Source organism: Phacochoerus africanus, chromosome 6 (genome assembly GCF_016906955.1).
Source record: "Phacochoerus africanus isolate WHEZ1 chromosome 6, ROS_Pafr_v1, whole genome shotgun sequence".
Taxonomy (NCBI): domain Eukaryota; kingdom Metazoa; phylum Chordata; class Mammalia; order Artiodactyla; family Suidae; genus Phacochoerus; species Phacochoerus africanus.
In genome coordinates this window covers 7,660,729-7,732,817 of record NC_062549.1, presented here as the reverse complement: position 1 = coordinate 7,732,817, position 72,089 = coordinate 7,660,729, and positions in this window count along the sequence as shown.

The following is a 72,089-nucleotide window of genomic DNA, read 5'->3' as shown; positions in this document are numbered from 1 at the left end:
TTAAGCTTTTTTCCCCCCTCTTTTTTGGCCACCCTGCAGCAATATGGAATTCCTAGGCCAGGGATCAGATCTGAGCCACAGATGCAGCAACTCTGGATCCTTAACCCACTGTACTATGCAGGGGATCAAACCTGTGTCCCAGCACTCCAGAGACAACCCCGATCCCGTTGCACCACAGCAAAAACTCCTGGTAAGCTTTAAAAAGGAGCTGTGTGCAACTTCAAATAAGAATCTCCTCAAAAAAAAAAAAAAAAAAGAAAGAAAGAAAGAAAGAAAAGAAAAGAAAAAACCACCATTAAAGAAGTTCCTGTCATGGCTCAGTGGAAATGAATCTGACTAGCATCCATGAAGATGCAGGTTCGATCCCTGGCCTCACTCATTGGGTTAAGGGTCTGGTGTTGCCGAGAGCTGAGCTGTAGGTCATTGGTGAGGCTCAAATCTGGCATTGCTGTGGGTGTGGCATAGGCCAGCAGCTACAGCTCCCATTTGACCCCTAACCTGGGAACTTCCCTATGCTGTGGGTGCAGCCCTAAAAAAGAAAAAAAATGAAAGAATCTCCTAATGGTTGCCCTTGGGTTCACACGTGAGCATCTCTTGGAAGGACTTGTGCAGTGGGTGTGCCTGCCCCGTGGAAGCTGCCTGGAACAGGGCCTGCAGCATTGGACTTGGAGTGAGACTTCTAGTGGATGAAGGCCCCATTAAAATTATACCAGGTCTGTTTCCTCATGTGCGAAATGGGCAAAAAGAATCCCCAAAAGATCCCTCCTACCTTCCAGGGTCGTGAGGGACTAGGATGGGATAGTGAACGTGAACTCCTATGTGAACTTGAGAGGCTGCAGACATGTGAGGGTTGTTTCTGTTTCTCAGGGCTCTGGGCTTAGAAGTCACATAACAAGTGAACAACATTCCCGTTTTCGAAACAGCCATCCACTGTCCTGCTTATTCCCTGTGGGCAGGTCCCACTGGTTTGCGTTCATGGGTCAACACCCACTGCCTCCAAGAGGTGACCCGCCTCCCTTGGTCACCTCGGTGATTCTGCTCCCTGCTGGATATTAATTTAAGCAGAGCCGGAGTTCCCGTCATGGCTCAGTGGTTAATGAATCCGACTAGGAACCATGAGGTTGAGGGTTCGGTCCCTGGCCTCGCTCAGTGGGTTAAGGATCCGGCCTTGCCGTGAGCTGTGGTATAGGTCGCAGGCGTGGCTCGGATCCCGAGTTGTTGTGGTTGTGGCAGCTACAGCTCCGATTGGACTCCTAGCCTGGGAACCTCCATATGCCACAGGTGCAGCCCTGAAAAAAAAAGACAAAAAAAAAATTTAAGCAGAGCCATGTGATGGCCACAGAGAAAGAGATGCTAAGGGATATCTGAGTGGATGCTTCTGGGAAGGTGCTGCTGGCTTTGGAAAAAATAACCTGAGATGGGAACTCCTCTCCCCTTGCCTTTGGACATGTCGTGCAAAGACAGTTCCGATAGACCTCTTAATACACTGAGGGTGGCATTGCCACTGTGTGAGATGCAGTGGTATAAAGATGAAAAAAGTCAGGGCTCGCAAGCGGACTGTTGAACTGGTGCCTTAACGCTGGAAACATCCACCTCTGATGTGTATGTTCTATGAAGTTAAGGACTTTATTGTTTACACCATATTGGTTGCATAGTTCTATTTTAGTTGAATATTATTTTACTCACGGCTGAAAGCATTCTTTCCTGAAGTCTATTAGAAGCATGAGCACACTGGGTCAGCACACTTGAATAGTCTAGAAGGGAAGATTTAAGTACCTGGCTGTTGTGATGGCTGTCTTTCTCAGGATGTTTCCCCCTTACAGTGTGATCCGGTTGAGCCTGGTAGAAGGTGACCCTCAGCCCAGTGGCATGGCACTAACTAAACAGAACTGAGTGGAACAGTAATGGCTAAAGATTTCACCTTGACCTTTGGAGTTTTGATCAATACAGACATGACAGCAGCTTGGGGGCTGTGAAGGGCAGACCACATGTGTTTCCATTAAGCCTTAATTTTCCCATAATTTTGCTCAGCCTCCAAGCTGAAATCATTATTAATTAATACACTTATACCTATTAACATGTGGTGACATGAATTAACATCAGTCTACTAAATGCTTCCTGTGTGCCAGGTCTGATGCTAGCTGTCATGCTGTGTCATCTCACTGTCACTCCTGCAGTCTTGCAAAGTGAGTATTATCATGCATATTTTGCAGGAAATGAACCCAAGGTTCAGAGAATTAATTCATGTGCCCAAACGTCCGCATTATGATTGGAAATCAGCAAAGGCAGGACATAACCTCTGCTCTAAATTGCTCTAAATGAAGTTTTACAGATGGAAGCATCTGTTTTGGATTTTCCCTGCTTCTTGGATTATTCTGATGGCAAAGAAGAGACACTAACCTTGGTGTCAAGGACCAGGGATTGAATCCTAGTCTTTCCATTGAGGCAATGGTGGGAGCAGGGGGCATTGTCGTGGTTTTGGATGATTTTCTTCTCTGTCTCTAAAAGGAATAATAGTACTAAATCTTGAAGCAATTAATCATTAAAAATAGCAAACATAAAATTGTCTAGGACATAAGAGGTGTCAAATATTTTAGGTCATTTATTAATTCATTCACTCATCAATTATATTGACTTCCGGGTCTGCAGGGCGCAATGAATAAAAACCTGGGTATCAGGGTTGGACAGAATGCGTACTCCACCACTTAGCAGCTGTGAAATAGGCAGCAATGTAATTAACCTTTGTAAGCCTCCCCTCCCCATCTGTTACCAAAGCACTTCCTTTGTGCCAAACACACTTGAATCCTTTGACACATATTAACTCATTAAACCTTTCCAATAACCTTCACGGTTGGCATGTTTTTAATCCCCTTACTACAGATGAGGAAACTGAAGCACAAGGAGGTTAAAAACTTGGCCAGGTTTACATGGCTAGTGAGTATGAGAATTGGAAATTGATCCCACAAAATCAGACTGCAAAACTCATGATGCTGTACTTCAATTTCCCCTCCTAGAGGCACTGTGAGGATGAAACTGGTGTCAAGTGCATGTAAAAGTGTGGTTAGCATTTGATAAACGTTAGCTTACCAGGTAGTAGGATAGGGCTGGGCTCAGGTGAACAGCTCTTGCGGCTGGGTTTTCTAGGTTCTACCCCAGCTCCATCACTAAGACGTACAAAACCTTGGGCAAAAGTCTTAACCCACTGTGCCACAATGGGAACTCCCTGACAAGTAAGGTTTTGGATAATTTTACCACTGAGCTGCAATGCTCAGGATTAATTTCCATCCCATTCCAAGGAAGGACACTGCAGGCATCAGGATTGAACCTACCAGCCAGCCCTGCCCAGAGTCCCCTTGAACCAAAATGAGGGCAGAGCAGAACCAAGGGCTACTGAGCCAGGGGTGTCCTAGTGAAGATATAATGTCCACCTTGGTCTCGTTTTAACAGACCTTGGGGAGGGGCTAAAGTTGGTGGCTGAATCCACCTGCCTTCACTGGGTTCTGTATCTGGAATCGCTGGGTGTGGCACTGAGATTTCTGAAGCTCCCTTAGGTCAGGGAGGAGACTCCTGAGGATCCTGGGCAACTCTGCCCTGCTTAAACACACATTGCCCCCGAGGCACTGATCAGTGAGATCAAAACAGCCCCCTCTGTGTCGTGTGTCTACTGCATCCCAGACATTGGACAGATACCTCAACACTGTACCATTTAATTTTCACAGTAGTTCCCCAAGGCAGTAGGTATTCACTGGGGATGAACCAGCCCCCAAACCTCAGGGGATACTTGTCAACATACGGAGACATCTTGGTTTGCAAAAACCACATAATCATCTTAATAGATGTAGAAAAATTTGTCAAAATCCGAATCCCCTTCATTATAAAAATGCTCAATGAACTAGAAATAGAACTTTCTCAACCTGATAAAGCACATCTACAAAGAACCCAGAGCTAACTTCATATTTAATGGTGAAAAACCAAGAGCTTCCCCTTAAAGTCAAAAACAAGACAGAGATATCTACTCCCACCATTTCTGTGCAACACCTTCTGAGGTTTTAGCCAGGGCAAGTAGAAGGAAAGAAAAGATTGTAAATGCTTCGGATTGTAAACAAAGACATAAAACCATCCCTGTTGGCAGATGACATGTTTTGTACATAAAAGTCCTAAGAAATCTACTAAAAAACTATGAGAACTAATACATTCATTCATCAAGTTTGCATAATACGAGGTCAGTATGAAAAAGTGATCACCTTGCTATACATTAGCAATGACCATTTCAGAAATGAAATTAAGCAAACAATTCCATTTACAATAGCATCAAAATGAATAAACTACCTAGGGATAAATTTAACACAAATAGTACAAAACAGATACTGTGAAAACTACAAAATGTTAATGAAACAAATGAAGGAAAATTGGAATAAATGGAATGATATTCCATGTTCTGGATCAGAAGTTAATATTGTTAATACGGTAATATGCCTCAAATTGAGCTATGTGTTCAACACAATCCCAGGCAGCTTTTTTCTTTGCAGACATTGCTGATAATCACATTGACATGAAAAATTCAAAACACCTAATAGAGCAAAAACAACCCAGGAAAATAAAGAGGAACAACATTAGATCACTCACTCATCCCGATTTCAAAAGTTGCTGCTGTTAAGATATAAACTGAGCCTCATTACAACTTTCAAGAGTTTGTTTGAGCACGCATCCATTCACATTGGACAACGCCAAGCTGAGTGGATATGAGCAGAGCACTCCAGAGACAGAGCAGAGAAGTGGATTTTTAAAGAGGAGACACGGAAGCAAAGCAAGGAAATTATTTGATTGGCTAGAGCTTGAGCTATTGCCTTATATGGGAAAGCCTGATTGGCTGTTTGGGATAGATTGGTCTTAGGTTTATTTTCTTGCATTGGAAAGCATTGACTCTGGATGGGTTTCAGTTTGTATGCAAAGCCCACCAGGGCGTTAGAGCCACCCCAGTCTACATGGCCTCCTTGTTCGATTACAGTAACAGGGCAAACCTACCCTAATTTGGACAGTGTGGTACTGGCACAAAGACTTATGTGCCTCAATGAAATAGAATTAAGAATCCGGATTTAAATCTTCCTATTGTTGATCAACTGATTTTCAGCAAGGGTGCCAAAACCACTCAAGGAGGGAAGACTATTCTTTTCAACCAAAGATGCTGGGCAAACAGATATCCCCATGCGAAAGTATGAAGTTGTGCCTCTTCTTCCCACCATACACAAGCATGATCTCGAAATGGACCATAGAGCTAAATGTAAACTAAACTCTAAAAATCTTAGACTAAAATACAGGACAATATCTTCATAGCTTCGGGTTAGGCAAAGCCTTCTTAGATGTGAGACCAAAAACACAAATGGCAAAATAGACAAATTAGATTTCTTCAAAATTAAAACTTTTTGTGCCTGTTGGATGCCCGTAAGAGGGTGTACCCGTGACCTATGGATAGGAGAACAGATTTGCAAATTTTATATCTTATAGGGAAATTGTATCTAGAATATATAAAGAACCCTTGCAAGTTAATAATAAAAAAACCCCAATTTTTAAAATGGGTAAACAGTCTAAATGGCTATGTTTCCAAAGAAAATATACAAATGGAAAAGTACACAAAAATGCTCAATATCCTTCCTCATTAGGAAATGTGACCCAGAACCTCAAAGAAATACTGCTTCACATGCACTGAAATTACTACAATAAAAAATACAGATGGGGGTTCCTATTGTGGTGCAGTGGAAATGAATCCGACTAGTATCCATGAGCACGGCAGTTTGATGCCTGGCCTCACTCAGTGGATTAAGGATCCAGAGTCGCCACAAGCTGTGTCATAGGTCGCAGATGGCAGATAAGGCTAGGATCCCACATTGCTGTGGCTGTGGCTGTGGCTGTGGCTGTGGCTGGCAGCTGCAGCTCCATTTAGACCCCTAGCCTTGGAGCTTTCATATGATGAAGGTGCTCCCCCTCCCCCGCCAAAAAAAAAAAAAAGACGAAAAAATATAGACGATAACAGATCGTGGCAAGGTGGAAGAGAAATTGGAAGGTTATACACTGCTGGTGTAGGTAGCCACTATAGAAAATGGTCTGGCAGTTTCCAAAGATGAAACAGAGTTACCATGTGATTCAGTAATTCCACTCCTAGAAACATACCCAAGAGAAATGAAATCTATGTCTGCCCAAAAATGTGTTTATGAATGTTCTTTTGTTGTTGTTGTTGTTGTTGCTATTTCTTGGGCCGCTCCCGCGGCACATGGAGGTTCCCAGGCTAGGGGTCAAATCGGAGCTGTAGCCACCGGCCTACGCCAGAGCCACAGCAACACGGGATCCGAGCCGCGTCTGCAACCTACACCACAGCTCACGGCAACGCCGGATCGTTAACCCACTGAGCAAGGGCAGGGACCGAACCCACAACCTCATGGTTCCTAGTCGGATTCGTTAACCACTGCGCCACGACGGGAACTCCTATGAATGTTCTTAACAGCATCATTCATAGTAGCCAAGACATAAAAACAACTCATGTGTCCATCAGCTGATGGATGGATAGATAAAAAGTGGCATATCTGTACAGTGGAATATTATTTGGGCATGAAAAGGAATAAAGTCTGATACATGCTACAACTGTGTACATCATAGTGTGAGGGTAGAGAAACTTGGAAGACATGATACTAAATGAAAGAAGCCAGTCACAAAGGACTGCATATTATATGAGTCCAATTTTTATAAAATGTCCAGAATCCTTAGATATATAGAGACAAGAAGTTGATTAGTATCTGCCTAGGGCTTGGAGGAAAGGGGTGGGTTGCAGATCATAGGATAGCTAAAGCATCCTGAGTGACTTTTAGGAATGCTGAAAATATTCTAAGATTGATTGGGGTGCTAGCTGCACAGTTCTGAATATATTTAAAAAAACAATTGCATCTTTAAAATGTGTGAAGTGTATGATATGAAAATTACATCTCGATAAGGCTGATAACAAATAAAAATCAGTCCTCTGGATTCTAAACTGCTTGCTCCATCCTGGCAGTGGGCGGCTCCCGGAAGCTGGTTGCCCTTGAGACTAGGGCAGGGTCTGGGGACAGGAGAGAGAAGGGGCTCTAGGTTAAGTGCCCTGTGGCAATGGCAACTCTGGGGAGGCCTCCTTCAAGTCCTGTGTCCCTACAGATCTGCCCCTGACCTCATTCATGGTCAAGGTCAGGCTTTTTCCTGAGGGACTGGGGCTTCCCGTACTTACTCTTAGCATGCATCACAGTGTCTTGAAAACAGCGGTAAGCATTGGAGTCGCATACAATTGGCTGGGCATCCTGGCTCAGATCTGTGGCAACTCTGAGACTCCTGCAAGTCACCCAGCCTCTGGGGGATTCAATCCCTTCATCTGTAAGTTCAAGAGGAAAAGATGTAACTCGTATCAGCTTGAGAGGGATAGATGATGCTTTCAAGCATCGAGTTTGGTGTCGGGTCCACGGTGAGCGCTCAGCAATTACCTCTTCATTGTTCTTTCTAATGGTGGAGATGCTGGCCCTTCTTTAAGCATCTGAAGAGATGCTTCTGAACACGGAGGCAAGCTCATCTAGTCTCTTATGGTGACAATAATGATGATAAAGAACAGCTGTCTCTTACCAAGGGCTTTTCTGCTTTCAAGAAGGTCTGCACGTCTGAATTGTTTGGGGCTCCTCCGCCCCTTGCAAGGATGCAAAGAGCCTGGGACGAGGGGGTGGGAGGTGGCAGGGGCCTCTGAGGACTTCCATGACAAATGAGTTGGCTTGAGCAGCCCAAAGCCTTTTGCGCAGCCCAGGCATCTCTCCAGGGCCTGTTTGATCTCCATCCTCCTGCTGGGTCCAGGCTGCTTTGCTATCTTTGCAGGCGCATTCCTCTGGCTTGGAACGCACAGTTCCAATAAGTCCAACTGATGCTCAGGGTCCTTGGGAGGTCAAGGAACCTGCGGCCCAAAAGGCATCCGGCTCCAGTGACGGGGAGCCAAATGCTTCAGAGGAGCTGAAGCCAAGGGGAAAATAAGAAGTTCAATTAAAGAGCCGGGAGCCTGATTCCTCTGCCATGACTGGACCAAAGACATGAAGCAAGTGCCCCCAGCTCTGCTTGGACCAGTCATATCACCGTCACTTCCTCTGGATGCTCATGCAGAGGAGCCAGTGCTGAGCACCTACTGCATGCCTCACAGCTGAGCATGGGAAGGGCAGGCAGAGGCCCTGCTCTCAGGGAGAGGGGGATCTGGTTTACATCTGATGCCAGCCTTGTCTTGTGGCAGATGGAGAATAGGGTGTGTGGATTGGACCCCACTGCTTTCAACCAACAATAGAAACAGCAACATGACATAGCACAAGCTTATAGCAGCTGTCATATATTAAACTTCTGTTAGGTGCCAGATAGGGCCTGATGTTTTTCCATACATGATCTCATTCAACCCTTAAAGCAAGGTAATGTTCCCCCCTCCTTTTTTAAATTTTTATTTTTGCAAAAGACATTGAGATTCTGAGTGTTGAGTGACTGGCTAGCCAGTCACATAGCAGGTCTTTGGGGTGGGGTGGGGGGAGCTGGAGTTTGCAACCCTCTCTCGTTTTGCTCCTTATTCTGTGTATGGCCCATGGTAGCTTCTCATTATCTTATGGCAATGGGACTGGTCTTCTTTGAAGAGGAGTCAGGAGGTCAGCTGTCATGTGGACATCAGGTCTGGCTGAAGACTATTTCTCTCTTCCATTTCTTCTTCTCCTCCCCCTTCTCCTTCTCCTCCTCCTCTTCTTCTTCTTCTTCTTTGGAAGTACCCCTGGCATGTGGAAAGTCCTGGGCCAGGGATCGAACCCGCATCATCGTTGTGTCCTGTACTGCAGCTCTAGCAAGAGCAGATCCTTAACCTACTGCACCACAAGAGAATCCCCTATTTCTCTCTTCTTGAAGCATCTTTTCTAGGGTTAATTTCCTGCCTGTGGTCTTGCTTCCAGCTGAGCTAGTCTTCTGAAACACTTTTTTCATCATCTAATTTGCTGCTCAAAATTGTTCTCTGAATTCGGTTGAACAAATGTTTCTGCTTTACGGGTGAAGAAACTGAGTCTCAGAGAGGTGAGGGGATGGGTTGCTTAAAAAGCAAAGTGCTGATGGATGGGGAGTTTCAGGTTGGTAGATGCAAACTATTCCATTTAGAATGGATAAGCAATGAGGTCCTACTGTACAGCACAGGGAACTATATCCGATCTCTTGGGATAGAACCAGATGGAAGATAATATGAGAAAAAAAAATGTATATGTATATGGATTACTGGGTCACTTTGCTATACAGCAGAAATGGGCACAACATGGTCAATCAATTCTACTTTAATTAAAAAAATACTGCAAAAAAAAAAAATCAAGTTCTTGAACTCAGATCTCCTGGTGACCAGCCAAGCTGTTCTCCTTTCTCCAAATCCCGCTGACACCACTGCTCTTTGGTTCTTTTGTTGGCCACACCCACATCAGGTGAAAGTACTCTGGCCATGGACTGAACTGTGCCATAGCAGCAACCTGAGCTACTACCGTGACAACGCCAGATCCTTAATCCACGGTACCACAAGGGAACTCCATTCTGACCTCATTTACTGAGATATTTTAAGGGTGAAACTAGTGTTTTTTTTGAGGGACAGGAGAGGTGAGGAGCAACTAGGTGAGGGGGGGATGGGTGGAAGGTAGAACTGCTGCTTTCCAGCCACAGTTATTCAGCTGATTTATCTACGAGTGTTCAGGCATATGCTACACACATAAAAAGCAATATGCTTGGAGGAAGAGCGCCATACACCACCGTCTGGATTTATAAGACTCAAATGAGTGATTTTTATTCCATTGTTAAAGGCATTTCCCCCCTCCTCTCACTCTATCAAAGTATTCCTCCTAGGGCTTCTTAAAAGAGCAATCTCAGTCTCCCATGATGCTTTTAAAACGCAATTTATCGTGCACATTTTATTAGCATTCCGCTGCTTACCAGCGCAGTCCATGTTCAAAATGGCATGCTTCCACGCGAAGAAGGCTGCCAGCTCTCGATGTCATTTGTTCGGTATTTGCAGTTGTCCTCACGGTTGTTTTGGACAAGCTCACATTAAGTCCAGTCAGCGGGGTGGTTTAAAATAGCTTGATTTCTCCAAATCGAACTCAGAGGAAAACACCCGATGGACGCTCCCTGGCAGAGAGGGGCTGTGGGCCTCATAGTGGTGGCAGCTGGAAGACCTGGCTTCTGGTGCTTTCGTGGACACAGAGACCCGGGCCAGCATCTCCCTTCTCTGAGTCTCACTTTCAAGGAGAGGAAACGTCGAGAAGGGGAGAGGCCAGGGCTTGACACTCATGCATGTATTTCTAGACATTTATTTGTCAGCTTCTGAACCCTTCCCATCCTCAAATGAAATACTATGCGGAAGCTTCAAATATAAAGCAAACATAAGCAAAAGCAGCTCTCGGGCGGCTATGCTCTGGGCCATCCTTCTTCCCATGGAAGATCTTGGGACAGCAGGCTGTGGGGAATTTCTAGGGTTAGATGATCACACAAGTGCCTTCTGGTTCGGGGTATGCCTCGGCTGGTTTCCGACCTTTTTCAGCCACTTAAGTAGCTCTGAGCGAGGCAGGTTGGGGGCGGGGTCACACGGCTGCTTCAGGTCTCTGTTTTCTCATCTGTGAAATGGGCATCCAGGAGTTCCCACTGCGGTTTAATGGGATCAGTGATGTCTCTGCAGCCCTGTGATGGGGTTTGATCCCCAGTCAGGCACAGTGGGTTAGGATCCAGCAGTGCTGCAGCTATAGCACAGGTTGCCACAGCAGCTCGGATCTGATCCCGGGCCAGGGAATTCCACATGCCTCGGGGCGGCCAAAAAAAGGAAAAACAAAACAAAACAAAAATGGGGCATCCATGTCACACTTGAAGGGTTCTGATAAAGAAAACTGCTAGGACATGGTTCAGACGCATGTGTGCTCATTGTGTGTGCGGGTGGGCTGGCTGAATGTGGACAGCCACTGCGTGCTGCATACACGATGGGGCTAGGAGAGCACTTTACGGGTGTTAACTTATTTGATTCTTACAACACTAGGAAAGAGGCACTTTTTCTTCTTTTGGTCTTTTTAGGGCCACCCCCGCGGCACATGGAGGTTCCCAGGTTAGGGGTCGAATCGGAGCTCTAGCCTCCAGCCTACACCACAGCCACAGCAATGCCAGAACCGAGCCATGTCTGCAACCTCCTACAGCACAGCTCACACTTCCACTGAGCCATGACGGGAACTCCTAAAAAAGGCACTTTATTCCCCCTCACTTTATAGACGAAGAGACTAAATCTCAGAGAGACTAATTTGTCAAGGTCAAAGAGCTAGGAAGGGACAGATAAGAACATTGACAGTTTTATCCATATTAGGTATAGACCTTGTCTGAAAAACCTAATCCAATTTTTCAGTAACTGGAAGCCTGGGTTGTTAAACCAGACCTCAGACCCCAGGACTCCCCTACAAAGCCTGGGCTTCCTGCATTCCCAGAGCACGCCCCCTCGCCAAATGTTTACTCGTTTTAATAACTTTTTATTTGTTTTGGCTGTTTCTGCAGCATGTGCAAGTTCCCAGGCCAGGGGTGGAACCCTTGCCACAGCAGTGACCTGAGCCACTGCAGTGACAACGCCAGATTCCTAACTCACTGCACCACGAGAGAACTCCCTTTTTAATAATTAAAAAAAACAATTTGGATAATTCTTTTCTAAAGACTCTTACAGAAATGTTACCAGGTCAGCTATAAAACACCTTTGGAGGTTTCAGAGTCAGTGACCAACCAGCTCAGAAGCTCAAGTTTCAACTCTCTCTTGGGTATGGATTATTTCTTCCACATTGTGTTTTAATCAATCTGAGACGCCAGGGATTTTAGGATTCGTTCTGTTTTTAAGAGTTTGAAAAATATTTCTTAATTTATCTTTTTAAATTAAAATATAGTGGATGTACAATGATGTGTTAAAATATTTTTTAAGGGAGTTCCCACTGTGGCTCAGGGGAAATGAACCTGACTAGTATCCATGAGGACGCCGCGGTCCCTGGGCTCACTCAGTGGGTTAAGGATCCGACACCGCCATGAGTGGTGGTGAAGGTAGCCGAATCAGCTCAGATTCCTCCTTACTGTGGCTGTGGTGTAGACCAGCAGCCTGGGAACTTTCATATGCTGAAAGTGCAGTCCTAAAAAGACACACACACACACACACACACACACACACGAAGAAGGCGGAAAAAACCTCTTTTTTCTTTTTGTTTTAAACTCTTGTCTTAGACTGAATGAAATAGAGTGAGATTAATGTGCTTCATGCCTCAACTGAGCCCTTTTTAGACAGGGGACACTGAGTCCTGGTGGGTCTGAGCGCCTCCATTCGAGGTCACGCTGCTGGCTGGGGCGGTGCTGGGCTGGAAGCCAGCCTTCCGTCTCCTGTCCTGAGCCTCTTTCCTTGGTCATGAGGCAGCGGGTCCGAGTCCCAGAATCGTGGCTTTTCACCACGCTGCTTTTCTGAGGTCTGTCTCCAAAAGAGCAAACAAAGGGGAGGATTACGTGTGTCTTTAGGAGACACACTTTCAAAAGTCAGCAAAGATCAAGTCAGTTGTACAAATATTTGGTGAACAACCCATCCTGGTCTTTAGGAGGAAAAGTCAAAGACCGTAGATGCTCGGCGATGTTGATTCTAAACTTTGCAGATGCTCAGGGTTGGCGCGCATCCCCGGGGCATCCTTCCATCAGTGCGCTGGCCTTCTGTTCTCCAAGGGACACGTCTGGAAAGACCTTCTGGACCCATGGCACAGGGTCCAACCAGACCAAGACCCCACTGTCTCCGCCGGCCTCCCCCACAGTACAGCCTGGTGGAAGCCCTTCCTCTACCCTGTCCCTCCGTCTCGGTTCTCTTCCTCCTGCTTCCCGAGGCCGCCTCCAAAACAACCTCATGGCACCCAAGTCCTGCTCTCACGCACTGTGTCTGCAGAACCTGGACTTCCCCAGGACCGAGAAGGGTGTGGCATGAGGGGTGGAGGCGAGTGGGTACAGGGCTTCAGATGGAGAAAGGAGGGAAGAGACGTCCTGAGTTCCTACGGTGTGTCAGGAACAACGACACATGCCAACTCATGGAGTTCCCGAACGGCTCGTAGGCCGAATTTAACATCCGCCTTTTACAGAGGAGGAAGTGCAGGTTCAGGGACTGGAGACATCCCCGTGTCTGAGGGATGCCCAGTGTCCCAGCATCCAGGTCAACTGGGCCAGGACACGCGTGGAAGGGTGGGTCTGGAACTCAGAAAGACTGGGCAGAAAGCTTTGGGATTGTGAGTCGTGAGCGTATTGTGGTAAGAGGCGCTGTGTATTGAGCACCTTTGTGTGGCAGCAACGGGCAAGGCCCCTTCCCCGCTCCTTCTCCTGTAACCGGCACGACCTCCCTGTGAGCAAGATGGGCTCATTGCCCCATTTCACAGATGAGAAGACTGTGATGTGGAGAAGCTGTTTTTTGACCTTGGTCACCCAGGTAATAACGGGGAAGGGAGAATTCGCCAAGGGAGCTGAGTCCAGAGCAAGCAAGCATTCACTCTGCCCACTGATGCTGTGTGTCGTGGAGAAGGCCATGGACCTTCTGGAGCACTCCACATGCCACTTAATTGTTCACTGAGAATTTTCAGGTCCTCTTTCTTGCTGTCCTTCCATGGATGCTAGCTAGCAGCACTGTCTCCCCTTTTGCATAGGAGGAAACTGAGGCTCGGGGAGCTGATGAAAGTCTTGGAGTTTCCTAGCTAGCAGGTGGTAGAGGAAGCAGGAGACACTCCCTGTTCTCTCCACCACATCATGCCTCGGACTCCCGACTCAGCTCACTCTCTGAATGTAGCAGCGTTAGTTGCCTCTTCAATCCCTTTCAGGTAGGAGATGTGGTCAGGGATGTGGTAGCTGGACTGACAGCAGCCACATTGCAACCATGAGGCGACAAGCATGAGGTATTGTGGCAACTGGTAAGGACGGCAGAGGAACAACCCGAAGGAGCTTGGGTCTCTGATGCCATGGGCCAAAGCAGCCCGGTCAACCCTAGGAGTGCTCTATCTCCAGACCTTTCCTCAGATACAAAAACAACGACAAAACAACCAAAGACAAACTCTATTTGCTTAAGCCACTGTTAGTCCAGCCTTGCTGATTTGCCTGTGAACATAATCCTCATGGAAGCATCTTTCTAAAAACAAGGATAGTGGTTGTACTGATTTAACGGCACTTTGTGAGAACAGCTCAGGGCACACACTCAGCACCCAGCTCGGCTCTGACTCCAGTCTGAGAAGCTTTCCTTTTTCCCAGGCTTGTCTCTAGCGCAGGGCGATGGCATTCTACGGGGGTCTTTTGCTGTCAGTTTATCCCAAGCCAATCAGCCCTCGGCTTCTGAACTCTCTCCCTCTCTGTCTGACATTCATCATCTTGTCAGCCTGTCCCAAAGGCGCTTCAGAGAGTCTGGCAATGTCCTGAGGAGGTTCCCAGAGCCTGTGTAATGGATGTCTCTTTCCTCATGGCCTTTCCTGGTGCCTCCGAGTGGGCCGCCAGGCCTGGGGTGTCTCAGATCTGGAATCCATTTCCGGAGTGAGATCAGCCCAGGCTTTCTCCTTTGGGAGGCTGGCATGCTGAGGGGTGCGCTCTCACAGGGGCAGAGCTGGACCACGTTGGAGCTGGACAATCAGGCCTCTGTGTCACGTGATTCCAGAGCATGTTTCATGCTCCATCACTGTGGCGGTACACATGTGATATAGTGCAGGCCCAGCATTGCTCTGTGGGCTGAATGCCAGAGTCCTCCTCCTGGCTGCACAGCTGCAAGGCCTCTGGTACTGCCCAGCCCACCAGCTCTTTATAAAGAAGACACGGGGAGGGAGGGGCTTCCCTGGTGACCTAGCGGTTAAGGATTCAGCATTGTCACTGTCATGGCTAGGATTTGATCCCTGGACCAGGAACGTCTGCCTGCCATGGGCACCAGTTACATTAAAAAAAAAAAAAAAAAAAAAAGGAGTTCCCATTGTGGCTCAGTGGTTAACAAACTGTACTAATATACATGAGGATGTGGGTTCAATCCCTGGCTTTGCTCAATCACTGGGTTAAAGATGCAGCATTGCCATGACTGGTGGTGTAGGTTGCAGCTTTGGCTTGGATCCCACGTTGCTGTGGCTATGGTGTAGACCGGCAGAGGTAGCACTGATCTGACCCCTATCCTGGGAACCTCCATATGCTGAAAATGCGGCCCTAAAAGAGAAAAAAAAAAAAAAGGTGAAAAAACTTTTTTTTTTTTTTTAAACTCCTGTCTTAGACTGAATGAAATAGAGTGAGATTAATGTGCTTCATGCCTCAACTTCATGCCTCAGCCCTTTTTAGACAGGGGACACTGAGTCCTGGTGGGTCTGAGCGCCTCCATTCGAGGTCACGCTGCTGGCTGGGGCGGTGCTGGGCTGGAAGCCAGCCTTCCGTCTCCTGTCCTGAGCCTCTTTCCTTGGTCATGAGGCAATGGGTCCGAGTCCCAGAATCGTGGCTTTCCACCACGCTGCTTTTCTGAGGTCTGTCTCCAAAAGAGCAAGCAAAGGGGAGGATTACGTGTGTCTTTAGGAGACACACTTTCAAAAGTCAGCAAAGATCAAGTCAGTTGTACAAATATTTGGTGAACAACCCATCCTGGTCTTTAGGAGGAAAAGTCAAAGACCGTAGATGCTCGGCGATGTTGATTCTAAACTTTGCAGATGCTCAGGGTTGGCGCGCATCCCCGGGGCATCCTTCCATCAGTGCGCTGGCCTTCTGTTCTCCAAGGGACACGTCTGGAAAGACCTTCTGGACCCATGGCACAGGGTCCAACCAGACCAAGACCCCACTGTCTCCGCTGGCCTCCCCCACAGTACAGCCTGGTGGAAGCCCTTCCTCTACCCTGTCCCTCCGTCTCGGTTCTCTTCCTCCTGCTTCCCGAGGCCGCCTCCAAAACAACCTCATGGCACCCAAGTCCTGCTCTCACGCACTGTGTCTGCAGAACCTGGACTTCCCCAGGACCGAGAAGGGTGTGGCATGAGGGGTGGAGGCGAGTGGGTACAGGGCTTCAGATGGAGAAAGGAGGGAAGAGACGTCCTGAGTTCCTACGGTGTGTCAGGAACAACGACACATGCCAACTCATGGAGTTCCCGAACGGCTCGTAGGCCGAATTTAACATCCGCCTTTTACAGAGGAGGAAGTGCAGGTTCAGGGACTGGAGACATCCCCGTGTCTGAGGGATGCCCAGTGTCCCAGCATCCAGGTCAAGTGGGCCAGGTCATGCATGAAAGGGTGGGTCTGGAACTCGGAAAGACTGGGCAGAAAGCTTTGGGATTGTGAGTCGTGAGCGTATTGTGGTAAGAGGCGCCGTGTATTGAACACCTTTGTGTGGCAGTCACAGGCAAGGCCCCTTCCCCACTCCTTCTCCTGTAACCGGCACGACCTCCCTGTGAGCAAGATGGGCTCATTGCCCCATTTCACAGATGAGAAGACTGTGATGTGGAGAAGCTGTTTTTTGACCTTGGTCACCCAGGTAATAACGGGGAAGGGAGAATTCGCCAAGGGAGCTGAGTCCAGAGCAAGCAAGCATTCACTCTGCCCACTGATGCTGTGTGTCGTGGAGAAGGCCATGGACCTTCTGGAGCACTCCACATGCCACTTAATTGTTCACTGAGAATTTTCAGGTCCTCTTTCTTGCTGTCCTTCCATGGATGCTAGCTAGCAGCGCTGTCTCCCCTTTTGCATAGGAGGAAACTGAGGCTCGGGGAGCTGATGAAAGTCTTGGAGTTTCCTAGCTAGCAGGTGGTAGAGGAAGCAGGAGACACTCCCTGTTCTCTCCACCACATCATGCCTCGGACTCCCGACTCAGCTCACTCTCTGAATGTAGCAGCGTTAGTTGCCTCTTCAATCCCTTTCAGGTAGGAGATGTGGTCAGGGATGTGGTGGCTGGAGCTAGGACACAGGCTCTACTCCTTAGGAGCTGTGTGACCTCAAGCACGTTACTCAACTTCTCTGTTCCTCAGGTCTCTCTCCCTCTCTCTCTCTCTCTTTTTGTGTGTGTGTGTGTGTGTGTGTGTGTGTGTGTGTGTGTCTTTTGTCTTTATAGGGCCATACCTGTGGCATATGGAAGTTCCCAGGCTAGGGTTCAAATCAGAGCTGCAGCTGCTAGTCTACACCACAGCCACAGCAACATCAGATCTGAGCCGTGTCTGTGACCCACACCACAGCTCACAGCAAGGCCAGATCCTTAAGCCACTGAGCAAGGCCAGGGATCGAACCTGTGTCCTCATGGATCCTAGTCAGACTCATTTCCTCTGCACCACAACGGGAACGTCATGATCCTGGATTTCTAAGTGCAGAGCTAGACTGCCCCTGTGACCTTGGGCCGGCGGCTGTATCTCTCTGCGCTTGGTTTCCCAGTGTGCCTCGGGGTCCTCGTCTGTGAGCTGGGAACAGCCATGGGGATGCTGAGAGGTGACACTTGGAAAATCCTTGGAGAAGTTCTTGGCAAATACTAAGTGCTTAATCAATGCTGGTATAGCCAGACCTCCACACGTGAGACTCAACCAGCCACAGATGGAAAATACTAAAAATCATTCCAGAAAGTCCCCTAAAGCAAAACTTGAATCTGCCCAGTACAAGCAACTAGTTACTTAGCATTTATAATAATTTACATCACATTTACTTTAGTACTAGATATCGTAAGATAATCTAGAGATGATTTAAATGAGATGATATGGAGCATGTGCATAGATTATTTACAAATGCTCCCATTTTATATAAGGGACTTGAGCATCTTTGGATTTTGATATCTTTGGGGGATTGGTTCCAAGGCCCCCCCCTTGGATACTGAGTGATGACTGTAATAGTGATAATAATAGTAATAATAATAATTGTGCATAATAGTAATAATTAGTAATAATTATTACTAGCCTCAGTTCTTTCTTCTTCTTCTTATAAATATCACATGTGCTAGTTTGATAGTGATTACCCCAAAATGCAGTTCTCATCAGGGTTTTCCACGGCATAGAAAATTCTATCCCTGTCTTCATGTCCATTTGCTGCTGTGATAAGCAACACAAAAGTATTATCTTACACTTCAGGGAATCAGAAGTTAAAATAGTTTCTGGCACTAGAGTCAAGATGGAAGGTCCAGTGCTTTCCTTTCTGGAGGCAGGGTTGGGGGGCGGGTATCTCTGGCTTCTCCAGGCTGCCTGCATGCTTTGGTTCTGCAGCATCATTCTCTATTTTGGCCGCATATTTTCTCTGACCTTCCGCGCTCTCTTTCGCAAGGGCCCTTATGATGCACTGGGCTCCCCCAGATAAGCCCAGATACCCTCCCCATCTCAAGATCATTAATGAAGCACACCAATCTCGTTTGCCATGTCAGCTAACACACTGATGAGTTCTGCCAGTTGGGAGGCAGTCAGTCTAGGGAGAGGTTATTTCTCTGCCCATGATAATCCTCTTTAGGATAAAACCCCAAATTTTCACACTGGTATCAGACCTTCTAGAAGCTGGAGTCCCTCCAAAGCTTCGAACTTTTGTCAGATGGGAGCAGCAGTTTTCACACTCCCTCGGCCGTAGCCCCGGCTTCACCCACATGACACATCTTAGCATCCTTAGCAACGGGATGATGGAGCCACTTACCTACGGGCCTATCCTCGGCGGGGGGGGGGGGGGGCACTCAATCCTCGGTTTGAAAGGATTCTGTAGCCCATCCCTCCGATGCCAGCTCACAGGCCTCTGGAGCAGGAGCACCTCTCAGAACTTCATTCCGAGAGCTGGCGATCCTCCCCACGTGAGTGACCCAAGCAGCTTAAGCTCTCTGGGCTCCAGCTTCCCACGTGATAAACAACCTCCCTTTGTCGGGAGGAGGTTGAGGACACTGGGGTGTGACGTTTGCAAGGTGCATGGCACATCGCAGGTGGGGGGGGCCCTGTGGGGGTCACCGGGACCTCGCTGTGCTCCACGGTGGGGCTGGCTCAGAGGAGGATGCGAGGCACGAGGCTGCTGGGATGTTTCCACGTTTCCCCCTTGCAGGCTGGCAGGCTTCTTCACTCCCAGCTGGTGTCGTGTAAGCCCGCAGCCCGGGGCATATGGGTTAATGCCCTGGACGTGTGATCTCATACCCCCATCCTGGCAGAGTGATGTCTGCCCTTCCCAGAGGGAGGCCAGGCCCGGAGACCAGAGGTGGGATGGGCCTGGTGTGTGTCTTGGCCCAGCCAGGACCCAAACACGCCCAAGGTATTTTCTGGTGAAGTGCAAGGTAATAACTAAAAATTAAGATTATAATTAAAAAGTATATTTTAATATAATTTAAATTTTTTTATTATAATCGATGTATAAGGTTCTGCCAATTTCTGCTGTAAAGCGAAGTGACCCAGACACACACACACACACACACCCCCTCACACCCACATACCTCTATATACATTCTTTTTCACACATTATCCTCCACCATGCAAATAGCATTCAAAGAGCTACTTGAAACTGAGCAGGAAAAATGGATCCATTTGTGCGGAGGAAGGAAGTTCAAGGAGATGAGACGGGACACGACATGGTCGTGAACAGGCACATAATTCTCTCTCCCCCTCTGTCTCCCTTTCTCTCCGTGTCTCCGTCTCTGTCTCTGTCCTTCTTTCTGTAACAGACTCTTCCTGAAGGTGAGGGAGGTGAGGGTTGAAGGAAATGCCATGACAGCAAAGAACCGGATGTGACCTCACACGGATCATCAGACAGAAATTCACGGATGTTCATTTTCAATCACAGAGGCTTTCTCACCACCCCGTGTCCCCCGGGGGGGGGGGCTGGAGGCTTCTCTCCTCTCCTCTTGTTCAGGTTGCAGGGCACCTACCTTCTCCCTTTGCTCTTTGCCCCCTGCCCCACCCGCTGTGATAAGATGGTAAGAAGAATAAACACCTGGAGAGCCTGACAGAGCCCTGGGCGTGATTCCGGCCACGTCACGCTTATTAGCTCATTTAATCCTCATACTCATCCTACGAAGACGTCCTGATATTATTCCAATTTATAGTTGAGGAAACTCAGGGATGCTTGATGTTTTAAAAAGTAGGCATGGAGCTCCCAGCGTGGCTCGGTGATGAATGAACCTGGCTAGCAACCATGAGGACTTGGGTTTGATCCCTGGCCTCGCTCAGTGGGTTAAGGATCTGGCGTTGCTGTGAGTTGTGGTGTAGGCTGCAGACACGGCTTGAATCCGGTGTGGCCGTGGCTCTGGCATAGGCCAGTGGCCCAGCTCTGATTTGACCCCTAGCCTGGGAACCTGCACATGCCACAAGGGTGGCCCTGAAGAAACATACAAACAGAAAATGTAGGCATGAGGATGTTGATGATTCTGGGATGGTGAGGCCAACAGATCAGGAGTCAACTGCCATTGAAAAGACAGTTCATTTCTCAAAGTTCCCAAGGAGAGGGGACACAGCACCCCTGCAGGGCCACTCAGGAGGCAGAGAGCGTCGGGGCAAGGAGACAAGAGTTTTTTTTTTTGTTTTTTTTTGCTACACCTGCAGCATATGGACGATCCTGGCCAGGGATCCAAACTGCACCATCGCAGCGACCAAGCCACTTTGCTGCCAATGCTGGATCCTTAGCCCCCTGTGCCACCAGAGAACTCCAGGACAAAAGCCTCGACTGTGGTTTCTGAGGAAAGGGATGGGCGAGGCAGGGTGAAGATGCTCAAGAGTGGCTTGTTTGAATAAATTCAGGGCGCCGGGGTTCTCTTTCCCTGCCCCCCTCTTTCCAGTTTTTCATTCATTCATCAGCCATCGAACATTCGTGAACAACATGAGCCTCTGCCTTGGTCCCCCAGGGTCATCAGCTGCCTGATGAGAATCCTCCAGCCCCTCAGGTGACTTCAGCAGATATTTCCTGAGCAGCTTCTAGGTGCTGGCATCAGACAAACCCTCAGCTCCCACAATGGATGAAATCTGATTCCTGCCCCCTAAATCTCTGTCTGTTGCAAGACACAGGTGTCCGAGGCAGAAATTGCAGTGCCCTGAGAGTGTTGAAACGAGCTTACACTTGCCCCTCAGGGCCTCATTTCCCTGCATCGTGAAACACATGATTTATTTTCAGGCTGATTTTCCGTTCTGACCCTTTGCACACTCTGCTTTCAGAATGAAAAGTTAGAACACGCAGTGCTGGGTCCTGCTAACCTGCTAATGTCCAGATCAAGCACGCATGTTCATCACTGCCTGCCTTTCAGCATTCCTTATTAAGGGGAAAAAAACTGTGAAAGGTTTATATTTTAAGTCTTAATGCCCTATGAAATAATAATAGGGTCTTTCACAGAAAATCTCATTTGAAATTATGGAGTTCTCTCTGTCAACACATCAAAGGCTGCTTCCTGGATGTGCTTAGTGTCTTACACGATTGAATAATAAAATGTGTCGAGCAAAGCGGTGAATATTTATGAGAGTAGTAAAAGTTTGATTCATTCATAAAGGACTTTGAGGAAGAGAAAATTAAAAAGTATTGATATATGCAGAGGAAAAAAATAAACATTAGGGAGATAAATGAAAGGTTACAGTGCTTGTCTCTGGGAGCTGGAAGTTTACGCGGTATTTATGTCCTTTTCCATATTTTTATGTTATCTTCTGAAAATTTTGCAACGACCGTCAATTGAGTATGTTTTTAGAAAATAAACATTACTTAAAAAAAGAACTCTTGGTGACTTAGAGATTGGGCTGTTACTGGCTGCCATCTTTCCTGATCTTTCCTGGAGGTGATTCTGAGTTGCCTGGCATGAAACTCTTCTGTTCTTCAAATGAAAATGATAGGTTTGTAATAACTTTATGAGCTGGCTTCCTTAGTAGACAGAGATGCCTTCACCTTTGTAAGGGGGCCTGAAGGTGCTGCAATGCCAGCCTCCTGCAGAAGAAGCCTGCTGTAGGACCTCAAAGTCCATTAGCAATGATGGGGCTTTACAGCGACGCCATGATGCATGGTTTAACAAAGTGGATCAGAAGTGAGTTGACACTCGTTATCACAGATAAGAGTAACAAAGCCAACACCAGCAATGACCCATGCTTATTCTGAACGAATGCTTGTCCCAAGCCAAGCTTCATCTCTGTTCCTGGTAAGTTCATGTATTGCAGGGATGTTGATTAGCTGAGCAAACTGAGAGAAAGGATTCAGAAAACTTGGGGTCTAGTCGTTTCATTTCTTTGGGCTCAGTTCTTTAATTGGTAAAAGGTCTGTGACGCTGTTCTGAGTGCTGAGTTCATCTGAGCATGATGCGGAGGATGAAGTGAGATTGGTGGGTGAACTGAACTCATTCGTTCAACAAACATTACCATATACTTCGCTTAACCCTAATTTTCAAAAGAGAAAGAAGGCATTCCCTCTGTCCAGTGCTCATCTAGGGGACACCTGCAGTTCCCCCGTTTCAGGGCCATCCTGGAAAACTCCCCCTGGAGGATGGCCTGCCATGGCAGCCAATCCGAGACCTCGGCGAATGCCCTTGAGCAAGAGGTCTCTTTGGGGATCCTGGGAGTACCTGCAGGAGGCATCTTGTAAGGCTCATGTGTGAGGAGGCAAAGCAGTGCCAGCAGTGCTGAGGGAGGGATGAGGCCCAGGGTCCCGACAGCGGGAATCCCACGTCCTCCAGCCCTGGAGCCCTCGGGTACCAGGGCCAATGCCTTTTGTTTTCCGCTTCTTCTTCTTCTCCCTCTCTTTCTTTCTTTCTTTCTTCCTTCCTTCCTTCCTTCCTTCCTTCCTTCCTTCCTTCCTTCCTTCCTTCCTTCCTTTCTTTCTTACTTTCTTTCTTTTTTTTTTTTTTTGCTTTTTAGGGCAGCACCTAAGGCATATGGAAGTTCCCACGCTCAGGGTCCAGTCGGAGCTACAGCTGCCAGCCTACACCACAGCCACAGCCACGTGGGATCCGAGCAACGTCGGCAAACATGACAGCTCACAGCAATGCAGGATTCCCTACCCACTGAGCGAGGCCAGGGATCGAACCCACATCCTCATGGATACTAGTTGGCTTCATTGCTGCTGCGCCACAATGGGAGTGCCCTGCTTTTGGCTTCTGACTCTTATAAGACACCAAAACAGTATTGAAGACACAGTGATTTTTATTTTTTAAATTTTTTTCCTGTATTTTAAAGTGTTTTATGAAGACAGTTTTTTACTTTTATGATAAAAAGGAATAAAATGTAAAAACTTTAAGGGCTGTGTTGTGATATTCGCTTTGGACACACCACCCTCTGCCCCGTGGGAGCAGGAAAGATAAGAATTTAAGGCTTTGCTGCCTGGATCGAGCACTGCCCTGGGCTGTGGGTGAGGTGATAACTCCCACTCAATCCCCCAGTTAGAGATCAGAGCTCTGCCAGGTCTATCTTCAAGCCCGTTTCACATTCCTTAATGTCCATGTTTGCACTGCCGCCCCACCCCCACCCCGCCACTGCTAACCTTGACTCGGCGCCTTGAATGTGGGTTGTTTGTCTATGTCTTTCTCTCCCTGGGAGTTCCCAGGGTTTCCAGCCTTGGGTTCTGGGTCATGCGAGCCCATCGGCCCGTTTGTTGAATGTGGGCCTGGCAGGTCCCACAAACTGGCTCCCACACCATCGTTCCACCCGCTTTCTCCCTTGCTTTCCCTTGTAGAGGCTGCAAAGTGAAAGGTTCTATCCCCAGCATCCCTGGAAGCCAGGACCACCTAAGTAGCAGAACCCTAACCTATCAGGTGTTGGCAGAAACACTGAGAGGTGGGTCCTCCCCAGAGAAAAAAGAGCAAAAGCTTAAGAAAAGAAGGGGCTTTTCTGTTTTCCTCTGACCCCTTCTTCCTGCCTGTAACACTGCCATTCTGCCCATGGTGCACATGCAGCAGCTGCCTTGTGTCCCTGGGGTACCAGGTACAAGGAGAAAAACCCAACACACTAGGAGGGCAGAGCCTTAGGAGAGAGGGGCCTGGATGCCTGCTGGCGTCACTGAGAACTCTCATGAGCCCTGGACCTGAACTGCCTACCACTGGGGTTCTTGTGTTGGGACATACGTGCATCTCATGTGTTTTCACCCCTGGGGCTGGATTTCTGTTACAGGCAGCAGGTCCACTCTCAGACACGGAGGGAAGGAACGAGGGACTCCCAGTGAACACATAGGAGTACAGGCAGGTATAGGAGGGCGTCAGCATTGCCCCAGGTCAACGTGGGTCTCATGGTGCCCCTGGACCCACTCCCTTCCAAAGTAGACTAGGGCTCCCTGTGAGTCCAGGCTCTGACCTGTTCTCTACAAGAAGTTTTGTTTCTGAGTCAGCAAGGGCTAGGTTAAAAGAATGCTTCGAGGTCAATCTTGAACTTGTGTACACTGAGTGAGCTATCAGGACTCAGAATTGCAGGAGTGAGACGCCTCCACGTAGATCATCCCGAATATGCCAGAGAGCTTCTGTAGCACAGAGGAGGCAATGTTTACTTGAGGTCACACAGTAGCGCACAGTAGAGGGAGCAAGGATTCTGATGTCCTGGTGTCAAAGGCCCTCTGTCTCCATCCCAGGAGGCAAAATCTACTGAGAACCGACCAGGGGCAGAAGATGAATCAGGGAGGGGACAAACTTACATAAAAGTCCATCTTCACCTCCCGCAAAGGAGAGAATCTGTACATATCTCAATAGACCGAGTGATGAAAGGAGAGAAATGCAGCCAGGTGTGTTGTGAATAATCGGAATTCCTCATGTGCGGCTCTAGATCTTGGTTTTCTAAGGTTTCATCCTTGGCTTGGTCCTCACACAACTCTGTGCAGTAAAGAGAATGAACCTGCTTCTTCACAGACAGAGAAGCTCTTGCTCAGAAGGTCAAGGCTTTGACCCAGCCTCTCCTGGTACTGGGCTGTCATAACGAGAAGAGCCCTGGGAAACAAGTTTCAGAGGTGAGCCCCAGAACACGTCTGAAGACCCAAGATAGGAATGACCCAGCTGACTTTGGCATGATGGCGTAGCCCAGAGAGTGGGCCATTCGATTTTCACATCAAAATCTTATTCTACTAAGTAATGGTGTAGATTCAGAAGGGCGCTGTCTTCAGTGTTAATCGATCTTGAAAGACTTGAGCTCTGCATGTTTCCCCCTTGTTTTGTTCACGTCTCATCCTGCCTTTTCCTGCCTCTCCCAGGACGTTATACAAAAACCCGGATCCTCTTTGGAGAACACACGGAAGGGTCTTCCAACTCTTTGACTGACAGTTCCAGGTGTGTCTTTCCCTAAATCTGAAGAGGCAGAGTCTCAGAGAGGAGACGGCCGGCCAAAAAGCAGGCCAAAGAGCACTGGCAAAACCAGTATGTTTTCTCTGCCTTGCTTCACGGTGTCTTTTCCGACTAGATTATCATGCGCTAGGGATACAGAATGTACTCACATCACTGCCTAGTTAAGGAAAAATAGCAGAAATAAAACAAAGCCCGCTTTGTTGGAAAGTCACCTTTCTTCTTCTCCAGGTGGCCCCCATGTAGTGTTAACACCTGCTAAGACACTTTGTATGAATGCGACATCAGTTCCCTTTGTCCTCCGCCTAATCCTCGGATTTCCTGGATGTCCCTGGTGTTATTGATTCTTGGCCCAGTGCAAACCCTGACGGGATGTGTCACACTCTAACGGAATGTCATTTGGGGAAACAGATCAATGAGGCTGATTATTCACATTACAGAGGAATCAGAGAGAGTGCGTTGGAGTAATTGGTTGTAGAGAATGAGTGTGTGTGGGGGGGGTGGTCTGGTGGGGAGAGTCTCAGGCTTCTGATACAGCCCTGTCTCTCTCTACTGGGGTATCTCTCCACCGTCTTTATATAATAATGATAGAAATGGCAGTGGTAGGTACGGGAGTAGGGATAGGAACAATGATGAGGACAAAAATGATGTCACTTGAAGCTTATAGGATTGTTTTTTTGTTTGTTTGTTTTGAGGTTTTTTTTTTTTTTTGGTCTTTTTAGGGCTGTACCCATGGCATATAGAAGTTCCCAGCCTAGGGGTCGAATCAGAGTTGTAGCCCCTGTCTATGCCAGAGCCATGCCAGATCCAAGCTGCATCTGAGACCCACACTAAAGCTCAAGGCAACACTGGAGGGTTAACCTGCTGAGGAGGCCAGGAATCGAACCTGTGTCTTCATGGTTACCAGTTGGGTTCGTTATTGTTGCAACACAATGGGAACTCCTTATAGGATTGTTTTGTAAATGGATTGAAATTAGTATAAATAAATAAATAAATAAATACCCTGGAGTTCCCATCATGGCTTACTGGAAGCGAATCTGACTGGCATCCATGAGGATGCAGGTTCGATCCCTGGCGCCGCACAGTGGGTTAAGGCTCTGGTGTTGCCCTGAGCTGTGGTGTAGGTCACAGATGTGGCTTGGATCCCACGTTGCTGTGGCTGTGGTGTAGGCCAGCAACTACAGCTCTGATTAGACCCCTAGCCTGGTAACCTCCATATGCCACAGGTACAGCCCTAAAAAAAAAGACATAAAAAAAAAAAAAAGCCCACATCTAGAACACAGCTAGACCACTCTTGTCATGGAAATAAATAGTAGCTCTTATGATTATACTTCTGGGAAACTCTCAACCAAGAAGGAAGCGGAAGCCCCTGGAGGAACAGTCCAATGGCCTGTGTACAGGGCAGTCCTTGGAAAGCCAGTATTTGGCTCGGAAAGATTTCCTTTCTATAAAGCCAGACCCTGCTCTGTCCGCCATTGGACGCTGTGCCTTTGCTCTTTGGGGACACTGGCTTTGGGTTGTCCTGCGGGCGTCAGCACAGGGCCTTCTTTCCTCCAGGTATGTGTAGAGAATCATGGTTCTCAAAAGGTCCGGGCAGCCCACAGGGATTTCGTATCAGTTTCAGAGGGACTGAGGGGAGAATCTTTGTCAAATATGCTGCCCTCATCCCACCCTTGGTGCAGGAGGCCATGACAGCCAGGGACTTTTGAGGGTCATTGTCACGGGAGCAGGAAGCAGCCTGCACGCCCAGCATAGGATCTCTAGCATAGTAAATATCTACGGGAGAAATAAAGGGGGGGGGGGACTTGAGGTTTGGGGGATGGGAAAGTGACTGAGCCCTCCAGGTTGCAGGCAGCCTTAGGGGCTCGATGACCACATGTGGGCTGAAACGGGGGTGCTGGCATCCTTCAGGGCTGCCGCTGCATCTCAGAGGGCCCCGTTGTGTCAGCAACCCCCCTTCTGGCTGAGAATCCTTCCATCCCTGGAGGCTGAATATCCCAGCTGGGGGTGGATCTTCTGGGCTGTTCCACCAGCCAGCCCAGCCCAGCAGACAGCAGCTTTTCTCTGAACCCCCTTCTCTGGGTTTGTGTGATCTGCTTAAGAAGGGGAAGCATGGGGTGCAATTGACCAGGTGGCTGGGTAACTGTAACAGCGTTTACTGTATTTTAGGACTTGGCACGTGTTTTCACACTGTTTTTGGAGTTTGAAAGGACCAACCAAATCCAATGAAATGGTAACGCAGATGCACTGAGGGGAGAAAAGGAGACCAAAGGGGAAGAGTAAAACACGAGGGAAAAAAAAAATTCATGTTACCCCCACACCCATAGGCAAGCGTCTTTGGCTTATTCTCAGTCCAACAGTTTTCTATGCTGTATGAGATCGGGTTGAGATCCTAGCCTAGCCCTAGGTTAAATCATGCTTGTTTTTTCCTTGTTAAAATTAGGCCACGAGCATTTTCCACATCATTAAGGACTAATAATAGTTACCATTTGTGCAATGCTGCGATGGGGCGGGCACCAGGATCCATCTGCTCTTTTAATGTTCACAACTACTGCAGGCGTGTGGCACAAAGCAGGGACGGAAGGGGTGGGCTTTGGACCCCAGGGACCTAGGTGTCGATCCTGGGTTTATAGCCCCTGAGCTGCCACCTGGGTTTATAGCCCCTGAGCTGCCACCTGGGTTTATAGCCCCTGAGCTGCGAGTGTGTCAGTTTCCTGCTGTTGTGGTGGCAAATTACCCCCAACTGGGTGGCTGGAAACCGCAGAAATGTGTCCTCTGGCAGCTCTGGCTCCATGTGAGAGATAAAGGCAGGCCCATGGTTTGCTTACATTTTATAGGTTAGGAGGGTTATTGTTTGTCTTTTCTTTTTTTAGGGTCACGCCTATGGCATTTGGAAGTTCCCAGGCCAGGGGTCCAATGGGAGCTGCAGCTGCTGGCCGACACCACAGCCACAGCCATGCAGGATCCAAGCTGCACCTGTGACCTACGCTGCAGCTTGTGACAACGCCGGATCCTTAACCCACTGGGCAAGGCCAGGATCAAACCAGTGTTCTCATGGATCCTAGTCTGGTTCTTAACCAGCTGAGCCGCAATGGGAACTCGTAGGCAAGTTTTAAATTATAATAATGTGGAGTTCCTGTCGTGGCTCAGTGGTTAGCGAATACGAGTAGGAACCATGAGGTTGCGGGTTCGATCCCTGGCCTCGCTCAGTGGGTTAAGGATCTGGCCTTGTTGTGAGCTGTGGTGTGTAGGTTGCAGACGCGGCTTGGATCCTGAGTAGCTATGGCTGTGGTGTAGGCCAGCAGCTACAGCTCCAATTCAACCCCTAGCCTGGGAACCTTCATATGCCACGGGTGCGGCCCTAGGGGAAAAAAAAATTATAATAACGTGGTTTCACAAGAATGATATTTTCCCTTCGTATTTACTTTCTTCCTCTATTTTACACATTGCTATTGGCCCCCTAAATAACATTGTGAATTCTTATTTTTTGATATTAATTTAATGGCACTTAATCAGTACTCCTTTACATTAGTCGGTTCTCAGCAAGTTTCAATGGTTTTGGACAGTGTTCGTTTCTGTTCTTTGCTTATTGCTACTCGTGGCTTCAATAAACTACATTTCTTTCCGGTTTTCCTGGGTACCATGCAGAGGAAAGAATTTAGTCACTGAGGAGTTCCTGTTGTGGCTCAGTGGTAACAAACCCGACTAGGACCCATGAGGCTGTGGGTTCAATCCCTGCACACCCCCCCACCGCCCCCCACCTCTCAGGCTCAGTGGGTTAAGGATCAGGCATTGCCATGAGCTGTGGTGGCTCGGATCCCGAGTTGCTATGGCTGTGACTGTGGCTGGCAGCTGCAGCTGTGATTCCTACCCTAGCCTGGGAACTTCCACATGCCATGAGCATGGCCCTAAAAGCAAAAGCAAAAGAAAAAAGAAAAAAAAATTAGTCACTGAAAATCATAGCTATTACTCCGCCCAACTCTGTTTTTTTTTAATAGTAGCTAAATGATTATTTTTGTAAGTTTAGCATTTGTGCCTAGTGTTTTAGAGTTACACTTTCTGCTTTTAAAAAAAAAAATCTGTGGCATCTTCAAGAACTTTGAAATTTAGGAAGTCCTCTTGTGAAAGAGAGTTGATGAGAGTAATCTAATTTTGGACAGGTTTTTTTATGTTTTAAATTCTCATAGTTTACTTTTTTATTTATCCAGAGGCTATTTGGAAATGAGAGGTTCCAAGCTCATGTGTCTTCCCAAATATTAAAACCCATCTTTTAATTTCCACTCCCTAGTTTATCTTTGCCATTCTCACACACACAGACATACCCACATTCCTTTACGTAAAAATCTCTCAGATAAGAATGTTGAGACATCGAGAGGGAAATGAATTTTCACGGAGTCACCCAGTCAGAGGAAGAGCTAAGAGGCCGTCCTATTTCTGTGGGTTCCCAGTGCTGCTCCATTGATCTCATAATATTCTATCCCTTATCTCATCAGACACTACAATTGTGATATCATGTTTTTTTTCCTTTGTAAAAAAGCATCATTGGTCAATAATTGATTTATAGTGTTGTATTAGCTGTAGGTTTACCGCAAAGTGAATTAGCTGTACATATAGGTTCCCATATAGGTTCTTGGTCTGTAATGACATCGCTTATTTCCACCACCCTTCCAATTCAACCTACACCATCCACTATGGTAACCACCCATCACATGTGGCTCTTAAATCCGTGAAATGTGCCTTGTCCTGATGGAGTCACGCTGCCACTATCAAACACACCCTGGGCTTGAAAGACTTGGTGTGAAAACAAGAATATAAAATATCTCATCAGTAATTCTTATACGGGTTACCTGCTGAGCGGATAAATATATCAGATATATTGGATTGAATAAAATATACCATTGATATTAACGACTCCTTATTTCACTATTTTTAATGTGGCTATTAGAAAACTAAAAACGACAGGTGTGGCTTGTATTATGTTTCTGTGAGACAGTATTGAAAACGAGAGGGTCGGCTCTAGGTAAGGACTTCGTGGTGCTTGTTTCATTTTTTTCTCACCATCTTATCATGAACCCAGCAGGATGCTGTGGGGCCGCCTTGAGGATGGACCCTGATCTTCCCATCCTGCCTCTTGTTTGTAGAAAAGCTTTAGCTTTCTAGGCCTCTCCTGAGTTCCAAAGAGCAAATTTTTTTGTGTGTATTTTTAGGGCCACATCCGCGCCACATGGAGGTTCCCAGGCTAGGGTTCAAACTGGAGCTACCGCTGCCGGCCTACACCACAGCCACAGCAACTAGGATTCGAGCCGCATCTGCCACCTACACCACAGCTCACAGCAATGCTGGATCCTTAACAAACTGAGCAAAGCCAGGGATCGAACCTGCAACCTCATAGTTCCTAGTCAGATTTGTTTCCACTGCACCATGACGGGAACTCCCCAAAGAGCCACTTTAATCAGAGAAGTGGGAAAATGCAGAAACAAAGGCGAAGAATTAAGCAGGACCAAGTAATAACAGTGTGGCCATAAAACAAAGTCAAGGCCCTGGAGCTCCTCCCACAGGGCTATAGATAACATCCTGAGACTTAGCTTCCAGTTGTTTTGTGGATAATAAAAGCCCCACCACGTGGAAGAGCTTAACTGCTGACCACAGGTAGAACAGGTTGGAAAGAGAAAGCTGATGACACCGTCTCCAGGAATAGCACCATGTGACCTAACAACCCCCCAGTCAGAAGACTGTCCAAGAGCCATCAGGCCCCCTGCGACCTTCACTCTCACCTTGCCTTTAACACCTGAAAGCCACTGGGGAGTCTGGGTCTTTGGGGCCTGAGCTGCCAGTTCTCCTTGTTTGGCCTTGCCACAAACTGTACTTTCCTCCATCCCAACCGGGGGTCAGCAGGTGGGCTTTGCAGGGAGCAGACTCAAGTTTGGTTCCGTCAAAATCACAGCAATTAGCTCTGTTTGCGGCACATAACAGAGGCTCCCTGAATATTGGTTAAAGGAATGAATGTGTGAAGAAGTGAATACACAACTACAACCACACTCCCTTCTGAAAGGATGTGATTCTCAAACATCATGCAGGTAGAGCTGTTTTGTTCTTTCCTCTAAGACTGAAGGGATTGGCTAGGCCACGTGGTCATGATCAAAATGGGCCCCTTGGTCACTAGGGATTAACAGGGAACAACCCAAGAGGAGTCATAAGCCCAGGCCACGGAGCAGCCTGCTGGAGAACCTTGGATTTTCAACAACGGGGCGGGGAGGGGCAGGGGTGGTGTCTTACCCCCTGGTTCTATTAGCCTCTTGGCTTAGGTTGCCTTTGATATACATGCCATTCTAGGAGTTCCCGTTGTGGCACAAAGGAAATGAACCCGACTAGTATCCATGTGGGTTCGATTCCTGGCCTCGCTCGGTGAGTCGGTGATCCAGTGTTCTGTGAGCTGTGGTGTAGGTGACACACGCAGCTTGGATCCTGCATTGCTGTGGCTGTGGCAAAGGCCAGCAGCTGTAGCTCCAATTCGACTCCTAGCCTGGGAACTTCCATATGCTGTAAGTATGGCCCTAAAAAGCATTAAAAAAAAAAAAAAAGCTATTCTCTCTCTCTCTCCCAAACAGATGTCACCTTGTGACGCAGCCCCTCTTATCTGCTCATCACGCCCCTCCTCCACTTCCCTTCAAGCAAAGCCTAGGAAACCCTGTCTCCTTCCTGAGCCCCTGCCATACCTGTAGATATGACAGGGATGGACCCGGGAGAGTTACACAGGTACTTGCAGAAGTCCCAATAGGGGACCACAGATAGAGAGGGAAGCCTAGGGAATTTTGGGGAGATCACTGTAAGTTAATAATCGCTCAAGAAAGCCATCAGAACATCTTGGAGCAAAGCATGCTTGCTTAACTATAAAACCATAAATGCAAGCTTGAGCTATGCCTCAAATCTTTAAGTGACAGATAAAATGACACCTGCATTCAAGTTCAACAAGAGGCTGGTCCTTAGGACCAGAGGCAGGAGTTTAAGGACCACCCTTCTGCTGATTGGAATAAGCTCCTAGACAGTCCTAGTTTGATCTTATAGGGTCAAATACTCTCTTACCTACCAAGAAGGAGCTACTACTCAAAGAGAAAGAAGTCCTCTTTTCCCACCCCACCCCCCTTGGATGATAAAACTGTAGCCCACCTAATCCTCGGGGCAGAGCCTCCTTGCCTGCCTGCTTGCATCTCTCACAAGCATCTTCTCTTAATAAATCTATTTCTTCCCTATCACTTTGTCTCTCGTTGAATTCTTTCTGTGCTGAGGCACAAAGAACCTGAACCTCAGGAAGTCCAGATGCTGGGTGAGTGATTCTAATTTAAAAACGGTGGGTTCAAGTCATAAGTGCTGTCAGTTTCGGGTAGATGGCACCTCAGTTTGGGTTGTGGACTCAGGAGCCATAGGGCCTGGGTTTGAATCTTATCCTTCCCCCGTGGGCTCTTTGATCATGGAGAAGTGGCTTTGCCCCTCTGCCTCCTCTTCCTCATTTACAGAATTAGCACTGCGGGCAATGAAGCTGATGTTGAGGACGCGTCAGGTGCAGTCATCACTTAGTAAGATGCTAATTCTCGCCGTTGGAGGATGGCGGGGCTGCCTGGATCATGCTGATTCACAGAACTCACCTTTTTGTGCATCTTTGCCCCTCCCTGGGTCCCCTAAGATACAGTGTGCGAGCTCCAAGCAGTCCCTTCTCCCTTGGTCCCCGAATTCCTGATTGGTAAGCCGGGGAGTGTCTAGTGACTACAAGAAGCACAGGTTCATGTCTTGCCAGACGGAAGGCAGGGGATGGCTGTGTAGGGTGACAGAAGGGCCCTCGATGGGGAAGAGCAGGCTTCAGACATGGCCAAGGCAGCCCTGCTAACTCACCCCTTGGAATTTCCTCCCTCTGGCAATCAGTTTCCTTATCTCGAAGGTGTGGATGCTGAGAGGTGTTTCGCAAAGGGTTTTCGGCAAAATTCATGTCCTGTCACATCATTATTGAAAACTGACTTGTTTAGCAAGGCGTTCTCTGAGAAAAGGGCTTGGGGACACGTGATTCATCAGGAGCCGATGCCACAAAGCATGATGAGTATTGAGGAAGGGAGACAAGAGTGAGAGGAAAGCCACCGGATGGTGCCTTGAGAGCTCTCCGTATGGGGAAGTGGGGCTCCACCCTCCTAGCACCCTTGGGGAGACGGAGTAGAAACTCATGGGATTATCCAGCTAAGATAAGGAAACTGAGCCACTTAACACCAGTGTTTGAGGGTTATTCCTAGAAGTGTTGACTATATACTTGGGCCAAGAGAGCACTCAAGTGAAGAAAGAGAAGCTGCTTGGGATCAGAAGCCAATGGAACATCCAAAAACTGTCCACTGAAAGCCCAGGTAACTCCAGGGGGACCAGGCGGACATGGCTGGGCCCCATGTCATCGGTTGCATAGACCAAATGCCCATAACAATTTAAAAATTAAAATCAAAAAAGGAGAAGACAGAGCATGGAACGTCTACCACGTGTCTGCAGGAGGAAGGGAGTCAATGCAGAACCCAAGGCGCACAGGAGCCCTGCCAAGGCTCTGCCCAGCTCCTCATGAGAGGACAGGCACGTGGAGGGAGCTTTACAATCCAGGAAAAGAGGTGTTCAAATTGCAGATTCCCAGGGGAATTTGGGAGGAGGACTGATTTGGGGTTGGGGTGGCGGTGAGGTTGTCTGGAAACGCCTCCTGATCATCAGCCAGGTCAGTGAGGGTGGATTTGGCTCCAGCAGAGGGAAAAGCCAGTCTGGATGCTGGAGGCAGAAGAGAGCCCAGGACACATGTGGGAGCCAGAGGCAGGTCCCGTGTGGCAGCGGAGGAGAGCGTGAGAGGCGAGGCATGAGGGCTGGGGGATGGGGTTGGGACCGGAGACGGCTGCTAGGTCAGCAGGGCCCTGAGCGTCACGTCCTCCAAGGACACTGGTTTGGAAGGAGGAATGACACAGAGCCTTTCTGACAGCAAAGCATGGCAGAGGCACGGAGGACGGGTGGGGTGACAGGGGGCAAGATGCGCCACAGGGAGCACACTCAGGAGGGTGCAGTGTCCAGGTGGCTCCCTCTGCAGCAGTGGCAAGGTCCACAGAGCCAAGCTAGCAGCTGGCAGAGTGTCTAGGGGTCAAGGACAGGGGAGGAGTCATAGATGGGCACGGATTTCAGGCTCGAGCCACTGGGCAGATGGGGAGCTGAACAAACCCTGCTGCTTGGCTGTTCAGGTGGATGGCTGTTCAGGTGGTGGGTGGATGGGTGGATGGGTGGACGCTGTGATTCCCTTGAAACTCTATGCCTTTGAACACGTTGTTCACCTCGAGATGTTCTAATTCCTTTTAAGTCCTTGAAAATACATCTCAAGTCTCCTCTGACCCTTTCCTTCCAAGCTGCCCCCTTTGGGTTCCCATGGCATCCTGCAATGTCCTTTTCTCAGTGCTCTGTGAAACTTGGCAGCTTACATCTCTGTCTCTCTGCACTGGAAGGAGGAACTGCCTCATTCTTCTCCGGGCCCCCAGTGTCTGCTGAACAGAGGATTTTAATCAGTGCACGCTGAATGGAGGGACATGTTCCACCAGCCTCTCAATCCACCAGATTGTGAGCCCCTTGAGACCAATGCCACACAGGCCTCGTGCTCCATCCTGTCCTCTGACTCTGCCTGCCAAGCACAAGGATCTGATCAGGAGTATTTGGTCCAGTTGGACCAGCGGGGCTGGCCTCAGGCAGAGGTAGAATATGGATTTTTCCTTTTTTTTTCCTGATGGCAGTACTTTTAATTCATTGAGATTTAATTTTTTTATTGAAATATAGTTGATTTACAATGTTTCAGGTGCATCTTAAAGGGATTCAGTCATATATATACGAATACATATATATAATATATATCATATATATAATAATATAATATATTCAGTGATATACATGAATCTTTTTCAGATTCTTTTCATTGTAGGTTATTAGAAGAAATTGAATACAGTTTGCTGTGCTCCTGTAGGTCCTTGTGGATCATCTATTTTATATGTGGTAGAATATGGATTTTCTTAAAGGGTCAGATATGAAAAATGTATCTGAATACATCTTTGCTCCTAGGAAACTGCCTCAGGCTTAGCACAAGCTTGTGGGCCTGACACACAGGGAGTCAAACTGAAAGGTCAGAGTTTGGTGCAGAGAAGGGCTTATCGCAGGGCCGTGCTGGAGGACAGGGGACTCATGCTGCCCCAAACCCTGAACTCCTCCTAGGGTTTTTCAGCCAAGCATTTTTAAAAGCCCGGTGAGGAGTTCCCGTCATGGCTCAGTGGTTAACAAATCCGACTAGGAACCATGAGGTTGTGGGTTCAATCCCTGGCCTCCGTCAGTGGGTTAAGGATCCCGCGTTGCTGTGGCTGTGGTGTAGGCCGGCAGCTACAGCTCCGATTCGACCTCCATATGCCATGGGGACCTCCATATGCCATGGAAGCGGCCTAAGAAATGGCAAAAAGACAAATAAATAAATAAAAAATAAGTAGATAATAAAAATAAAAATAAAAGCCGGGTGAGGGAGGTAGGTGGCAGGGTAAGGGATCAGCTGGTGCACGGTTCTCTGATTGGCTGATGGTGCGGTGCAGGGTGGTGGCTCAGAGGTGGACACTATCAGGCCTGAGGCTCCAGGAGGCCTGGCAGCGATGTGCGCAGGGTCATCAAGTGGTTACCGTCTTCTGTTGGGGGGCGAGGGGTTCACTTTTGTAAAACGAGTCAGGAAACGTGCATCAGCTACTTTAGGGAGGAGCTGCAACAGGACATAGAGGGAGAGCCTGTCCCAGGAAGAGTGTCCAGCTTGGTTACACGAATACCACAGGACTGCGGACCGTGGAATTTTTTTTTTTTCTTCATTTTTTAGGGTCGCACCTGCGGCATATGGAGGGTCCCAGCCTAGGGGTTGAATTGGAGCTGCAGCTGTGGACCTACACCACAGCCACAGCAATGCCGCATCCCAGCCACCTCTGCAGCCTACCCTGCAACTTGCGCCAATGCCCCATCCTTAACTTCTGAGCGAGGCCAGGGATCGAACCCGCATCCTCATGGATACTAGCTGGGTTCATTTCCACTGAGCCACAACGGGAACTCCCAGATTATGCATTCTTTCTCCATCTCTCATATGTATCCGTGAGAAGGGTTTTTTCCCCTTGGGGCTTTGGGAATTGGCTGGCACACACACTTAGGCATTTTTTTCAGTCTCTCATTCATTCATTCGTTTATTTAGTCTTTCAACAAGGTTTTTCAATTTGCTCTGGTCAAAAAGCCCAGGGGTTGGCTTGCAGGTGCTGGACACTCTCCTTCAACAATGATGCAGGGGCGAAGGTACGGATGGAGGTTGTTCTGAAGATGTGGTCCTCGCTGGGGCAGTCATTCAACACAGCACAGGAGCTCCGAGATCTCTTTCTTCCTACGCAAGGAGCTATAGTCTCGGGAGTTATGGGAAGCAGACGGCAGCTTCCAATGCGGCCCAGGGAGGCCTCATTGTGAACCAGGGCCCACTGCTCCCTGTGCAGGAAGAGCATCCTAGTGGCTGGGAGTGAACTTGGCTGAGATGGTGCGGGGTCCTCTTACAGGCAGGGTCACAGGTTGGGACACGTGAACTCTGAATTCCATTTTAAGTTCCTGGAACCCTAAGGCTGCATCTCTTACAGTCATACTTTCCTTCCTTCATCCCTCATGTTTCTTCAACCTCTTGGTTCCCTTCTTGAATGGAAGAACCCTGTCTCATCAAGCCAGGGCCCCAGGATGTCGGCTTTGGGTGGTGGCTGGGCTGCCCATGTGATGTGTGATCATGGGATACCTACATAATCTCTGCGTCTCAATGTCCTTCTGAAGGAGGGAGCCTGACACCTGCCTCATGGGTTGTTAGAAAGTTACGTGATTGCCAGTGTGGAAGCTCCCAGGATGACCCCGGTACAGAATGGTGGGGTTGGGGAAGGGGACACATCACCATTCGTTGCCCTTTATTGGCAACAAGCTCTGTCATGTTTGGCATGTGATCTTGGAGAAAATAATAGAACCCACGTTCATGGGTCTGCGGCCAAAACTTGGCCTCTGTCCACCAGGGTTGAATAGAAATGTGGGCAATGGAGAAAAAAGTGGCAAAGAAGGTTCACAGAAGCCTAATGCCCTAAAGACTGTGCCCTCCTTTGGGAGAGACTGGGAGGTGGTTTTATGGCATTGGGAGTGGAAAAGAGGGCCACAAATTAGGATCAGGGTCCATGCAAACCTGCATTATTTTTCAAAGCTGGTGATCCTTCTTTCCAGAAGGAAGACTGCTTCATTAACAACTTCCATTTGTTGAGGGTTTCAGAACTCAAGGACATTGTTATGTATATTTCTTGAGGAGGAAAAAGGACCCTGCCCAAGGCTGCACTATTGACTCTTTCTTTTTTTTTGTTGTTTTTGTTTTTAGGTTCCCAGGCCAGGGGTTGAATTGGATGTGTAGCTGCCAGCCTATGCCACAGCCACAGCCGCGCAGGATCCAAACCAAGTCTGCAGGATCCACAACTCACAGCAACGCTGGATCCTTAACCCACTGAGCAAGGTCAGGGATTGAACCTGCGTCCACATGGAGACTAGTCAGATTCATTAACCACTGAGCCATGATAGAAACTCCTGCACTGTTGTCTCTTGATTGCTCCTCTCTGGTCTCTGCCTCCCTTCTCTTCCCTGATTAACAACTGTTTGAAGCTGCCCTTTGGAACTCGGGGAGGGTCGAGCGAGATTCTTCTTCCCTAAGAACAAGAAATGGGGAACATGGAAAGGCTTGTGTGCCCAGGAGCCCCACAGGGCCCTGCTCCGTTTCAATTCCATATGGTTGATAAACACAGAGCTCTTAGAACAATGGCTGCCGAATGTAAAGCATTCACATGATATACATGCTGACAACAGCGGTTACTTGGAATGTGCCCTTCTAGCATCCTGTGCGTCCTCCAGCCCAGGTCTCATTAGAGGGGCTCGTAACGGCCATCTTGCGCCTGGCTTGTCCACCGCCCTCACTAGTGCCTTCCTGCTCCTGCCCCACCCCCTACCTATCTCAGAGCAAAAGTCTAGTCATCTGTGGAAATTTAGGAATGCAGAGCCCGGGGTTTGAGCAGATTTCCCAGGGGCACCATCTACAAGTCCTACCTTCAGTCCAGGACCCCACATTGGCCCTTTGGACTCTCTGCAGGTGGCCCCCACTGGGCACCCTTTCTGAGTTGTGCAAGCGCTCCTTGGGAGCTTTGCAGCCTTGGGGCCCTACCTGCAGTGTGCTGAGGGGCCTGGTTTGGATAATTAGTGCTTATCTGTGAAGTGGGAGGAAGTCCTGCAAAGCCATGCCTATTTCATGAGTCTGTGGTGATAACTGAGATGCACTGGCAGCCACGTCTCCTTTCTGACTCTGCCGCTGGGAGAGAGAGTGGAGTTAGGGCAGATAAGAAGGGGGAGCCTTGGGGAGTGTCTGGAATTCTAGTCAGTTCTGGGCTTCTCCTGGGCTGGAAATATTTGGCCACAGGGGTGCTGACAGGAGGCTCTTGCCACAGTTTTCCTGTAGGAACCATGACCTTAAGATGGGTCTCAAAGGGCTATTTCCTTTCCTTCATGTGGAGTCTCATGGTGGAAAGTAGGGGGGCTGCTTCTGCAAAGAGGCTGTGAGATACGCCTAGGTGGGATTTGCGGGGGGGGCATGTATTTGGTAGTTATCTGGATTGTATGCAATATAAAGAGACCTCAATTTGTTTAATTAAGACAAAAAGTTTCACGTCCAGGAAGGCTCAGGGGTGGGAGGAAGTTTTAAATAACAGAGATGCCCAAAGGAAGAGTCTTAGAGCAGTTTGGGAAACCTAAGCCTGCAGTGCTTGAGGTTCTCGCACCGCAGGGAGTGGGCAACTTCTCTCCATCAATATCTTCTGCCCTGGGGCCACACTGAACTCTGACCTTGGAAAGCCAAAGCCATTGACTACATATAGACAAAGGAGCAGGACTGCCTTCCCATACCTTTTATTTACATAAGCAGGGATGGGACTCCACTGACATCCCTGCCAGGCTGATCCTGATTGGTAAAGCTAGGCACGGATTGGTCTAGTACCCTGCGCCTAAGCCAATCAATTCTCTGATGCACCACTGACCTCAATGATTGGCTCCGGTTGGACCAATCAGATTGAAGCAGGGAGAAACAGTTTGTCATCATCCCCTCCAGCCCTGCTTCTCTCCATTTCTGTTCCTGCTCCTTTTGCCCCACTCCTCTCTCATGTCTTTACTTTCTCTCCCTCCATCTTTTCCCTTTCCATCTCTGTCTCGTTTTCTTTCTTTTCCTCTCTCCCGTCCGCTCTCTCTCTCTCCTCTCTCTCTCCTGTCCAGCAACAACTGATAACTATGAAGGAGCTTGTGAAATTTGAGGTTTTCATCAATCGAGGATCTAAGAGTTTGGGCCATGTCCCTCTTTACTTCAAGATACATTTGTGTCCTGAGCCATTACTATGTGCCAGGTGGCAGTGTGTCCTAGGTCCTGAGGGTAAAGCGATGAGTAAGCCCTTCCCTATATCCCCGCAAGCTCCTGGCTGGTAGGAACGATGGAGGTGCAGTCAAGAAAATCTCATTACAATGTGATGCAGCCAATATTAGCCCGAGCACCAGGCATTGTCATTATAGAGGGCACTGTGGCTCAGAATTGGGATCAAGAAGAGGGTCCAGGCCAGCAGGGGCCATGTCTGAGCAGAGACTGGAGGAACCTGGAGTGTGACAGGGACAGACACATACACAGAGGATCAAGCAGATGGCATCAAAGAAGGTGGAAAATCGTGGTGTGTTCAGATCTTTCCTGCTCCTCTTACCAGGGAAACCTGGACTTCTTTAGAGAGACAGACCCACAGAGGGGATTCAATTTCATTACCTAGTAGCTAGTGGAAGCCCCAGCTGGCAGGGCAGAACCCAGAGGTGGCAGAGTAACGAGCTGACCCTCCATGACTATCTCCAGGCCATGTGGGCAATCCTCAGGCCTCTCCCTGAGCTTATCTACAGCCCCCGGACTCGTTCATGGGCAGTCAGGCCATCTTGATGTCCCGTAGGTTTGCCTCCCGTTAGGTTTGCTGAGGGAGGAACACACAGGCCAAGTTGGTAAAGCCAGAGAGATTTCTTCAGGCACCAGAGGGGTTCGGGCTGAGCTCCAGATGGCGCCAGCCCTGACTCTGAGGAGGTGCTGGGCTTATAAAGGATCTGGGGCCGGAAGCGGTGGCTGGTGGGAACTTGTGGCAGGAATGACGAAGAAGGACTCAAGGGTGGGGTAGGGGGTCGAGTCCCAGGACAGAGGGCAGTGAATCCTTGCAGGAGGTTAATCTATGCGGGCAGTTGTTTTCCTCAGGCCACTGTTTCTTGCTGTCCAATTTGAGCCTCCACATTCTGGGAGAGGGTGTCCCCAGCAGGCCTCCGAGGTGAACAGCCACACCTGGGGAGACCCCCCTCAGGGGACTTTTCTCAATTATCAGGTAAGGCTCTTGATCCTAAAGCCCTCGGTGCCCAAAGAGGCCCAAGCTGTGCCTTCTGCCAGGAAGCATTCCTTGAAGATCTGGATGCGGTGAGAGAAAAGCAAATTAAAGTTTTGTGAAAACTGCCAGCCAAGCCAGGCATGGCCAAGTCTTCTGGAGCACAGGCCATCCTGAAGCATCTAGGTTTTTTTAAAAAATAGTATCGGGCTTAATTTTTTAAAGATATGTTAATTAATATATGGATAATAAGTAATGGCAATTTTTTAAAACAGATCTGTTTTTTAAGTTTTATGTTTATTAGCATATAGTTGTAGTGTGGATTCTCAAGGGGCCCCAAGAGGCTCTGGGAAGTCAACTTGGGGCCGCAAGAGGCTCTGGGACACGTGGGCAGGGACCCAGTGATGGTGTGGCTGGCAGGAGGAGGGTGAGGTGAGCCCCTGGATGGGGAGGTGCAGAGCTGGAGAGGAAGCCTCCAGATTCACCCAGAACAATGCAGCATTGCCTCCAGAACCAAGGAGTCGGAGTTCCCTTCGTGGCTCAGTGGAAACGAATCTGACTAGCATCCATGAGGATGCAGGTTCGATCCCTGGCCTGGCTCAGTGGGTTAAGGATCCAGCGTTGCCATGAGCTGTGGTGTAGGTCTCAGACTCGGCTCGGATCCTGAGTTGCCGTGGCTGTGGCGTAGGCTGGTGGCTAAAGCTCTTATTTGACCCCTAGCCTGGGAACCTCCATATGCCGTGGGTGCAGCCCTAAAAAAAAGAAGAACCAAGGAGTCAGCGACATGGGCCACTCCATTTGATTTAATGAATGCTTTAAACACAACCTTTCTGGCCAGGACCTCTGCTCAGCAAAGAGGACCTGGAGAAGAAGATTTGAGGACCAAAGCAGAGGCAGAGGGATGCAGCTGTTGGGGCCCCCAAATATACCTCAATGGCATAGTGATTATCTTCTTTTTAATATTTAAAAAATATATTTTTAAAAAGTTTGTTGGGCCACAGCCATGGTATATGGAAATTCCCAGGCTAGGGGTTGAATAAGAGCCACAGCTGCTGGCCTATACCACAGCTCATGGCAATGCTAGATCCTTAACCCACTGAGCAAGGCCAGGGATCAAACCCGAGTCCTCATGGATACTAGTCCGGTTCTTAACCCGCTGAGCCACTATGGGAATGCCTTGATTATCTTTATTATTATTATTATTGGTAGCCCTGTGGCTTTTGGAGTTCCTGGGCCAGGGATCAGATCTGAGCCACACTTGCGACCTATGCTAAAGCTGCAGCAATGCCAGATCCTTAACCCACCGTGCCGGGCCGGGGATCAAACCTGTGTGTGTCTCAGTGCTGCAGAGACACTGCAGATCCCACTGCGCCACAGCGGGAACTCCCACATTGATGATTTTAAATTAAACTTAAGAAATAGCTGATGCAAGAGGGATGCCTCGAGCCTCCCCTTTGCCTCCCTCAGAGCAGGAAATGAATCTCCCACGGGGAAGGAGCCCTCCCTGTGCTGAGAGGCAGACAGATATGCTTATCACCAGAGATGAGGAAATCAGGGCCGTGATGTCCGTACAAAGTAATCCTGTTACTTTTTTATAACCTTATTACCCCAGGCCAGACTTTGCTTCACTGCCGTGCTCATCAAGCACCCACACCTCTGTCTTCGTCCTGTTGCTCCCTCACAAATTGATGGTGGAAAAGGTATAAAACCTGCCTTCTCTTGGTCACTCTCTAAGGATCCTTTTTTGGGGGGGAGGGTCTTTTTGTCTTTTTAGGCCCGCACCTCTGTCTACCATATGGAGGTTCCCAGGCTAGGGGTCAAATCGGAGCTGTAGCTGCCGGTCTATATGACAGCCACAGCAATGCCAGATCTGAGCCGTGTCTGCAACCTACACCACAGCTCATGGCAACGTCGGATCCTTAACCCACTGAGTGAGGTCAGGGATCGAACCTGCAACCTCACAGTTCCTAGTTGGATTCGTTTCCACTGTGCCACGACGGGAACTCCTCTAAGGATCCTTTTATAATCTCTCATTCACAGAGCTCCCGTCGCGGCTCAGTGGTTAATGAACCCGACTAGGATCCATGAGGCTGCAGGTTCGATCCCTGACCTCACTCAGTGGGTTAAGGATCCGATGTTGCCATGAGCTGTGGTGTATGTCAAAGATGTGGCTTGGATCCCATGTTGCTGTGGCTGTGGTGTAGGCCGGCAGCTGCAGCTCCAATTCAAACCCTAGTCTGGGAATTTCCATATGCGGAAGGTATGGCCCTTAAAAAAAACAAAAAAATTTTAAAAAATCATATAATTTCTCATTCGCACAAAATTAATTTTTCTCTCAGTCATCTGTTTTGTGCTGATTTTATTCGTAATTCAGCCACAGTAACTCTGAGGGGTAAAGGGGAGAGTTTCCCCCTTCCTGACATGGCCATGAGCCATGAAGCCTCTAGAAGCTAGAAAAGTTAAGGAACAGATTCTCTCCTGCCTCTCAAAGGAATCCAATCCTTGATTTTAGCCTCCAAAGCCCTTTGGGATATGTCACCTCCAGAATTGTCCCATAGTCCTCTTGTGTTGTTTGAAGCCACTAAATCTCTGGTAATTTGCTACAGCAACAATAGGAAACTGCCACAATAGTTTCCTGGGCCCAACCTGCCTCCAACTTAGTCTGGGTTCCCTACTCAACAGAAAGCAAAAAACAAACAAACCTGAGCTAAAGCAGTGACAACACCGGATCCTTAACTGTTAAGCCACCAGGGAACTCCCGAGACTAAATCTAAAATGCAGGCGTGTGCCAGCCTGGTAACTCTCCTCTCTGTCCTCACACTGGTGGAAGTTCAGAAATCCTATAAAAGGTCAGGTTCCCCAAAGACTGGACCCCACCAACCAACAAGGACAGTAACCTCCCACACCAACCATTGACCTTGAAGAGTTGGAAAGGGCTGGGCCCATGGAGTCCAGGGAGAAGCTGTCTCCTGGGAGAGGGCCCAGTGGGGCAGAGTTTTGAGGGTGGGCCATTCCAGGCCTGGGAGTCATGGCAGGATCAGGGGGAGCCACAGCGTGGGACTGGAGGGATGGACAAAAGGAAGGTGGGAAATGTAGCCTCAACCAAATGGTTAAGAACCTTGACCATGGTGCCAAAGGGCTGCGAGTTCATTTTCCACAAGACCCCCTGAAGCACCCTGCTCTGTTCTGCCTCCCACCTCACTCAAGGCTCACTGCCCCAAAAATGACCTTGGCCCATGGACCTTCCATTGGGTAGGAATTTTTTTTTTTTTTTTGTCTTTTTAGGGTTGCACCCACATCATCTGGACGTTCCTAGGCTAGGGGTCAAATTGGAGCTGTAGCTGCTGTCCTATGCCACTGCCACAGCAATGCTGGATCCCCTGACCCCCTTAGCGAGGCCAGGATCAAACCTGCATCTCATGGGTACTAGTCAGATTCGTTTCCGCTGCGCCACAACAGGAACTCCCTCCAGCTCAGGTTTGATCCCTGGCCTGGGAACATCAGTATGCTGTGGGCGTGGCCTGAATACATAAACACATAAATAAAGTTAATCTACAATCCTCCTAGGCAGGGGGAGGAGGGCGTGGGAGGAGGAAGGAACTCGCTTTTCTTGATCCCAGTCTTCCTGCCAGACACTGCAGGGGGTCCAGGGAGAAGCTGTCTCCTGGGAGAGGGACCAACGGGGGGCAGAGTTTTGAGGGTGGGCTGTTCCCTTCCCTCTTTCATTCTTCACACCCACGTGGCTTCTTAAGCCTTTGCAGGTGTAGACCCCAGAGCCAGAATTGTCAGGTTCAAATTCAGGGTTTGCCAGCTTCTATCTCTGTGACATTAGGCAATACCTTAAAATCTCTATTCCTCAGTTTCCTGGTCTGGAAAATGGGAAGAATAATAGCAGAGGTCTTGTTGGGAAGACGCAATTAGTTCATGCCTTCATTTTTTTTTTCTTTGTTTTTAGAGCTGCACCTGTGGCGTTTGGAAGTTCCTGAGCTAGGGGTCAAATCAGAGCTGCAGCTGTTGGGTCTATGCCACAGCCACAGCAATGCCAGATCCGAACCACATCTGCGACCTATGCTGCAGCTTGCAGCAAAGCCGGATCCTAAACCCACTGAGCGAGGCCAGGCATCGAATTCGTGTTCTCATGGATACTCTGTTGTGTTCTTAACCCGCTGAGCCACAAAAAGAACTCCAGTCAATGCATTCTTATTATTCTTAGATGGTCCTTGGCACCTAGAAAATGTGACATAGGTGCTAGTTGTATTTATAATGATGGCCAATGCCATTGTCACAGCATCCCCCTTTTTCATTCCGCTAAATACGGTGGTCCTCCACTCTGTTTTGCGGTGGGTCGTACAGGGTGGTAGAGGCCCATTAGGTGTCCAAAGTCACATGGAGAACAGGCAGAGCTGAGAGTCCAAACCAGAGCTCTCTGTGCATTATGACACATCCCACGCAGGCTGTCTGTTCCCAGTGATTCCAACTTCTGTGCCCCCGGGCTCTGTCAGCTCAGATTCCTGGCTTTGCTCCTGGCTCCCGCTTCTGTAATGAGCTCTCTGTCAGTTACCAGCTCCCGTCTGGGCCGGCTCCAGGGCAGTGAAGGCTGATTGCTCTGTCAGGCTGGGTCTAGGCAGGGTGTCTCAATTTGGGCAGCTATTCAGTGGTCACGCACAATCTAAAACAGAAACCGCAGGGGTGGCCTTATAGCCAGTGATTTCTGGAAACTGGCCAGCCCTTCTCCCCAAGAAGGCACTCAATTTCTCAACATGGAGTTGCCACCAGACATTTCATGCTAAGCCAGGTTAGTCCTAATTATAATTGATTCTGGAGAGTTCCTATGGGAGCTGATACATTCTTTTTTTTTTTTTTTTTTTTTTTTCAGGGCTGCACCAGGGCATATGGAAGTTCCCCGGTTAGGGATTGAATCAGAGCTGCAGCTGCTGACCTACACCACCGGCACACCACCACCAGATCTGAGCTGAGTCTGAGACCTACACCACAGCTTAAGGCAATGCTGGATACTTAACCCACTGAGCGAGGCCAGGGATCGACCACACATCCTCATGGATACTAGTCGGGTTTGTTATTGCTGAGCCACCAGGGGAACTCCACGAGCTGGAAATTCTTTATTTGCCGCCCTCGGGGGCTATTTTCTATGTTGGGGAGAGAACCCCTTGCATCTCTGGTTTGCCCTGATCTTTGCTAGAGCGTGTCCCTTTCTCTTGCCCTACCTCGTCCTAGCCCTCAGCCGTCTCTTTAAGGGACACCTACTACCTACTAGACACTAGAGCTGGTCCTTGGCGTGGTGGCTGGATGACGTGTATCCTGACTTCTCACATAGAATGCAAGCCTGGGCTCCAGGCATCTGGTTCTCTGAAGGGTGTTTTTTTTTTTTTTTTTTTTTACTGGCAAATAAACCTTCTCTCCAATAAAGACTAGCCAGTGGAGATCCTGCCAAGTAATCCTTGTGGTTTCTACAAATTTAATCAGAAGTTTAGGGGGGTTCAACATGCGTCATCACTAAGTTTAAATATGTTGATTCAGGATTTACCTTTGAGCAGATTATGGCTTCTCATTAGACCAGGATCTTAGCATTTACACGGGGACAGGGCTTGCTACAGTTATAAAACACAGGATACATCCTATTGAGTCCTAAAAGCAAGTCTAAAAAATGAGGCTTATTATTTTCTCCATCTATCTGATGAGGAAATGAGGCTCAGAGTGGTGAAGTGATTTGCCCCAGGCCACACAGTTGTGACAGACCCAGGATTAAGACCTGATAGCAGTTGGATGGCAAGCCTCTTTTCATTCTGTCCATTTTCAGTTGTTTATTCATTGATTCCAAACTCACTTATGGGGGGCTTGCCGGACAGTAAGCTAAGCACACGAGAGTTCTGTAGCAATGATGCCCTTTCTGCCCTGGGGCAAACGCTGCTGGAAAGTGGTAATGGCTCTGCCGAGGACTGAAGTGAGATGAGCCTGGTGGATGTGTAACCTGGGACCACGTCTATGGAGGGCAAAGGACGAGAGCTATGAAAATGTAAAATACACATCGGCTTTGACTCCTGGGTAGTTTATCCCACAGCCATGGCAGCGCATATGCAAAGCATCACTGAGCTAGTGAACGAGTGGAGAAAACTTTAATCCATGGAGTGCTGATTATATAGAATTTGGTGTGTTCCTACGTGGGTGGGGGTGTGTGTGTGCATTTTGTAGCCATTAAAAAGAGGGAGGCAGTTTATAGATGGATGATTCATAGACAGCTCAATCGATGAAATGGTGTCGAAGGTGTTTTGTCCAGTGAAAAAAGCAACTTGTAGGAGAATGCATTTCATGTGCCATCATTTAATCCTGAGAAAACAATCAAAAGAATGTGTGTTTTTAATTACACAGACCATGCTGGGAAAATAGGAACTACAGTTACCTCCAGGGACCGCTGAGATGGCTGGAAGAAGGAGAGAAAGAAAACCTTTTTTTTTTTTTTTTTTTCCTCTGTAGAACCTTTGGTAGCATTTGAATGTACTTGTATCCTGTATTCCAGAGATCATGTTAAATTAAAAAAAAAAAAAAGGAGCAATCATAGAGGTGACATTTAAGCAGAGGTCTGAGTAAGAATGGGATGACAGCCCCGGGATGATTTAGGCTCCCCTTCCAAGCAGGAGGAGCAGCTGGTGCAAAGGCCTGCAGATGGAGATGAGCTAGTCTGGTCCTGAGAACTGAAAGAAGGCCGGTGTACCGGGTGCTGAGGAGGGAGGGAGAAAGCAGATGTAACGAGTGCAGAGATAGAGGCCCGGGCCGGATTGTATAAAGGTTTTGCATGAGGAGCTTGGGTTGTATCCTGAGGATGACAGGAAGCCATGGGTGTATGTTAAGTGGGCAGAAGCAGGGTCCGTTTGAAAGTGATCATGCTGCTGGTATAAAGAAGGATGTGAGGGACTTACCACTGTAGCTCAGCAGGTATGAACCTGACTAGGATCCATGGGGATGCGGGTTCGATCCCTGGCCTTGCTCAGAGGGTTCAGGATCCCGTGTTGCTGTGCCTGTGGTGTAGGTCATAGACTCGGCTTGGATCCTTAGTTGTGGCTGTGGCTGTGGTGTAGGCCAACAGGTGCAGCTCCAATTCGACCCCTGGCCTGGGAACTTCCATATGCTGCAGATGTGGCCTTAAAAGAAGGAGTTGAAAGGGTCTATAGAGCAGAAGCAGGGAAAACAGCTGGAGGGTACCTGCATTTCTCCATGGGAAGGATGAGGGTGGCCTGACCAGGTGGGAGGAGTGAAGAGGAAGGAGATACACAGATCTGGAATAGGTTTTGGCGTGGGTACCCCTGGACTAGTTGAAAGATTTGAGTGCAGGTCAGTGAAAAAGGCAATCTCAGAGTTCCCATGTAGCAGCAGGTTAAGGATCCAGCGCTGTCCATGCAGCTGCTATGGTACAGGTTTGATCCCTGGCCCGGAAACTTCCACCTGCTATGGTCATGGCACAAAAAAAAAAAAAAAAAAAACCATCTCAAAGATAATACCCAGCGTTTTCGCTTGCTCAACTGTGTATCATACACGATGGTGAGAAATACTGGAAAGTGGAGATTTGGAGGGGAATTAATAGTTTCATTTTGATCACATGAACTTCGACATTCCTGTGGAGAGCAGGTTGGGTTGCTTGGTAGACATCTGGATAGAAGTGGTTGTAGTTGGCAAGAGCTAAGGGCTGGAAATAGGGACTCATGTGTTATGAGTAATTAGATGACATTTGTAGAAATAGGGTCAGATAAGAGACAGTTGAGTGAAGAGGAAAGGGCCCTGGGAGTCTCCAGCTTTCGCAGGTCAAGTGGAGGAGCAAGAACAAGGAAATGAGGGTGAAGGTGGGGGGAGGAGCAGTCTGCGAGCAGGAAGGACAACGTGAAAGTGTGAGGTCATGGACGCCAAGAGAAGAAAGTGATTCAGGGAGGAGGAAGCGGTCCTTTGGGTCCACCTCTGCCCAGTGATTATTGGTGACTCTGCAGGGAACAGACTTATGGATTAGTGAGGACCAAAACCCAACCGCAGTGACCTGAAAACTATAGGCGAGCAAGTGGGGCAGAACACGATCCACAGCTTCCAAATGTCCTTGAATGAAGGGAAGCAGATGGATGGGATGGAGCTAGCAGTACCACAGGGCCCAAGAGGATTTTTGTTGATTCAGGTTGTTTCAGATTATGGGAGCTGCTAGAGCATTTTGTAAGCCCGTGGGGATGATCCAATAGAGGGGGAATGACTGGGGATGCAGTCAGGAGGAGGCTACACTTGCAGGAGCAAAGTCCTCGAGTCGATGCGGGTAGGTGAGGTCTCGGTGTAAGTGGAGGATGCTCCTGTAAGGATCAGAGACACTTTGTCAGAGGAGGATGAAACCTAAGGGTGCATGGGTAGGGGTTTGGAGTGGGCAGAGGGAAGATGAATGGGACCTGAGATAATTCTTTTCCTATTTTCAGTGAATGTAAAATATAAGTAATACACCAATGAGGTATCGAGCCACGTCGTTGTCTGAGGCCAGCGTGGAGGGATGGAGATGGAGGTGGGGCCCAATGAGAGAGATGAGGTGAAATGGTTATTTTGGAAAGTAGAAAGAGTGGTAGGATTGTAGGAATGTTTTGCACGTTGTTTTGAGATCTGTTTCTCTAAGTGAAAAGCGAGGCCCATTGGCAAGTTGGTGTGTTTTCTGTTAGCAATGTTCAACGTTTTGGCTATAGGCCACGGCATGGGTAAAGGAGTGAATTAATGAGGTTTGGGTCTTGATTGGGTAAAAATAACGAGAGAGAGAGAAAGATAGAGGCAACTGAGCTAAGAGGGTTTTCAGCAGAGGGGTTCCAGTAAAGACCCATGGTCCCTGAGCTGGGTGAGGAGAAAAGTGATTAAAACTCAAAATGATAGAATGGTAAAGTTAACAAATTCTTCAATAATTGTTGCAATGGGTATACCAGAGAGATAATAGGAAGCGATACAGAGTATGCACACTGGAAGGGATGTCAAGCCAGTGCAGTTACTGGCTTGACAAGGTCAAGAGTGGGACGAGGGTAGTGTGTAGCTGAGGGGATGGAGGAATAGACTATGGTGGCAGAAGTAATGTTTATTAGATGGATCGCACGTGATATTTAATTTTTTTGTGAATAGCGATGCGATTGAAGAAAAGGAAGACAATGAGCCAGGATCTAAAGTTATCAACGACTTTCACCACTTTAATTTGCATTTGCAGCATCATGGATGGACCTAGAGATGATCATACTAAGTAAAGTTAGACAGTGAAAGACAAACATCATATGAAATCACTTATATGTGGAATCTTAAAAAAGGATACAAATGAACTTATTTGCAAGAGAGAAACAGATTCACAAACTTTGAAAACAAAGGGGACAGGTGTTGGGGGGGTTGGGGGAGGGATGGACTTGGGATTTGGGATTGACACAGGCACATCGAGGTATATGAAATGATTGGCCAACGGGGACCTGCCGTAGAGCACAGGGAACTCTATGAATATTCTGTGATCATCTATATGGGAAAAGAGCCTGAAAGAGAATGGATGTGTGTACAGGTGTACCTGAATCCCTTTGTTTGGACAGTAGAAATGACCACAACCTTGTAAATCAACTCTACTTCAATAAGACTTTAAAAAAAATGAAAAAAAATAACGTTGTCAATGACTAAATGGAAAAACAGAGCGTCAGCAGGTGATGGGTTTACCTCCAGCAATATTCAGCTCCTCGGATATCAGCCAGAGCACAGGCGAAGAAGTGAACTGATGAGGTTTGGAGACTGACCAGGTAAGAATGGTGGGGAATGCATGGACAAGTATTTTGCTTTCCCTGCAGAGCCAAGCCCCATGAGTTTTGTCCCATGAAGGCATATTGTAAATGGGTTTATTAGCCATGATTTTGGTGGCAAATGATGGCACTGAATCTGCCTCAAGTCTCAGCCAAGGTCCACCCAGGACTGGACAAACCAGGCTGCAATGTAGACTCAGGATCAAGCCCAGGTATGAAGAACTTCCCACAGACACAGGAGCTAAATAAATGCCTGTGATTTTAAGACATGAAGCCCTGGGGTGGATTGTTCTGTGGAATAACAATCTGTCACAGTGTCTTTGTCACACGGGTCTTCTGTATCTTCAAATCTTGTTAAATGCCACTTTCTGCTACTCTCTGAATATATTTGGGGAGATAAAAGCCCTCTGCTCCCCACAAAGCTGAGCTCCTTGAATATGAAACAGCTTTTTTCCTGTAGCTTCAGTTCTCAGGGTTTAGAATGACACATATTGGCAGAAGTCCCTTCGATACAAGCGGGTTCAAAGGTGCTGTTCCCAATCAACCACGGGGCATGTTGACTTTGCTTGTTTGCTGGAGTTGTGAATGTATTAATGCCGAAGCCATTCCCTTTCCCTGGTTTTTTGTGTGGTTCCTGCCTGTGGTTTTATTTTTTTATTTTTTTAAATTTTTATTTATTTATTTTTTTCCTGCCTGTGGTTTTAAAGGTTTACTGTTTCATGCCTTCCTTGTCCGTGCTTTACCTGATGAGCCTTTGGAGTCAGATGTCAGGAGGTCCTGGCTGCATCCCCTTGAGGAGACCTGCCTCTGAAGCTTCCTTAAGGACAGCCATGGAGGTCATCAGCTTTGACCTTGGAGGATTTCAGAGAGGATGGAATGGAGCTGCACGCCTGAAGATGTTGGCTCAGAGGCTGGCATGTGGAAGGAGCTTGACACACCCTGGTTCATTTGCTTCCTAATGACTGTCACCTCCATGAAGCCCCTGCCACAACACAGGTCCTCTGATGGTCACTGGGGATGCAGTGATAAATAGGGTATCAAAGAGCTTGTTTTTTTTTATTTTTTTATTTTTTTATGGCCACACCCGAAGTCTATGGAAGTTCCTGGGCCTTCCATATAGGGTTGAATCGGAGCTGCAGCTGCGACCTATGCCATAGCCACAGCAACGCTGGATCCTTGACTGGCTGAGCGAGGCCAGAGATCGAACCTACATCCTCACAGAGACAATGTTGGGTCCCTAACCTGCTGAGCGATCATGGGGACTCCTCAAAGAGGTTATGTTTTAATTAGGGTGATTTTTTTAAACTGATAATAGTGACCCCAGAGGATAAACCAACATATCCTTACATTTGCTGTCATCCGCTGGAAAAATCTCAGATCTGCCTGTTGGAGGGTGCCTAGGAACTAGGACTGGGGGTCAGCCTGCCTGGTTTCAGAGCCTGTTCTGCACTTGACAGCTGGTACAACTTCCTGAAAACTGCTTCAACCGTACTAAGCCTTACCCTCTTCACCTCCAAAAATGGTGAAGTAATGACACCCAGTTCCTGGGGGTTTTGTAGGAATGCACTGAGAGCTTGGTCCCATCTGAGCAGAGCACTTGCTCCATGGCAGGAGGGGTATCTGTCTGTCCAGGCTTCTGTTAGTGTTTGAGAAAACGAGCTTAAAGGTCTGGGACTTGTCTGAGGTTGTGCTGATGCAGGAGGACGGGGGCCAGGCCTCCTGGCTCCAGATCAAGATTTTTTTTTTCTTCCCAATGCCCTACTTCTCATGATTTTTTTAATTCACTCAATGAATTGTATTACATTTATAGACGTACAGCAATCATCACAACCAAATTTTATATCATTTCCATCTCAAACCTTCAGTGCATCCCCCTACCCCTGCAACCTGTCTCCTTTGGAAACCATAAGTTTTTCAAAGTCTGTGAGTCAGTATCTGTTCTGCAAAGAAGTTCATTCTGTCCTTTTTTCAGATTCCCCATGTCAGCGAAAGCATTTGATGTTGGTGTCTCATTGCCTGACTACTTCACTTAGCATGATAATTACTAGGTCCATCCATGTTGCTGCAAATGCCATTATTTCTTTCCTTTTAATGGCTGAGTAATACTCCATTGTGTATATGTACCACATCTTCTTGATCCACTCCTCTGTCGATGGACATTTAGGTTGTTTCCATGTCTTAGCTATTGTATAGAGGGCTTCAATAAACATTGGAGAACATGTATCTTTTCACGTCATGGTTTTCTCTGGGTAGATGCCCAGGAGTGGGATTGCTGGATCAAATGGTAGTTCTATGTTTAGTTTTCCGAGGAATCTCCATACTGCTTTCCACAGTGGTTGCACTAGTTTACATTCCCACCAACAGTGTAATAGGGTCCCCTTTTCTCCACACCCTCTCCAGCACTTATTGTTTGTAGACTTTTGGATGATGGCCATTCTGGCTGGTGTAAGGTGGTGTGTGAATGTCACTAAGTGGTCATGTGGGTGGAATTCTTCCGAGGCATCAGATGACAAAGCAGATTCTCAGCAGGGAGGGAGGAAGGTTTCCCTCCAGTTTCCAAATCAGACAGCTGCTCTTTGAGTTTTAAAATAGAGTTGGTTTTCTGAGTTTAAGAAAATGATGACGAATTAAGCCAGGAGGCCATGAGAACTCTTAAGCAGTTTAGCAAACAACCTGTTACTCAGAGGCATGGATTTGGTTCCAGGGGGCAGGTCTGCTTCCTGTAACACCAGGTGCTGGAGAAGAGTCATCAGACCTTCGGGGAAAGCCAACACCTAGAAGACCTCCCTCTGGTCAGGTGGCCAGGGACTGAGTATGGGAGTTGGAATGAGGCGGAGAGTTGGAATGAAGGGAGAAGAATGAGGTTTGTGTTCCAGGAGCCTTCACCGGAAGCTCATCCTCCTGGCGACAGCCTGGCTGAATCATCCAACCAGACAACACAAGGACAGAGGGAGGAGGGGCACACCAGGGGTTTTGCACCAGCACAGAAGGAGGGTGAACACAGCCAGGCGCTGTGTCTCGTAGGGGAAGAGAGTGGGGGGTCAGGGAATGTATCGTAGAAGAGAATAAGCCTGAATTGCTTTTTTTGATATTATTTTTAATGGTGGTAAAACACCTATAACATAAAACTTATCATCTCAACCTTTTCCTAAGTGGAGGTGGGGAGTTCACGTTGTTGTACAACCGTCACCACCATCCGTCTCCAGAACGCTCTCTGTTTGGCAAACCTGGAATCCTGTGCCCATTCAGCAGGGAGTCCTCACCTCCTTCCCCACAGCTCCCGGCAACCACCTGTCTGCTTTCTTGTTCTATGCATTTGACGACTCTAAGTAGCTCCTATAAGTGGAATCACACAGGATTTATCCTTGTGTGGCTGGCTTATTTCATTGCACAGGATGTCCTCAAGGTTTATCCATGTCAGAGCCTGTGTCGGAATTTCCTTTCTTTTTTTTAAAAAAAGATTTTTATTTTTTCCATTAGAGATGGTTTACAGTGTTCTGTCAGTGAATTTCCCTTCTTCCTAAGGCTGAATACTGTGCCATTGTAAGCATGGACCACGTTTTGCTTGTTCATTCTGTTTGCTTGTCCATCTGTTGACGGACCCTTAGGTGGCTTCCACCTTCAGGCTATTGTGAACAATGCTTTAATGGACCTGGGTGTAAAAATATCTGTCGAGGCCCTCCTTTCAGTTCTTTGGTGTGGGATTGCTGGGTCTTATGATAATTCTATATTTAATCTTTCAAGGAACTGCCATGCCGTGTGTCAGAGCAGCTGTACCATTTTACCTTCCCACATGCAGTGTACCAGTTCCAGTGTCTCTCTGTCCTCTCCAGCAGGTGTTATTTTGTTACTACTTTTTACAATAGCCATCCTAATGGGTAGGAGGAGAGAAAGGAGCGCGAAGGGGACAGGAAGAGTTTAGTGTGCACTGCCTTGCTCCTCCACGTTGGTCCTGAGCATCGGCTGTCGTCATGGGTGTAAAGGAACAGAGTACACTCTGCAGACACAGGGATGGCAACTCTAGGAGGGAGAAGGAGGGAGGTGACACCTGGATATTACGGGAACTGCATCCGGAAGGGCACCAGGATTCAGCACTGAACCCTGTCCCCTCCTTTGGTAGCTGCTTGCTCAACACCACCCAAAGCACAGGTGTGACCAGTTAACCTACTGAAAGTCATGCTCTGAAGGAGGCAAAGGGCCCAGCCAGCGCACTGCCAGGGCCAACATGGGCACACCCTTGGCACCTGGAAGCAGAGGCTGGGAAAACTCCAGCGCAGGATGTCAGAAGACCCAGGAACAAGCCCTGAGTCTATTGCACTGTGTCTCGGACTCTGGGTTGGGAGCTAGGATGCAGGGTGAGGCAGAACCTCTCTCTGACCTGTATGGACTTGCAGTCTGGCCGCAAAAACACACAATTATAAGCACAGTCACTCCCCATGGGAGGTAGAGAAGAGGAGGGACTCTACACAGCTTGGGGATGGGGGCTGATGAAGTTGGAGGGATGGAGAGCATGTGTGTGTGTGTGTGTGTGATAGTGTGTGAGTGTGTTTCGGGAGGGGGTGGTGACTGGGTGAGTGGTAAGGGTCAGGTCACCCAGGGCCAGGTTAAAATATTGTGCTTATTCTTATTTACAAAGCACCAAAAGGCTTTAACTTGACTATACAGAATTTTGGGAAGACGATAATGGCTGGTTGGGGAAGAAAGGACAGCAGAGGGCTGGAGGCAGAGGGACCAGGCAGGACACCATGGCCATAGCCCAGCAAATGAGGCTGGGGCCAGGTGCAGGGAGGTGGCCGTGACGATGGGGAACAGCCCAAGAGCTGAGAGTTCATCCGAGGGCTACACCGATTCAAGCTGTGACTTCTGATCCATGGTCACCTTGACCCAACATCCACAGAAGAGATAATTTACAGTTCACTCGGATTCAAGACATGACTTATTTCCAGGTGTCTTGCTCTCTCTTCTCCTTGACCTCTTTTCTATCTTTCTTTCTTCTTCTTCTTCTTTTTTTTTTTTTTTTGCATTTTATGGCCACACCCATGGCATATGGAGGTTCCCAGCCTAGGGGTTGAATCAGATCTACAGCTGCTGGCCTACACCACAGCCACAGCAATGCCAGATCTGAGCTGCGTCTGCAACCTACACCACAGCTCACGGCAATACTGGATCCTTAAGCCACTGAGCGAAACCAGGGATCAAACCCGCAACCTCATGTTTACTAGTCAGATTGTTTCCGCTGAGCCACTAAGAGAACTCCCTTGACCTCTTTTCTCGATGTCAATGAATTGGGTGGCTGTTGGGTGAATCTCATTTTATAAATGCACCCTTAGGCTGGAAAGCTGTGTCAGGGTAATTAATGTTAGTTGGTGCAAAAACCAATCCCATAATTTAAGCCTATTTCAGGGGCCTCACACAATTACAGTTTGTTTCCCACGACATAAAGTCCAGTGGGGTTGGATGGCTGAATTTCCTTCAAGCCCAGTGACCCAGGTGCCATTTGGTCTGGGGTTCTGGTGTCCCCAGAACCTCAGAGCCCCTCTGGAGCCTTCCACAGCCTTCTAGAAGATGTCTAGATCTTCTGCACCTAGCCACCACATACTCAAAAGAGGAAGAACCCAGAGAATTGCATGGGAAATTTGAGGGGACGGGTTTGGAAGAGCATAGCTCATGGGTACCCACAGTTAATAGTTTAGAACCAGCCATGTGCCTCAGATTCAAAGAGTCTGGGAAATACAGTTTGACTGCGGTCACGGGGAAAGGGAGGTGGGTCTGGTGTCCATCTTGCCAGATGCTGCCATGAGGTCGGAGACATGAGCAAGCAGCAATGGAAGGATGGGGAGGGGTTCAGAGCTGAATCCTGGTACACTTCTGGATGTGGTTCCGGTGATGCCCAGGTGTCAGCTCACTCCTTCGCCCTCTTAGAGCTGCATCCCTGTGTCTGCTGTGTGTACTCTGTTCCTTTGGGCCTGAACTGAAGAATGAACTCATTTCAGGCACATGTACGTTCTGCAACCTAGAGAGGTCTAGGTTTCTGCCTTCATCTTAAATAATTCAAGCTGTTAAGGAAAGTGAACAGAAAGCCTCTGGCGTGTTTATGGCTGGCCTCATCCTCTGGTTTTACGCCAGACCCAGAGGCTGACCTGGAGAATGATGATGGGATGCTGACGTTTCCAGCAGAGGGAGGCCAAAAGCTCTGGTTTCCGTTTAATCCATGTATGTATCAGACATAGAGACCTAGGTTTTCTTGTCTCACCCCTTGCTGGCTTGGTCCAGGCAAAATCTGCAATTTCTAGTGATATAAGTGGACCCACAAGAGCTCTAGATCTTTCTGGGGAAAAAAAATAGGAGGGCAAGAGGGAAAATTGGGGGCACATGATGGAAAATCAAGGCCCCTTATCAGTCAGCAGGAGAGCCAGGATTGAAACGGAGCTTTAGCATTTATCTGCTGAGCTCTGCCAGTCTAAATTAATTATTTCCTGCAGTTTATCTTCTCATGCTCATCACATGCTTATCTAAAAGTCCTACAGCCCTTTATTCAAATTCATTCTCATATGTTTATGGGCTATTTGGCTTTTGGAAAGCCCCTTAACTATTTTAAGCTTCCAATTTCTTATTTCTCAGTTGGATTTGTTGATTTCCCAAATTGCTTTGGACTCTAACCTTTTGTGTTTCCATAAGGGGATCCCAAAAAAGGAAAAGGAGGAGGAGAATGGCCACGTGGCCAAGCTCCATCTCCACTGGGGAGCCCGTTAAGGAGACTGACATTCCCAGAAATGCTTGGGACCTAATATGTTTTTGATTCAACCACAGCCAAGGAATAAAACAGTCTGGTCCAAATGGACACACTCAATCTAGCTGGGTCACTACCTTCTGCTGTGGCCCCTCATGGGTCCTGGCAAGACCCTGGGGGTGAAAATGCAGGTCTCACAGTTACAAAGGGAAGTCCTTCACAGCACGGGGTTGTGTAAAGGAATCCTGGGCACTTGACTGATGGTTAGATTTCCACCTGGGACTAGGGCTTCAGAAGGGGCTGTCAAAACCACACAAGAGTGAATCCCCTCTTCTAAGAAGAAAGGGAAGGGGCCTATGATAAAGAGTTGACTCACCAACCACTCGAAGGACAGAACACTGCCAGGAAAAGGGGTGGATGGACACGGGTGCATTCACCTGCACCTTTTCCTTTCTTCTGAGAGAACACTCTGATTTGCCCGGGAACCCCCCCAGCCCCAACTCCCCCAGCCATTCTCTTGGTTCTGGAGGTGCGAGGTTGGCCTCATCCATGAACCCCAGTTCAAAGCCAGTGATGCTGGTCAGAGGAATTGGTTTCCTAGCGCTGATGGACACAAGGGTCTCTTTTCCCTGCTGGAGTTGCTCAGAGGCAGATGCCAGAGGTAAGATCCCTAAGAGAGGAATGTCAACCAAGAAAAGAGAGAAACTGAGCACTGGGGACCTGCCTAAGGCCTGGATCGTGCCATCCCTGGGTCTCACACAGTAGACCTTTGTGGGGTTTTTTTGTTTTTTTTTTTTAGTTTCTTTTTTTTAAATTAGAGTATAGTTGATTTACAATGTTGTGCCAATTTCTGCTATATAGCAAAGTGACTCAGTCATATATATATACATTTCTTTTCTTTTTTTATTACTCAATGAATTTATTACATTTATACTTGTACAATGATCATCACAACCAAATTTTATAGGATTTCCATCCCACAACCTCAGCACATCTCCCCACCCCACAAACTGTCTCCTTTGGAAACCATAAGTTTTTCAAAGTCTGTGAGCCAGTATCTGTTCTGCAAAGAAATTCATTCTGTCCTTTTTTCAGATTCCCCATGTCAGTGAAAGCATTTGATGTTGGTGTCTCATTGTCTGACTGGCTTCACTTAGCATGATAATTTCTAGGTCCATCCATGTTGCTGCAAATGCCATTATTTCTTTCCTTTTAATGGCCGAGTCATATTTCATTGTGTATATGTACCACAACTTCTTGATCCACTCCTCTGTCGATGGACATTTAAGTTGTTTCCATGTCTTGGCTATTGAAAATAGTGCTGCAATGAACATTGGAGTACATGTGTCTTTTCAAGCCATGGTTTTCTCTGGATAGATGCCCAGGAGTGGGATTGCTGGATCAAAAGGTAGTTCTATGTCTAGTTTTCTGAGGAATCTCCATACTGCTTTCCACAGTGGTTGCACCAATTTACAATCCCACCAACAGTGTACTAGGGTAGCTTTTTCTCCACACCCTCTCCAGCACTTATTGTTTGTAGACTTTTGGATGATGGCCATTCTGGGTGGTGTAAGGTGGTACCTCGTAGTGGTTTTGATTTGTATTTCTCTAATAATGAGTGATGTTGAACATCTTTTCACGTGTTTCTCGGCCATCTGTATATCTTCTTTGGAGAACTGCCTGTTTAGATCTTCTGCCCATTTTTTGATGGTGTTGTTTGTTTTTTTTGGTATTGAGCTGCAGAAGGTGTTCCTAAATTTTGGAGATGAATCCCTTGTCAGTCGATTCATTTGCAAATAGTTTCTCCCATTCTGTGGGTTGTCTTTTCGTTTTGTTTAGGGTTTCCTTTGTTGTGCAGAAACTTTTAAGTTTACTTAAGTCCCATTTGTTTATTTTTGTTTGTATTGTCAATACCCTAAGAGGTGGACCTGAGAAGATGTTGCTGTCATTTGTGTCAGAGTGTTTGGCCTATGTTTTCCTCTAAGAGTTTTATAGTGTCTGGTCTTATATCTAGGTCTTTAATCCATTTTGAGTTTATTTTTGTGTATGGTGTTAGAGAGTGGTCTAATTTCATTCTTTTCCATGTGGCTGCCCAGTTTTGCCAGCACCACTTATTGAAAAAACAGGCTGTCTTTTCTCCATTGTATATTTTTGCCTCCTTTGTCATAGATTAGTTGATTGTAGGTAGGTGGGTTTAATTCTGGGCTTTCTATCCTGTTCCACTGATCTATATTTCTGTCTTTGTGCAAGTACCATATGGTTTTGATTAAATAGCTCTGTAGTGTAGTCTGAATCCGGGAGCCTGATTCCTCCAGCTCCATTTCTTTTTTTCAGGATGTCTTTGGCTATTCTGGGTCTTTTGTGCTTCCAAAGAAACTTTAAAATATTTTGTTCGAGTTCTGTGAAAAATGTCTTTGGTGATTTGATAGGGATTGCATTGAATCTGTTGGTTGCCTTGGGTAGTACAGTCATTTTGATAATATTAACTCTTCCAATCCAAGAGCATGGTATGTCTTTCCACCTATTTGTGTCATCTTTGATTTCTTTCATCAGAGTACAGGTCTTTTGTCTCTTTAGGTAGGTTTACTCCTAGGTATTTTATTCTTTTGGATGTGATGGTAAATGGGATTGCATCCCTAATTTCTCTTTCTGATATTTCATTGTTAGTATATAGAAATGCCATTGATTTCTATGTATTAATTTTGTATCCTGCGACTTAGCCAAATTCATTGATGAGCTCTAACAGTTTTCTGGTAGGGTCTTCAGGATTCTCTAGGTATAGTATCATGTCATGTGCAAATAGCGATAGTTTTACTTCTTCCTTTCCAATTTGGATTCCTTTTCTTATATTATCTTCCATCACGGTCTATAGACAGACCTTTGATTCCCCTCATGAGTGAAGATATTTTAAGGAGGCAAGAAGAGGGTCTATCTCTTGCCCCAGAAAAAACTCTGAGTGAGAAAAACATTTCATATGATATCATTTATATGTGGGATCTAAAAGAATGATAAAAACAAACTCACTTACAAAACAGAATCAGAGTCACAGACTTTGAAAACAAATGTATGGTTATCAAAGGGGACAGGTAGCATGGGATAAATTAGGAGTTTGGAATTAACATATACACAGTATTATATAAAACACAGATAATCAGTGAGGACCTATTATATAGCAAGAGGAATTCTAGTTAATATTTTGTAATAACTTTTAGGGAAAATATCTGAAAAAGAACGGGTATGTGTATAACTGAATCATTTTGCTGTATGCCTCAATCTAACACAACATGGTAAATCAACTATATTCCAATATAAAATAAAAATTAAATTAAATTGGGGGGGAAAAAGGAAAGAGCCCTGAATCATGCAGGGGGTCCCAAAATTGCCCAAGCCTTTTGAAAAAAAAAAAAGTAATTATAGTTTCAATGATAACATCTCCTTTCTGAGACCCCAGTCAGCACGTCAAAAATACTGGCTCCTTCTCTCTTAACCACTTACAAGAGGGGCATAATTTTTACTCTTAAGTAGCTGCAATCTTTCTGGTTCTGTGAGGTTGAATGAATTGACCAGGGTCAATCTGTAAGTGGTGGAGCAGGGATTCAAGCCCCTGTCAGCTGACACCAAATTTCATGGGCATGTCACTCTGTCACAGGGTCTCACCTGAAGGGAGAGCCTGAATAAACCTGGGGATAAAGAAGAGAATCAGTCAACGGAGTTTATGTAGATGTCCACAGGGTTGAAAATTTCTCCATCAAAGATACCAACATCTAAAAAACAAACAAACAAAACAAAACAACTATCTAGGAAAGGTTTATTGTTAGAGGAAAGAATAAGATTGAGAGAAAACTGACAAAAATAACACCACAACCACAAAAGAAGTGCTACTTGCAAAGAGTGCTCTCCTAAATAGAAAAAAAAAAAAATAGAGAGGTAGCTGAGATTTATTTGATGTTTAACATGTGGTTGGGTCTTTTCAGCGCATATAATAGAAACAAACTGGAACTAACGTGTTACACGGATACAGTCTTACAGAGCCGGAGGTAGTGGGTTTAACTGAATTTCAGAGACGCTTTGCAAGTGGGAACTAGAAGGACCTCAGGCTTCTAACTTTTATTTCTACTTCTCTCTGCTTGTCTATTTTAGCTTTTTCTCGCTTTGCAGACAGGCTTCCTCAATCTGCCACCCATGGGGCAGAACCTGGCTGTCCCACGCGCTCCTGGTTGGCCTGTTTCCCAGAGACCCAGCCACTCCCAGAGGCTGACTTTCTATCTCAGCTCTCACTTGCTGCCACATCCACATTTCTCCAAAGAGAGTGACCAATTGGCTTGGTAAAGACGCCTATCCACCCAGACCACTCAATGCCGGCTCTCCGTTGGATTGAAGTGAAGAGCAAGTAGTGCCAGGCCGCAGAAACTAGGAGCCCGCGTGGGAGGGCCCATCAGGAGTAGAAAACCTGCCAGCCCCCTTCTGACACTGCCTCCCCTGTGGTCATGCCACTTTTACGTGGAGGGGTCCCCTTGCCCCATCTGGACCATCTCTAAGGGATCCTCTCATCTCCAAAGGTCCTTGTGGGCTGGCTTAGGACTGTTTAGGGCATGAACCACAGCTAACTTCTCCCTCTCCCCAATCGTATGTCCTTCCCTTCTGCTCTGCAAGGTCACTCTTAATAAATCATCTGCATCCAAATTTCCATCCATACCTGCTTCCTGGGGAACTGAACCCAGGGCAGTCGGTTCCAAGAATGGCCTATGATGGAAGACATTGAGGTGAGATTCTGGAGCTGCTTGCCCCATGAGGACTCCATCCCTGGGGGCTGACGGAGCACAGAGACCCTCACTATTTAGCCAGAAAGCACCTTTCACTGCTGAGAGCCGGGAGGGTGATGGGTGGGAGGGGCTGCCTTAGTTGGTGTAATGTATCAGAGGTTTTATAAACACGGGTGAAGAGTAAATATAAAGACAATGAAATGGAGTAGCCAGTGCTAAGCTCAGTTGGTACTTTGGAGAATGGTAATGATTTAGCCCATTAGAGCTAAAGGTGAAAGCCTGGATTTCCTGATTAGCATACGAAGAGGCTGTTAGGTCCTGAAGCAACAGGGCAGAGGGAGATGAACACTTGAGGATCAGAATCCGTGACCTGTGGAGTTCTCACTGAGACTCAATGGGATTGGCCGTGTCTCTGGAGCCCCGGGGACACAGGTTCGATCCCTGGCCCGGCACAGAGGGTTAAGGATCCACTGTTGCTGCAGCTGGGCCTCAGATTGGATCACTGGCCCAGGAAATCCATATACTGTGGGGAGGCCAAAAAAAAAAAAGGGAGGAGGGGTCTCCTCACTCAGGCAGATCTGCTCTGCCAGGATCTCCTGACTTTGGTTGGGAAACACCTGGGTTGATGTGTTCCAAAACCTTGAATCGCCAGATGCCCCTGAACCTCTGGGCCACTCATCCCTATTAATGAAGAGCATCTTTCCACTGCTTGTCCTGCAAGGGACCATCAGCTGCTTGGGATCTGCATCCATTTCTCCCCATCTTTTTTTTTTTTTTTTTTTTTTTTAAAATAGCCATACCCTCGGCATATGGAGGTTTTCAGGCTAGGGGCTGAATCAGAGCTGTAGCCGTGAGCCTATGCTACAGCCACAGCAATGCAGGATCTGAGCCATGTGTGCAACCTACACCACAGCTCACGGCAACACCAGATCCTTAACCCAGTGATGGAGGCCAGGGATCAAACCCATGTCTTCATGGATACTAGTTGGGTTTGTTACTACTGAGCCACAACAGGAAATGCTGACACATCTTCTTTATCCAGTCCTCTGCTGAGGGACATCTAAGTTGCTCCCATGCCTTGGCTATTGTAAGCAGTGCTGCTGTGAACATTGGGGTGCATGTGTATATTCAAATTAAAGTTTTCTCTGGATATATGCTCAAATGGTAACCCTTTTTTAGGTGTTTGTTTGTTTGTTTGTTTTTACTTTTTAAGGCTACACCTGTGGCACATGGAAGTTCCCAGGCTAGGGGTCACATCAGAGCTACCACTGCTGGCCTACGGTGCACAGCCACAGCAATACCAGATCCAAGCTGAGTCTTCGACTTATACCAGAGTTCACAGCAACGCTGGATCCTTAACCCACTGAGCGGGGCCAGGAATTGAACCCGCATCCTCATAGATACTAGTTGGATTCGTTTCCACTGTGCCACAACGGGAACTCCTATTTTTAGTTTTTAAAAGGAATTTCCACACAAGTCTCAGTGGTGGCCACACCCACCTGCGTCAGGTACTCTAATTTTTCTTTTTTTTTCTTTTTTTTGTCTTTTTCCCATTTCTTGGGCCGCTCTCACGGCATATGGAGGTCCCAGGCTAGGGGTCCAATTGGAGTCACCGGCCTACACCAGAGCCAGAGCAACGCAGGATCCGAACCGAGTCTGCAACCTACACCACAGCTCACGGCAACGCCAGAGCCTTAACCCCCTGAGCAAGGCCAGGGATTGAACCCGCAACCTCATGGTTCCTAGTCGGATTCGTTAACCACTGCACCACGACGGGAACTCTTTTTTTTTTTTTTTTTTGTCAGGTACTCTAATTTTTATTTCAAGGTCTGTTACCAGGGGGACCCAACCTCCATGAGCACCCTCCCTCCCGGTGGCGCAGATGATCCCAGAGTATAGGAGCCGGACACCTGCTCCCTAGAGTCTCCTATGTGCACAGGCTGGAAGAGCAGACAATTTGCCCAAGGTAAAATCACCGTGTCGCCAAGTTTCAGACCCAGCTATGTATATCTTCTAAGCCATTGTTCTTCTTTTTACAGCCTGCTGTGTTTTCCTATTTAATACACATTTTTATAATCGATATGTTGGCAAAGTGTCTAAATTTGCAAGCAGAGAAAAACCAAGCAGCTAGACATCAACGGCTGCATGCCGTTGGGAACGGCTGGAGTGCTGTGTGCAAGGCGATGAGCTAAATGTCTCTGATTTGTTCACTTATTTCTTGACTTATTAAGCCCTTACGGGATGCCAGGCCCTAGGCTAGGGACTGGGGATACAGCAAGGATTAAAGCTTAGCTTCTGATGCCACAATTTACGGTCCCGCAGAACAGAAAGGCGTGTAAGCAAGTAAGAGGACTAAATTGTTTAAAGGCCGATAAAGGATGGTGTAAGCTTCTACCTGGAACCTAGGTGAAAAACCGAGCACCATTTTTTGCAGTTAGAGACCTGCAGGGCTACTGTGCCTACCAGGTTTCAGTAAAATGCTGACATTATCTGCTATGGAAATGGCAAGTAAGCAGATAACCCCATCTGTCTTTCATACAACTGATCCTGAATACCGTGAGCAGTCCCGTGTCCCAAATTTCCAAAAGTCACACACATCCTGTGCGTTGTGTGTGATAGCACACGGGAGAAGAGCGGGCAGATGTGCGCGCCAGAACGCTCACCTCTACCCACAGGGACTGGGGCCTGGCAATAGTTCCTGTGTTGTGCAATAGAGCCTTGAGCCTACGTGGCATCCATTAGTTTGTCCCTCCCAGCCCCCCACCCCTTGCATTGCCCCTCCCCACTTCCCTCTCCCCCCTGGTAACCACTCGGTTGTTCTCTGTGCCTGTGAGTCTGCTTTTTGGTGATATTCCCCAGTGTGTTCTATTTTGTAGATTCCACATATAAATGACAGCCTGATGTCCTACAGTCTTTGTCTAACTTACTTCGCTCAGCACAAGGTCCATCCGTGTGACTACAAAGGGTATCAGTTTGTTCTTGTTTATGGCTGGGGGGGTGTATCCCACGGCGTCGACGTGTGCTACGTCTTCTTTATCCACTTGTCTCTTGATAGACACTTAGGTTGCTTCCATACCTGGGCAGTTGTAAGCAAAGCTGCTGTGAACATCGGGGTGTGTGTACCTTTTTAAATCAGTGTTTCCTTCTTGGAGTGGAATTGCTGGGTCATCTGATAGTTCTCATTTGAGTGTTTTGAGACACTGCCATATGTTTCCCACAGTGACGACACCAATTTACGTTCCCCGCAACAGTGTACAAGGAAACTCACTCTTTTCCTTTGGGAATCGGGGGGCAGCTGCAAAAAGCACGGCACATACCCCTTGGTTATTGAATATAACCGCATGGGTTCCGGGACCCCCTGAAACCCAACTGGGTCCCTCTGGGTGGGCCCTCCTCCCAATGACGCAGGGCTCACAGGAAGGAGGGAGTTCCCACGTCACAACCTACCCAGGACGAGGCCGAGACACGAAGCCAGGACACCTGGTCCCCACCCCCATATTCTCCCACGCAGGGTAGATTCAGCACCACCACCCCCGCACATGTTCAACCTGCATCCAAGTTCAGGGCCAACTGTACTTAAAACATTGATTTCTCGAAGCACCAAGTTGCATGCCATGGAAATTCATCCATTTTAAGTGTCCAATTCAGTAATATTTTATAAGTATATTTACAGAATTGTGCAGCCGTCACTGCACTATAATTCTGGAACAGTTTCATCACCCTAGGAAGGAACTTCATGTCCATTAGTGGTCGCTTCCCGTTCTCACCTCCACTCAAGGTAGACACAAAGTGACTTTCTATTTCTGTCGATTTTCCACCTCTGGACATTTCATATCTGTGGACTCAGGCGTTATGTGGCCTTTTGTGTTTGGCTTCCTTCTCAGAGCATCATGTGTTTGAGATTTATCCATGTTGGAGTGTGTATCAGTATTTTGTTCTTTTTTATTGCCAAATTGAATCCCCAGGGCTTATTGCTTAAAATTGCAGTGTGTGTGTGCGCGTGTGCGCGTGCGCGTGTGCGTGTGCGTGTGCGTGTGTGTGTGTGTGTGTGGAGAGATAACAAGAGTTTGGGGGACATGTGGGCTGGATAGGGGTGGCTTGCTGTATCTTAAGCTCTCTTAGTGTCTGTCCATTTTTAATGACTTGCCTGGAGGGGCTCTGAGTTGGGGCAGGGCCAGGAAGGCATGGGGAGCTGTTTCTATCTCAGAGGCAAGGGCTGACCAGAACAACCTGTTTTTCCCTCTTCTCGAGTCTTTGGCACCTTTCCTCTGAAAACAATAGGGATTTTCAATTGCTCAAACTGCGGCCCTTCTCCCCCAGAGCTGAATTTCTTTTGTGTTTGCCCTGCCTGATTTCAAAAGCTCCGTGTCCTCCTTCTCATCAAGACTAGAGGTCATGATGGCTTCATTGCACTCCATCTGTGACAAAGGCCTGGACCTTGACTTTTAGGGAGTTTTGGCAAAATGCCATCTTGTGAAGCACCTGCCCAAACCCTCATGCCCCGCGGGTGGCCTTGTGGGCAGTATAAGTGGTATCCAGATCAGGCTCTGCTCTGACCTCAGCCAGGGAACCTAGGCACTGCCCAGAGGGATGCTGACCAGGTGGAGCTTATTCCAAGGAGGTCAGCCTGGTGGGCCTGGAGGCCGCTGTGTTCAAGCCACGTGTTCATTCCTGCGTTCAAATTCGGGCGAGTGAGAAGTCTGGACTCCTGTGTGAAGGACCAGAGGGCCGGACAAAGATCAGAGTGTGTAAGTCCGAGTGTGGGGACAATAGGAGGTGACTGAGGCAGAGGAGTAGTCACCTGGGCAAGGGGCTTGGGTTCTGGCGAGAGCACCAAGAGGTGGTTTAGACTCCAACTAGGCGTGTCGATAAGTCTTGGTCATGCCAACTGGGACAACTCAACTTGGCTTGGGGAGGAGGGAGCTGCTTTTTGTGCCTCTGACTCATGCCTGTTGCCCGGATTGTCAGACGGAGGGGGCGGAGGTGCCAGGATTCTGTCTGTCCTTGGCCAGGGCTGTTGAGTCCCTGTGCACGGCTGACCCTCCTCGGGAAGGGCCCCTGGGTCCTGTTGAGCAAGCTGAGGTCAGCAGGGCGTCATTTCTTTTTTGTCACTGTAAGCGTTTTCCCATTTCCTTGAGCACGGGGTTTGGGGGTTAAGTGGCTGGGGTTAAATAATAAGAAAGAAGGAATCCATGAGTCACTCCCACCCATTCCGAGGTCCGTGGCTCAATGTGTCCGGGTAAGTCCTCCTTAATATTCCCCGGTCATGGAGGCAGTTTAATGGCCCCTGTATTTAAGAGGGACAGCGCACTGGCCTGGCAATCATTTTTATAAGATCCTTTATGAATAGAAACAACGTCCACATTACGATTTTACACTCCACTGTAATAAGGATCGAGTGGCCATGGGCAATTCTGAATGAGAGGCTCTGGTCTTCTAACTGCAGTAGGTCTCCTGGCAAGGGGCCTGCCCTAATTTCCTGGCTCCTCTGCCGATTAAATTAACTTTCTCTACAGTTCATCTCTTAACCCTCTTTGGGCACATAGACAGATCACATTTTACAGCATTTCTGGCTCTCAAGGGGACTCCAAAGCCCTCCACAAAGGGTGGACATTCCAGAGACAGCAGGAGACAGACCGGTGGATGGTCCGGTCTCGGTCAAGGGTACAGTCGAGGAGCAGTTGTGCTTAACGGTAGCAGGCATGTCCGGTGCTCACAAGTGCTGTAGAAATTCCTCCTTGTACTGAGCGGAGCGACATGTACCAGGGAAACGGGTCTTGGAGGCAAGGAGACCTGGGTTCAGTCTGAGTGCGGCGGTTCATTTTATGCGACTCCACTGGGTGGGGGGATGTCCAGGTAACAGGTGAAACATTATCCTGGACAGGTGCGTAAGGATGGGGTCATTCCGATGAGCATTTGAATTGGTAGCCAGAGGAAATAAAGCACGGTGCTCTCGGCATTGTGAGTGAGCATGGACCTGCTGGGGGCCTGAAGAGCACAAGAAGGAGGGAGGGTGAGCCTGCTCTCTGCTGAGCTGGGACGCCCACTTCCTCTTACCCTTGAACATCAGGACTCCCGGCGCTTGGCCTCTGGACTTGGACGGGGATTTACACCGTTGGCTCTCTGGCTCCTTTCATCTGCAAACCATAGTTCATGACTCGATATGACGTGTCTTACTTCTTGCATGACTAAACCAAGGCTCAGAGAGGTTGGGCCAGTGGCCCAAGGCCACACAGCTAGGACATGATGTATCCAGGGCTCAAAGCCAGGTTTGTCCAATTCCGATTTGCATTCTGTTCTTGCATTAGGATGCACTGCCCTTTAAGTTTTAACTACCACCAAGTTAGAAATTTTAGTTCTGTTTTTTAAGATCCCAAATCAGTAAATAAAAATTAATTTGAAATAATTTTTAAAAATATTTCTCGGCTAAGGAATGAAAACCTACTTTGAGGAGTGCCCCCTGTAGTGCAGGGGATTAAGGAGCCAGTGTTGTCTCTGTAGCAGTTTGTGTCCGATCCCCCACCCAGTGCAGTGGGTTAAGGATCCAGCGTTGCCTTGAGCTGTGGTGTAGGTCGAAGAAGTGGCTTGGATCCTGTGTTGCTGTGGCTGTGGTATTGGCCTGTGGCTCTGATTCCAGCCTAGCCTGGGAACTTCCATGTGTTGCGGGTATGGCCCTAAAAAGGAAAAAAAAAAAAAAAAAAAAAAAAAGCAGTTCCCATCATGGCTCAGTGGTTAACGAATCTGACTAGGAATCATGAGGTTGAGGGTTTGATCCCTGACCTTGCTTAGTGGGTTGGGGATCCGGCATTGCCGTGAGCTGTGGTGTAGGTCATGGATGCGGCTCGGATCCCGCGTTGCTGTGGCTGCAGCATAGGCCAGTGGCTGCAGCTCCAATTGGACCCCATGGCCTGGGAACCTCCATGTGCCACGGGAGCGGCCCTAGAAAAGGCAAAAAGACAAAAAAAAAAAAAAAAGAAAGTAAGTCCAGGATAGTTATAGAAACACTCACAAAGCCCTTTAATATTTGTTCCTGATCTTGAAAGGAAACAGCTATTAAGAGCTATTCTAACTGCTTAAAAATGTGACCTCAGGCCTTCCTGCGATTAACCCAAAGCAGACAAGGCTAAAATGTTTTCTTTAAGGCTGTTAGTGCTGGCAGGGGGCACCACCTCTGGGCCCCTGGAGATATAAGCCTGAGGCATCTGACAGCCACAGGACCTTATGGCAGAGGAGGGGTTAAATCTGTCGCCAACTCCACAGTGGATTCAGACAGCAGTTCGTCCTCCACTGGTCTAATCTGTCATTGCACATGATTCATTTTTTTATTCCTTACCAACATCTAATGTGATGCACGACACATCACACGTCTAAATAAAAATCAAGTAGAGATGAGAAAGGTACTCAGTGGCGCCCAACGGTTGTAGTCCTTGAACTAGCCTCTTAAAGTCACTCTTTAAGGTCCGTTATGTGGGTATGTGTTTTTAGGTAGAGGCTGGGCATGGCACATGAAAGACATGGGGAGAGGGGCTAGACCTTGCGGGTTCATGCCTGCTGTGTTAAGATAACCAGACTTTGTGGACAATGGATACCCTTTAAATGGGGGATGGGCATTGGCAGATTCACATGGTACCTAGTTTTGTGTAATAGAAATGACATGAGTTCCAGGGCTTGAATCTATGTGTCAGCCACATAGAAGGTGGCTGGTCAGTACTTGTTGAAGGATTTCTGATTTTTTTGAAATCATCTTATCTGAACATCTTTAGGCAAGGAATGCAATATTTGGGGGCCTCGATTTCCTTAATTATCAAAATGAAAATAAGGGAGTTCCCTGGTGGCTCAGTGGGTTAAGGATTCGGTGTTGTCACTGCTGTGGCTCTGGTTGCTGCTTTGGTGTGGGTTTTGATCTCTGGTCCAGACACTTTTGCGTGCGGCAGATGCAGAGAAGCAAGATGTGACTAAGGACACCTGTTTTAGCTGATTTTAAAAAATGAGAATTTGAGTAGCTCAGTCAGTGGTAATTAACACAACTAGTATGCATGAGGACACGGGTTCAATCCCTGGCCTTGCTCAGTGGGTTAAAGATCCGGCGTTGAGCTGTGGTGTAGGTTGTAGACACGGCTCGGATCTGAAGCTGCTGTGGCTGTGGGGTAGGCCAGCAACTACAGCTCAGATTAGACCCCTAGCCTGGGTACTGCCAGATGCTGGGGGTAAGACCCTAAAAAGACAAAAAAAAAAAAAAAAAAGCCAACCCTCTCTCCTAAAATGAGAGTTTGATAACTTACATCAATACTAGGCACATAGTAGAACATAAATGGTAATTATCAATAACTGGACTAACTTGGTAATCAAAGTCCCCAAGAATTTACAGAGGAAAAGAAAGAAGATATGAGAGCAGTATCAGGAAGTCCCAGGGCCTTCTGCACCCACGAACCCCCCCACCCCAATCCTTTCTCCACTTTCCTATCACTTTCTGCAGCTGGTTGCACTCCCGCAGAGACTGAGCGGCTTTCTCGCTATGAACACTTCCCACCTATTTTCAGCTGTGACTCAGACCCAGAGAGGTGCCTGAGTCTGTGAAGCTGCCTGTGTGGTCGGCTGCCGTGCCCGCCTCTCAGCAGACACTGGGCCTGCACCCACTTCCCACCTGTGCCTTTGACCGGGTGCCCTGGGCTCTTTCAACAGCGCCAGCCCAGAGCAGGTGCGCTGTGCATGCCTGCGCTGAGGCGAGAGGAAGGGAAGAAAAGACGGAAGAAAGCGAGGGAAGAAGGGGAGAGGGGCTGGCGTAGGTGTTCATTCTAGATGTCTTTCTGGGCACATTGGTGCCACCACGGCAGGCCACGGGGGTGGGGGGTGGGGAGGAGAGAGCCAGCGGGCATCGGGAGAGGTCGGAGCTTTCATTGCCTGAGGCAGCCTCATACCTTTTATTTGCCCTAAACACCATGTGGTTCTCCCCCGCCACCCCTCGATGTTGGCTCAGGTTGGTTCCATGTGGCCTGCTGTGCCAGACTGTTGCTAAATTACCGGGGGATCCTGGCCACTGCCCCCCGCCACTTGCCAGACTCTGTTAGTAGATGCAAGTGTTCAGTGATCGTCTAACCAATGGTAAAAAGCATGACAGCACTTTCCTTTGCACGGAGTCACAAATCTGTCTCTGCAGACCCCGGCTCTCTCCGGAGCCGCCTCCTGGACGTCTCAGCCAGTATAAAGGGGGGTCACACCATCTCCGGGGTCTCTGCCTTGCCCCTCCTCCTGCACCTTCGGTCCAGCTTGTCAACTGGTCAATTGGCTGGTGCCTGGAATTTGGAAGTCATGCCAGCGGCCCAAATCAGTTGGTTTCAGGCTGACCTGGATTCAGATCCCAGCCCTTGAGCAATATAACCTTGAGCAAATACCTTTTCTGAGCCTCAAATGTTCCCATCTGCAAAATGGGAAAGAATGGACCTTCACTCATGCATGGTCGTTGCCAAGGTGGTAAAGGGTCCTGCCTGCAAAAGATCCAGCCTCATACATGTGAGACGGCCAGCGGGTCTTCTTCCTCTTCCTCTCATCCAAGGACATGTCCCAGACATTTGCAAGTCATCACAGGGTGGCCATTTTTTGTATGTGTTTCCTCTCAGTCTTAGCACATAGTAGGGCAGCAGGCCTCCGATCTCAGGGTCCATCAGCATGGCCATGGGGCTCGATAAAAATGCACGTTCTCAGGTCTGCTTGTGATGCATTTAATGACAGAAGGCTGCTGAGCCCAGAGCATGCATTTTTAAGGAGCATGATGAAAGGCTCGCCCCTGGAGGCAGCCCCATTTTCAGGAAAGACCTGGGGTTTCTCTGGAGCTTACCTGACTGGCTGTGAGTCCGTGGTGCAGAGGGAAAAGAGAGAAGGGAAATTTTTTAAGAGTTGAGGACAGAGAGGGAGGGAGCCCTCAAAGCTGTCTTTCTCCAGATGGCAAAGTTTTACAAAGCTGCCCATAAAACAGCTATTGTGCTTAAATTGGCGATGCTGAGTGAAAGGGGACCTCCATCCTGGCTTCCAGTGGCTGTAATCTCGGAGCTCTTAATTAAAGGCCACTGGCTGGGGGCCTTCCTGGCATCGGAGAGC